This window comes from Lathyrus oleraceus, chromosome 2, assembly GCF_024323335.1.
Source record: "Lathyrus oleraceus cultivar Zhongwan6 chromosome 2, CAAS_Psat_ZW6_1.0, whole genome shotgun sequence".
In the NCBI taxonomy this organism is placed as follows: Eukaryota; Viridiplantae; Streptophyta; class Magnoliopsida; order Fabales; family Fabaceae; genus Lathyrus; species Lathyrus oleraceus.
Window position 1 is genome coordinate 203,552,897 of NC_066580.1, and position 62,983 is coordinate 203,615,879.

The 62,983-nt window shown below is 38.6% G+C and overlaps 2 protein-coding genes across 3 annotated transcripts; one reads left to right on the forward strand and one right to left on the reverse strand.

Annotated features, from left to right (window-relative positions):
* The first annotated feature begins 46,708 nt into the window (after positions 1-46,708).
* Positions 46,709-51,119, forward strand: LOC127118898 (uncharacterized). 2 transcript variants are annotated; one of them, XM_051049135.1, is made up of 7 exons: positions 46,712-47,169; positions 47,238-47,379; positions 47,471-47,572; positions 48,198-48,322; positions 50,092-50,372; positions 50,455-50,539; positions 50,661-51,119. In XM_051049135.1, the coding sequence occupies exons 1-7, from the start codon at positions 47,056-47,058 to the stop codon at positions 51,099-51,101; spliced, it is 1,290 nt and encodes a 429-aa protein (XP_050905092.1). In that variant the 5' UTR covers positions 46,712-47,055; the 3' UTR covers positions 51,102-51,119. The 2 variants fall into 2 exon arrangements, with proteins under 2 accessions (XP_050905093.1, XP_050905092.1); XM_051049136.1 differs by lacking the exon at positions 47,471-47,572 and having other exon boundaries at positions 46,709-47,169.
* A 1,775-nt stretch (positions 51,120-52,894) lies between these two features.
* On the reverse strand, positions 52,895-54,480 carry LOC127118899 (uncharacterized). Its single transcript, XM_051049138.1, has 2 exons — positions 54,309-54,480; positions 52,895-53,307 (listed from the first exon to the last, which is right to left on the reverse strand). The coding sequence occupies exons 1-2, from the start codon at positions 54,359-54,361 to the stop codon at positions 53,073-53,075; spliced, it is 288 nt and encodes a 95-aa protein (XP_050905095.1). The 5' UTR covers positions 54,362-54,480; the 3' UTR covers positions 52,895-53,072.
* Positions 54,481-62,983: the final 8,503 nt, after the last annotated feature.

Consider the following 62,983-nt stretch of genomic DNA (forward strand, 5'->3'; position numbering starts at 1 on the left):
AAAAGTAAAAAAAAGGAAGAAAAGGAGGTGCAAAAAGAAGTTTTTGGAAACAAATAGCAAAAGCCAAGCCCAGCCCAAAGAAGGCACAGGCGTTGTGCCTGTGACGAGCGTCACAGAGGCTGTGACGAGCGTCACGCTGTATACACTTGTGTGACGAGCGTCACACATGGTGTGACGGACGTCACACCATTCCCCTACATTTTTGCCTTCAGAGACGTCGAGTCTTATTTGTACGCTGAATCCTATTTCCACGCCTATCCCTTCGTTACGTGAAGACCCCTTGACGCGGACTACTTCTGAAGACCGTTACGGAAAGTACCAATATAAATACCAGCTCTGCAAACCCTTCCACGTTTTCCAGACTTTTTCCAGTTTTCGTTTTTTCGCATTTTTTCTTTTTCCAGCAGCTTAAGCGTATTCCTTATAGTACTTCTTTTATAACTTTTATATTGTTTCTTTTGCAATTCTATTTTCTTTTCTAGCACTTAATTAATTTTTCGCACAATAGTTTCTACATCGGAAACTATTGTGTACCTTTTACCGGATCTAACCTTACGTTAGAATCTAGTTTTTTTTATTCCTTCGCTTTATTTTTCTGCCTGATTGAAGAACTCAAGAACAAATCCAACCGGTCTGTGGTGGAGTGTTCAAGACTGCTATTTAATTATTCAGGTTCTTTATTTATTTGTTGAATTTATATATGCTTGTTTTTATTATTAATTTATACTGCTTGCCTGCGATGAATCTGTTTATGCATGCTGATTATTTGGATCTGTTGAGTATGTCTGGCTAATTTATTTAGGTATCGGTATGTAAAGTAAGCGGAATGAAGAAATCAAAACTAAGTTGGTTTAATTAAGTTTAAAATTAAAATCACTCTTTTTACGGTCTCAATTTACAGGTTTAATAACAAAGTTTTTGTACGAAAGTAAAAGACATAAAGAAGTTAAAATCAATAGAGCGGGAGTTTGAGGTTTTGACTGGACAGTGTAAATTGGACATTAATTCTAGATCAGGGCGAGAGCAATTTCTAGAGTTAATTAAATTCTAACCTTTTTCAAAAAGTATTTTTAAAGATTGAATGTGAGGACGAGAGTTAAGCATTTGAATTTAATTATATAACCTAAGTCAACAGAGCGAGAGTTTGAGATAAGGGTGTTTAAACGATTAGTGTTTTCTTAAAAAGAGTTTCTACGGATTCTATTGTTTTCAAAAAGTGGTTTTTGACTTAACTATAAGTGATAGCTACGTTAATATAAAATCATAGTTTATTCAACAGAGCAAGAGTTTGAGATAAAACTTTTAATCAATAGCGTCAACTGAAAAGATTTATTTTAAAACCAAGAAACCAATAAAGAATTGATTCCCTAATTACGACGAATTACATACCGATATCCGCTTATTAGATATTAATTTTAGATCTTATTTTAGTTTTAGTTTTTTCCCCCAAAAATCAAAGTATTACCTGCCTTAGCTTTACGAAGTAACCTTAGATAACGGTATATCGATTCATAAGTCCCTGTGGGATCGATATCTTTTAAAACTACGCGCTAGAACTGTGCACTTGCAGTTTGTACCCCATTTCGACTCATAAAGTCGAGCGATCATCTACCTGGAAATCAGAGACAAAAAAGGTAGTGAAAGCACTGTTGCTGATCACTTGTCTCGGATGACTCCGATTCAAGAAACAGAAGAAACACACCCCATCAGAGATGAGTTCACCGACGAACGTATCCTATCCGTTACACATATCCCCTGGTTCATAGATTATGGGAACTTTGTGGTAGGTGGACTAATACCTGATGACTTTGACTCTAACAGAAAAAACTTTTTTTGCATGATTGCAGGTTTTAGTTTGGGACGATCCATTCCTTTACAAAAAGGGATTAGATGGCCTGGTAAGGAGATGTGTTCCGGAGGAAGAGCAAAGGGACATCCTAAAAGCTTGTCACAACTCAGAATATGGAGGACATTTTAGCGGAGATAGAACCGCAACAAGAGTCCTCCAATCTGGATTGTACTGGCCTACACTGTTCAAAGATGCACAAGAGATGGTAAAAGAGTGCGCGCAGATGTCAGAGAACGGGAAACATATCCCAGAGAAATCAGATGCCTCAGAATTCCATGTTAGAGGTAGAACTGTTCGATGTGTGAGGAATAAATTTTATGGGACCCTTCCCACCGTCCTTTGGAAAGCAATACATTCTGGTCGCGGTTGACTATGTGTTAAAATGGGTGGAAGCAGTAGCACTACCCACGAATGACGCGAAAGTGGTAATAAATTTCCTCAAGAATTGTATCTTTGCACGATTTAGGGTACCAAGAGCACTAGTTAGTGAAGAAGGTACCCACTTCCTAAACAAGTTGATGGAGAACCTGCTAAGGAAATACAATGTAAAGCATAGAATCGCCACACCGTACCACCCCCAGACTAGTGGACAGGTTGAGGTGTCAAATCGGCAGATCAAGCAAATCCTAGAAAAGACAGTTAGCGCCTCACGAAAAGATTGGTCAATCAAGCTAGAGGATGCACTCTGGGCATACCGAACAGTGTTCAAAACCACAATATGTATGTCCCCGTATCAATTGGTCTATGGTAAAGTTTGTCATCTGCCACTCGAACTAGAGCACAGGGCATTCTGGGCTACCAAATTTCTCAACTATGATCTGTCCAAAGCGGGTAAATCTCAGATCCTTAAATTACAAGAGCTAAACGAATTCAGAAATTGAGCATATGAGAATGCCAAGATATACAAAGAATAAAACAAAACATGGCACGACAGACGCATTCAGAAGAAAGAACTTCAGGAAGGACAGTTGGTCTTATTATTTAATTCAAGGTTGAAGTTATTCCCTGGTAAACTAAGGTCAAGATGGTCGGGACCCTTTATGATACAAAAAGTATTTCCGCATGGAGCTGTTGAACTAAGAAATCCCGCAAACGGAGACACGTTCAAGGTGAATGGGCATAGAGTCAAACCGTACCTACAAGACAAGGAGGGTGGTATAATAGACAAAATCCATCTCACCTAAAAAGACGGAGAACCATCGAGCCATGCGACGTTAAACGCAGCGCTTCATGGGAGGCAACCCACACATTTTAAATCTAATCAATTATGTATGTTTGTAGGTTTACACAAGAGCTCTACAAGGAGGGAACATCACTTCAACAAATGTATAAGTCATGAAAAAGGATAATCAACGTGGCCAGAGGTACCTGAGGTTGAACAGAAGAAAAAGCCAAAAAACGGCCAAAAGGGCAGCCTGACACGGCCACCCGTGTCAGCTGACACGGGCCGTGTATGGAGGGTGAAAAATCAGGCCAAAGATATGAAAAAACAGTTGCCTGACACGGGCCGTGTCAGGAACACTGAAAATGGGTGAAATTTTTTGTCAACAGTAGCCTGACACGGGCGGCCGTGTCAGCTGACACGGGCGGCCGTGTCAGCTGACACGGCCCGTGTTATGAGCACTAAAAGGAAACTTGAAAACATGGTATGGACAGTAGCCTGACACGGTCGTGTCAGGCATACGAGATTTTTGAAATTTTTGAAATTTTTGAAATTTCAAATTTTGAAGTGGGCCCCACCTATTTACTCCACCTTAACCACACTTTACCCCAATTACCTTATTATTATCAGATTTTTTTTCATTCCACTATCATCATTATCTCTCATCATTATCACTCTCTTTCTCTCTAAACCTCACAAACCCCATTAAAACCCAAACCTCAAAGCTTCCATAACCACAACTTCCACTACCCTATTGCAAAAACACCCTTCACAAATATTACTCCACTTGTCATCCCCGTTATAACCACGGTTTCTGAATTTTCTAACTCCCTATTTCAAATAATTTATATTTTTGCAGGTCCAAAATGCCCCCGAGGATAATTCTCATAGGAAAGCAACAGCTTGCGGAGATGTCGAGGTCACGGAAGCGACCGAGCCGGAACCCAAATCTACACAACATCGTGTTTGACAATCCGGAACAAGACAAGCGGTATCAAATCCACCAGAAACAGAAACTCACACCTACCAGGTACATGTGTGAGCACACTCTGAACGCTCTAGGACTCAAAATTGAGGTATATCGGATGTTCCACATTTTAGGAATGTTGGAGTTCATGAGTCTGGAAGCGCCGACATACGAGAGCATGACGCTCGAATTCCTCAGCACGTTAGAATTCTAACTCGAAAAGAGATGGATAGACACTACCAGGTATTATTTCAGCACTTTACATTTCTGCTTGTTTAATAATTATCATGAATTGTCGGTAGAGGAATTGGCAAGGATACTCCGACTCCCACTGTACGGACCAGGAGCGGTCCCAGATGAGTTCTCACCTAAGGATTTCTGGATTGCCATCACCGGGAGGACGTATTACACCTCCAAAGGTGCTAAGGCCTCTGGCATCCAGAATCCATATTTCCGGTATGCTCAGAAGGGTTTGGCCTACACCATGTTTGGAAGAGGCGATAGCACAGGGGTAGCTACTCAGAGAGAGCTATTTTTTATGTACTCGATGGCACAAAATAAAGCCATCAATGTAGCTGGCTTTGCAGTTGACTATCTGGGAAGAGTTGGCCGACCAAACTTCGGAGGCATCTCCGTAGGTGGCATGATCACCCAAATCGCTGAACATTTTGGGTATCAAGTTGTTTTACTCGAAGACACGCCAATTGCAGGTAAGACCAAAATTGACATGTCTGTTCTAATTCAACAAGGTATGATTGTTGTTGGCCCCACTTACTATTTTGTGCTTACCCATAAGAGGTTTATTATAGCTCTGTCGGATCCGGACAAAGTTGCTATTACTGATTGTGCCAACTGGTTGTATGTGAGTGCTGACCCCGACGCGGAGGAAGGCCACGACACTGACCATTTTGCTGCAGGTGAGCAGTTTGTAGATGACCAGGTGGATGCCACAGAGGCAGAAGAAGAGGAACCTCAAGCACCTCAGGAACAGTTTGTACCCTTACATCAGGAAACTACCAAGCAAGAGGCGGGTTCCTCTTCCTGGTACGTTGACCAATGAACCTGGGTCTAAACTGAAATAGGTGACTTAAGGACGGAACAACAACGACAAGGCATTGAGCAAGCCCGATATGGGGCAATGTTGGATGAGATGAGCAGCATGATGCAACAGTTGATGCTGCATTTTCCACATCCACCTCCTCAATAGGGTACTGTGAGTGTCCTCCTCCGCTCTTGTTCACAAACATTGAGGCCAATGTTTAGTTCAAGTGTGAGAGAGATTTTATGTCTTTTATTGTCGAAATTCTGGTATAGTCAGAGTTCAGATGTTCTACACGAAGTCATGACATCTGATCCAACATTGTTACTAATACAGCAAGACAGTTATAACAATTAAAATCCAGTACTGATATGCACTCAGTCACAGATGTTTAGACATCTGATAATATACCAACATGGACATAAGAACATCCAGTTTTGTCCATCTAGTGCACACACACAATAGAAATCAACCATAGCCCTTATGATTATTGATCCTGTCCAATTCTATGCAGGATGTCTCAACATTGTTTTGAACATCATCTGTCACAACATTACAGATGGATAAACTGTAACAGACTAACCAGTCTATCAGTAACAGCAGTCAATAATGAATGTCATAACATTCTGTTTTGTAATCAGACTGCAGGCTATGTGTCAAGTCTGTTCTTCCCTTCATAAACAGACTAGAAACAGACTGAATTATAACAGATAAATTACAGAGTGCGGAAGGTAAAAACACCATTAATTGTTAACCCAGTTCGGTACAACTTTACCTACTCTGGGGGCATACCAAGCCAGGAAGAAGATCCACTATTAGCAGTATTAATTCAGAGTTAAACTCCCACGGTTACAACTCCTCACTTAATCCATACCCAGTGCAATCTATACCTAGGCACTCCTAGATAGAAACCTCCAGTTTCCATTCCTATCATTACAAGTCCCATGTAATGTTTAAACAACTTGAACTTGCTTCACAGCTTCGTTCAAGAACATAACCACTCTTGCCTACAGGCTTTGATTTACAAATAATCTCATGCTTTCAAGCACTGAGAAACACTTGGTAACCTTCTCACAGGTTATGAGGTTTACCTCACACACACACCTCTAACTTTTACATTGTTTGAGGCTTACAAAACCTAGGTTACAATCTACTATTTATAACCTAGCCACCCAACTGGATTTGGGCCTTCAAAAATCGCAGCAAATCTTCTTCTTTGCTGTTACAGAGCTGACAGAAATCTTCTGCTCCAATCAAAGTCTTCAATCAATCTTTTGTTTCCTAAAAGATCTCTCTATTTGGAAACTGTATATTTACCAAATATCTTCACCAAATCTTCTGATTGAATCTTCAAGATCTTCACATAGGAGATAGGATATTCACCAGATCTCCTAATTAATCACAAACCAAACCAGAATTAACTGATTCAGTTTGATACACATGTGAGATGTCACAGTCCCGATGTCGTGACATCTTACATGACATGTTGGTCCAGATGTTGAACTTCTTCAACCCAACATATTAAAACAACAGAGGTGAGTACATTATTTGTTTTACAAAATTAATGTCAATCTTAAGGTACTAACAATCTCCCCCTTTGGCAAATTTTAGCTAAAACAAATAACCCAATATGGGTCTGCACTTCCTCTTTGTCCTTGACAGCCCCAATGCCACCACCACTGTTGATGTACATGAGGAAGAAGATGTACAAGGATCAGCTCCACCACAACCCTTCCCCTCAGCAGTAGGGCTTCCTGAAGAATATGTAATACTGAGTACATAGGTAATGTAACTCAGATCACAAGACACAACTGTCTTCTTAACTCAGATCACAAGACACAACTGATATACCTAGTTAGTGACTTTTGTGTCTGAATCCATCTTTTCCTTGCTACCAGATATTGCTTGCTTCTGGTGCATCCTCAGGACAATGTATTTCTCCCCCTTTTTAGCTAAACATTTGTATATGACACCTTCACAAAACCAGATCCAGGAGCAGTACACCCAGATTTTAACAAACCCCATGGTTTAGAGGGAAAGGAATGTCACTCTTGTGAGAAGAGGAGTGCTGAAACATCCTTTAAATAGGCCAGACCATGCTTAGGAATTAACGGTAGGAGTAAATGCTTGGTCAAGATTCATAAATATTTGCTGAGAAACAGTCAGAGAATCACCACCAATATCCCAGACAATCTTTGAGTACCTTTTACAGCTCTTGACTGTTTCCAGAAACAGCAGTTCCAAGACTATTCCATAAATGCTGTCAGACACGTTACAAGTTATGTCTTAACATTTGATACTGCTTTTGTCTGCATTCTCCATATACTCTCCCAGTCACCGTTCCCTAAGACCACTTTCTCACCTCCAGTGGTAGCTTGACACCTAGCACCACACATCCATATTTCCTTAAATAACTTCCAGCAGGATCATAGGATATCTTATGTTAAGACATCACATATGACATCTTGTGAACACTCTGTCCTTTTTGTTCACAAGGCAAACTATCAGCAGTTAAACCCCTTAACAGTAGTTTAATTAGCAGCAGAAGCAAAACAATTACTAGCTATGGCTACTAGTAATACACACATGCACAAGGGTACTTCTCCTCCCCCTAAATCTGTGCAACAAACACCAGAATTACTAGTTATGGATGCAACTAGTAAGACACACAAATGCACAATGCACCAGGGTACTTCTTCTCCCCCTAAATTTGTGCATTCACCAAAATCACAGCTACTGTAACTCCAGCACCTGTACCAGCCAGAATGTCATACTGACATTTGCTTTCATATTTCCTTATGACTGTAAGTTTCAGAAGGAAATAACAGTTTTGTCCAAGGCAATGTCATGACATCCGGTCAGACATTCTTCTGCTCACTCAGCCTTGACACACACCACATCATCCCACTAACTAACAAGGTGTCATACCTTGTTATCCGAGAACACATAGACCACAAGCTTGATGATTACTTGCAGTGCAAAGACAGAACTCCCACTGTCATGAGCAACGAACTCTCCTCTTGAAACTTGGAGAAGAACATATCCAACACCCCAAGGTTGGACCTTCACAAACTTCCTGATTCAAAGAGAACCCAGACAACTTGATGAATGGAAAACATAAGACGCATCTTCATGTCTTCAAGAGCACGCTCCCTGTTCAACCTTCTTGGATGAACACATCCACACTCTGTGACAATCTCTCTTCTAACCAGAACAGAAACAACATAACACCATATGATATTCTTCAGATATTACTGAATCACAAGCTTGATCCACAAGAAACCAGACACAACCCTAGCTCTCTCTCTAAATTTCGCTCAGTCTTGGTTGTGCTTTCAAACAGGTTTTCTAAGTCCCCTTTTATAGAGGCATTGGACATCTTGAAAACCCTCAATATATTTTCCAATTAAATCTTTTCATATCAGCTGTAAAGATCTCCTTGGAAAATAAACAAATCTGGTTGATATCCCTGATAGATTGCGCCAGCTAGCCATATCTTCAATCAACCAATGGTTGCCACCAATTGTGCAATCACAAAACACCAGACATTCATATTGAATGTTCTGTGTACAGGATGTCATGACATCGGGTCTGACATCTGGAAAAATCCTGCATAATCCAGTTTCCTTTTATAGCAGGTACAACCATACCAGTTACCATGACAATGAATATGTCAACTGAAACAATCCTGCAGCATATGTCTTCCAATTTAGCTCCAGCAGGTACATCCAATATCAGAAGCCTTAGCATTGTAAGTGGCATTCTGAAACAATCCTGCTTGCATATGTTCTTCAACTCCAGTAACAAGCTCCAAGAGATGAAAAGGAAACACCTCATTATGTCTTCAACTTACTACTTTCCTTCTCAAAGTAGTTTGTCTCAGACCTTCCTCAAGAATAATCAGCTGCCATAAGCTGATTGTCTTGATCCTACGAACTCACTTCTGAGATAGACCAATTGCCACTGGTTGATTACCTCCTTCATGAATCCTCATATGGAAAAAGTCAAATGCCATTCTTTGACCTCTCCATGTTTATCAGACTTCTCCCAAAGATATTCTGACCTTCCAAGTGAGACTATACCTTCAAGCTTCTTGAAGTATCCAATTTACAACCCAGTAGACCCTTCTATCTCAAGTTGATGTGCCACTTCACCAACTAAGATTCTGATGTTAAACCAAATGTCATAACCTTGTGTTTTGACATCTAGTTGTTGAATTCAGCTCCTTCTTCTGCCACTTGAAAGAACTTCCTCCCTTCACAGAACAAGAGTTCAATGTTCTCATAGACTTGATTGTGGAACCAAGTTTGAGTAAACAACCTCCATCCTGCATGTTTGCAGTTAAGTCATCCAAGCTCACACCTTGATGAATCCCTGCTTCTTCTCCAAAGACCTCAGACACTCTGATGCAAGAGTCTTCAGAAGGACCAGTTAGAAACTGTCCCTTCAGCTATACCAAGGATTCCACTTCCTAAGGCAAAGTTGTTTCCATGATGTCAAGAATGCTGCCACTTATTCTTAACTCCACAGTGTGCATAAGCCAATGCACTTCCATACCTAGATCAGAAGTAAACTGATCCAAGTAACCACCCTCAGGATTATGATGTTTTTTCTTCTTGTACACGTCAAGGCTGAAAATGTTTCTTACCAGGAAACCTTTTCAGAGATCATACGCTTTTGCTGCCACCAAAGAGATAGATCATAAAACGGTGTACTATCCTTCCTGTGATTCTGCACAGGATCTTGAAGATGAGATGTTCCAACATCTTTTAAAACATCAGTTATCTTGAGCTCCAAGGATAATCAATTAAATACTTGTACTTGACACAAGTAGACATTGATCTTAAATCCTTTCCCAATATTCCTTTCAGATACGTCTACCATAAGAATACTTTGAAAATACTCTTCTAGTGTCAACATCTTCTGCTTGCAAGTACCTCAACAGTTTTGACAATCTTCCCAGATTAAATTCACCCTTAGGAATGAGAGAGATGAATTCTTCCTTGCAAATGTGTCACACAACCACCAGAACCCTTGTGACACAGGTCAACAGCCAACCAGACCCTAGGATGACCAATACGTGAGGAGGTTAACTAAAACCCCCTTCAAATTAACAATCATGGAAACTTCACACCAATATCCATGCATTGTACCCAACTGTCTCAACATGACATACATCACCCTTATTGGTGGCAACTAGCTCTCTGAGTTGAACCTCTACATACTCCAATCACACCAATCAGACTCTAGCTGACCATAAGTACTGGTGAAGGACAACAATACTCGTCAATAGTAGATATGCATTGCCAGAGCATACTATGTCAACTAATCTCTGAATCTTAATATTCTCACTCCTTGAAAGAACTGCCACTTCTAAGCGTGGTGTTTGAATTACAAGATTCATGGTCCTAATCCTCTTAAATGATATAGCAATCAGGTTGCCCCATCATTGACTTCTATCATCCAGGGGACATGTCTTCCAACACAACATGGTACTTCCAGGAGCAACTATCCAAGACAGACAACATAAGGTTGCATAATGTCACATTTCAACCAGCTTCACTTCTAGAGATCAAACTTCTAAAAGTGACCCTCTTGATCATCCTCATAGTTGACCCTACCCTTGTCAACTTAGCTCCCACAGATGTCTCCTCTTCCAGGTCAGGAGTAGGTTCCAAACACAAGTATCCCTTTGTTTGACACCTAAAAACATCTGCTCTTCAACCAGTAGCTGCATACTTGTTGAACAACATGTTATAACATCGCATAGAACATTAGTTCCACCTCGTTGGAACAAACCCTCCTTGAAAGTCTTCAAGGTCTTCATATACACTACCCAAGAGAGTAAAAGAATCAGTGATCAGGTGATTCTTACAATCCTGAAGTGAGAACGTCATCATGAGTGGACTTGAGGAAACTCAAGTATCTTTGACATCTTCAGTGGATTATGATGAAATCTTGAATACAGCAGCCTTTCATCCACATGAGGGGAAACTACATCAGAGTTTGAGTTTTGCCAGGTATTATGCAGCGGAAATCATAATACAACTCAACCTATGACCACACACTTCACCAGATCAGCCTCCAAGAACATACCAAGTTTGAATATGTTTCAATACTAGCACAGCTGTTCCACATAAAGGCTAATTGCCAACATCCAGAGGCAGGTACACCTAGTTCCTGTCATGAATAGTATAACCACCTACTTCAAGGGACCATTCATGGGAATCACATAACCTTCCACAGGTTCCAACAACAGTACTGGCATAACTCCTTGCAAGATACCAGAAAGTATCACCCATGGATCTCATCCAGGAACAGAACATGATGCCTGCTCTGATACCAATTGAAATTCTGGTATAGTCAGAGTTCAGATGTTCTACACGAAGTCATGACATCTGATCCAACATTGTTACTAATACAGCAAGACAGTTATAACAATTAAAATCCAGTACTGATATGCACTCAGTCACAGATGTTTAGACATCTGATAATATACCAACATGGACATAAGAACATCCAATTTTGTCCATCTAGTGCACACACACAGTAGAAATCAACCATAGCCCTTATGATTATTGATCCTGTCCAGTTCTATGCAGGATGTCTCAACATTGTTTTGAACATCATCTGTCACAACATTACAGATGGATAAACTGTAACAGACTAACCAGTCTATCAGTAACAGCAGTCAATAATGAATGTCATAACATTCTGTTTTGTAATCAGACTGCAGGCTATGTGTCAAGTCTGTTCTTCCCTTCATAAACAGACTAGAAACAGACTGAATTATAACAGATAAATTACAGAGTGCAGAAGGTAAAAACACCAGTAATTGTTAACCCAGTTCGGTACAACTTTACCTACTCTGGGGGCATACCAAGCCAGGAAGAAGATCCACTATTAGCAGTATTAATTCAGAGTTAAACTCCCGCGGTTACAACTCCTCACTTAATCCATACCCAGTGCAATCTATACCTAGGCACTCCTAGATAGAAACCTCCAGTTTCCATTCCTATCATTACAAGTCCCATGTAATGTTTAAACAACTTGAACTTGCTTCACATCTTCGTTCAAGAACATAACCACTCTTGCCTACAGGCTTTGATTTACAAATAATCTCATGCTTTCAAGCACTGAGAAACACTTGGTAACCTTCCCACAGGTTATGAGGTTTACCTCACACACACACCTCTAATTTTTACATTGTTTGAGGCTTACAAAACCTAGGTTACAATCTACTATTTATAACCTAGCCACCCAACTGGATTTGGGCCTTCAAAAATCGCAGCAAATCTTCTTCTTTGCTGTTACAGAGCTGGCAGAAATCTTCTGCTCCAATTAAGGTCTTCAATCAATCTTTTGTTTCCTAAAAGATCTCTCTATTTGGAAACTGTATATTTACCAAATATCTTCACCAAATCTTCTGATTGAATCTTCAAGATCTTCACATAGGAGATAAGATATTCACCAGATCTCCTAATTAATCACAAACCAAACCAGAATTAACTGATTCAGTTTGATACACATGTGAGATGTCACAGTCCCGATGTCGTGACATCTTACATGACATGTTGGTCCAGATGTTGAACTTCTTTAACCCAACATATTAAAACAACAGAGGTGAGTACATTATTTGTTTTACAAAATTAATGCCAATCTTAAGGTACTAACAATTGTTATTTTCATTATTTTGTTATTTTATTTCAGTATTGTGTTATTTTACTTTATTGCATTCTAGATTTGGTTTTTATGTTTGAAGGTATATTATGTTGCGAGTGTTTCAAGTCTGTGGTGATATTTTGGAAATAGTAATGATCACGATTGGGAGTGGATGAAAGGATCACGCCACTTACCATTGCTTGTTGTGAAGGATCTCCCCAGGAAGTTGACACTGCTGAAAAAGAAAGATCGGACACAACGTATACAGCTTAACCAACATAAGTGTCCTATACATTCCGAAGTAAGGAAGAAGTCGCACCAGGCTAAAGAGTATTGTGGATACTATCAAAGCTTAACAGAATAGGGTGAGTCATAAAAAGCCAAACACATTGATCATCATGAGTGATATTCAGGTTTGTCTTTATCACTCTAAATTTGCATAGACTCTTTGGGACTATCACTGCATGATTACACACAATGAGGCACGTTGTTTGAAATTAACCTCGAGCCTTTCTAGCCATCCTAAATAATTGTATCCCTTGTAAACCCCATTTGAGCTTGTACCCATTTGTTTGTTTAAACCCCATAAATGTACCCCTTGGCCAAAACACTTCCTTACCCTGTTCAGAGTCATGTTAATATATTTAAACTGTGTTGAAAAGCTAAGTTTGGGGTAAAAACCCCAAGAGTTCCAAAAGCCCAAGAACGTGCGAAAACAAAAAGAAAAAAAGGTGAAATAGGAAATCATTGAGAGAAAAAGAGAAAAAAATTATATAAATAAATTCGAAGATTCAAAAGAAGCACGAGCCAAAAAAGGGCACTCGGTTGAAAAATAGAAGAAAAAAAAAAGAAACCGAGCGAAAAAAATAAAAGAAACCAACACAATAGGTGACATTGACTCTGAACTAAAAATCACTTGTTTCCCATTTTTGTTTGAATATCCACACCTTAACCCAATCTAAGTTACAACCCGAAAGACCTCAAAAGTGTGTATGTTATGCGTAGGTGATATGAAAAGAGAGACTATTCAAACTTGCGAGTTGATATATATTCTGAATTATGAGTGAAAACACTTAACCCCGAGAGAATTGGTGAGAATGTGATATAAGTTGACAGGTGAAACGGTGCTTTGAAGTGGACTTATGGAAGGAAGAGAGAAGACGTTAACGAGTGATCTCAGTAGTGTTAGGAAACATAAAGAATCATGGGGAGTGACACGCAGTGTTATCTGAAACATTACTTGAGGACAAGCAATGAGCTAAATTTGGGGGTTGTGAATCAGTCACCATTTGCATTAAGTTTTCGTTACTGATCCGACAAGAAACCGAGGATTTTGAAACACTGTGCAAGTGTTTTTGATACTTTTCAAGGAAATTTTACTTCCGATATAATATTTAAGCATTTCCATTCATTGTTACATTTTATTTATATTTTTCGTGATTTTATGCGTGGGATAGCTGTGTTTTTGATCCTCCGGAGACTCCTAATGACATTACTGCCCCTCCGCCGAATCATGACGAGACTGTCAATGCTGTGGAAGATACTGATAACGATTATGACTTGGATAGCTGGATTTTCCCAACAATTGGTGACGGACTCAATAATTGGAAGGCTGAAGACACTATCCCGATTTCCTTTAGTCAGGAGTAATTGTTATTGCTATTTTAGTGTTTTAAAGCATTGTGTCTATACCCGGGGCATAATAGCTAATTTTTCAAAGGGTTTTGTCATTTTCATAAGCATATTCATATTCAATAAATCAATGGACCTTTTTGCATTCAAATATTGCGCTCTTTATCTTTCCTGTCATCTTTTAAACAAAGTTATGTATTCTTACACACACTCACGTAACAAATTGCAGATCCATATCCACTCTGGATCCTGTTGGTAATAGTTCTACTACTGTTCATTATGACTTTGAAAATCCGATCTACCAAGCCGAGGATGGAAGTGGGGAAGATTGTGAAGTACCTGAGAACTTGCCAGACTACTGCAAGAAGAGAAGACCATACAGCCGCATGAGGAATCAATTGAAATTGTAAATCTGGGTACTGAAATAGACAAGAAAGAAGTCAGAGGTTTCTTGGGACACTTGAATTACATTGCCCGATTCATTCCACATTTGACTGCTACCTGCAAACCCATCCTCAAATTACCAAAAAAGAAAAAATCAAGAGATGGTATGGAATGATGAATGACAAAATCAAGAAATATCTCCAGGAACCTCCAATTCTGATGCTACCAGTTGAAGGAAGACCTCTAACTATGTATTTGACCGTGTTAGAAAATTCAATAGGGTGTGCTGGGGCAACATGACGAGTCTGGTCGAAAAGAGCATGTCATACACTGCCTTAGCAAAAGGTACCGACTGTGAAACAAGATACTCACAGCTCGAGAAAGCTTGCTGTGCTTTGGCTTAGGCTGCTCGCCGACTAAGACAATATATGTTGAATCATACCACTTTATTGATTTCTAAGATGGGTCTTATCAAATATACATTTGAGAAACCTGCTGTCTCCTGAAAGAGCTATCACTGATAATGGTGCTAATCTGAACAACAAGATGATTACTGAACTCTGCACGCGGTTCATAATAAAACACCATAATTCCGAAGTGGCGACTTGGTAATAAAGCGTATCATTCTACCACAAGGTGATCCCAGAGGCAAATGGACTCCCACATACGAAGGGCCATTTGTGGTTAAGAAAGTATTCTCTGGTGGAGCCATGATACTTGCTACAATGGATGGCGAAGACTTCCCACATCCCGTGAACGCAGACATAGTTAAAAAATACTACGCATAAAAGAGACCCGCTAGGTCGACGTACCTAGGCAAAAGTAAGGGCATCCCGGCGAACCAAAAGGGTTCGGGCAAAATTAGGGATGAACATATAAAAAGGTACACCCGGCAAGTCGAAAACCTGAAAAGGCGGCTTGGGCAAAAAAGGGTATCCTGGTGGACTGAAAACCTGAAAGGGAGGTCAAGGCAAAAACTAGGGATTAAAAGCGTATGACTATGTCCCGTTCTCAGACAGCTTTATCCAAGTTCAAGGGATTGAACAAGCCAATCACTTCTATCCGACAGCAGGAGATGAGAGGCTTGAAGACATAATGATAGTAGTGGAATTAGAATCGATAGGACTTTTTCTGCGTAGCTTTCTCTTTGTTTGCCTGACAATTTCCTCTTACTAGGATTTCTGTCTCCTTGTACACAAATTGCCTGTTTATAGGCCCTCTTTCAAATCAATACAATTTTATCTCCAAAAAAAAAAGATGCTTTTGTTTTCACTTTTTCTGTTTTGTTTGCGTAAACGTCCATTGATTTAATTTGAATTGATTTATGCATTTGAATATGATCAATGTTTACAAAAATTGCATGCCTAGAATAGTAATAGCGATTACTACAAGACTTCAGGATCGAGGAGAAGGTCTAACCATGCTTTCCAATGAATCCGTCGCTAATTCTATTCCCCAACAAAAACTGGCTATTTCCCAGAAGAGGTCGGCATCACCAGACGGACTAGTCATCTCTTCTATCCCCAGCCAGACTTCTATTGAACATTTCTACCATCAGACAGAAATCAAATACCCCCAGCTAAGAAAGGGGCATCAATACAAATATCTCCAACCAGAAGAATGAGATTTATTTTCCCAGTAGAGTCCCCGGAAGAACGTTTCAGACGCATAGTGCATTCATTACATCATTTCATAGCATATACACGCATACAGTGTTCGCATTTATTTCAGACGCATAATTCACTCATTACATCACTTCACAGCACACGCATGCATACAACATTTGCATCTCATGCATCATGACATGGCATGAAGCTAACTTTATTTTTCAGGTTAATTATCCTCTTGATACAATCAAAACAAAGGTCCATTCAGACGGACATCTTTATCAATTACATTCAGGATTCAATTACATCTTTCAGATATACTCCATGTCAACATTCATTCTGACATCCTCCTAACGATGGCATCTATAAGCCCATCCCAGACATTTATCGCAAATACAACATACACAAATACTACCAGATTCAGCCTAACGGACGGCTCATTCTGCTCAAATACGGTCTAATGTACGACCCAGTTAGACCTTCATCTCCTCAGATGCTACCTAGTGTACGGTACATTTCTGAAGTGTAGTCTAGCATACGACTACCCCTTTTTTATCATCAGATTCAGCCTAACGGACGGCTCATTCTGCTCAAATACAGTCTAATGTACGACCCAGTTAGACCTTCAAGTCCTCAGATGCTACCTAGTGTACGGTACATTTCTGAAGCGTAGTCTAGCGTACGACTACCCCTTTCATCATCAGATTCAGCCTAACGGACGGTTCTTTCTGCTACTCAGATGCGATCTAGCGTACGATCCATTCTGACCTCTCATCCTCAAGTACAGCCTAACGGATGGGTTATTCTGCAACTCAGAGACGATCTAGCGTACGATCCATTCTGATCTTTCATCCCCAGCAAAGTCATCCGCCTAATGAACAACTCACTCTGGTATTCAGATATGATCTAGCGTACGATCCATTCTGATCCCTTATCCCCAGCGGTATATAACACACTCCGACTCCCCAGCAAAATCGACAGCATAATGGAGGACTCACTATACGGTCTAACGTACGACCCGGTATGACACCCATGTCTTCAGATATCGCCTAACGCACGACACAATCTGAAGCTCTCATCATCAAACTTCCTGGATAGTATCTTTAAGCTCATCTTCATCAAGACTAACCTTTGATTAACAAGAGCAAATTTTTGGGGCATTTTAGTGTTCAATAATCTTCCACCTCCAGACCACGAATGGCGTACACACCATTCTAACTCTCTCGGTTCAAGAATATTGAACAGGGGCAACTGTCATACCCCAAAATTTGCCCATTAATATTGCAAAACATTTCTCGAAGCACTCCAACTTATTCTGCAAGGCACTGACCTTAAAGGAACAAAAGCCCAGCTCACGAGTGGCCCAATCCAGAAAATGGCCCAAACTGGCCTGCTCGCTAGGCGAGCAAATCCTTCGCCTAGCGAACGTTCGCTACACGCTCGCCTAGCGAAGCTGACAGATAACAGAAAATTCTGGGCTTCATTCTGAGCCCATTAGGTCACAACAAGAGCATTATAAATAGCCAAGCTTCAGTCACGAAAAAGAGGAAGAAAAACGGAGACGGGAGAACGGAAACGGAGAAAGGAGAGCCCTAGCAAGCAAACCCTGATACTCACTGGAGGCAAACCCTGAAAGAACTCGGCGGCACCAAGGTCTACCTCTGCCCAATTCAATCCGATTTGCCGATTCGAAGTCACAACTCAGTTGCTAACATGTTTACATTGCTATTATTGTCTTATGTTCTTAATTTGCATATGGCTTTATGATTAGATTTATGAAATATCTTAAGTTTGGCATGTGAACTTTGGTATATACCGGAATACTTTAAATGATTAACCATATAATTGCAGTAATGAAATCCATAAGGCATAAAATTGGTTGAGATTGTACTGATATCAAATTCAAAACCAGCAGCCGCTCGCTAGCACATCGCTAAGCGAGCCGGTAGCGAGTATTCGCTAGGCCTTCGCTAGGCGAAGCAGGGGCGAACGGGACAGTGGCTGTTTCATTTCCTTGCTGTTCTATTTTATGTTTGCCTAATCATGATTTATTATAGTTCTGCATCATTTGGCCTGAGTTCATGACTGTTGTGTTTATTTTATGGTGCAACTTTCAATTATACTTTATCTCGATGCTCTAATCCGTGTGTTGAATTGTGTAAAGGTGTAACACCTCAAAATTTGCCCTCCTCTCTTGGGACTAGCATTAACATATTTGCATATCATTTTAGGACATTAGGCATTTCATATTGCATATCATGTGGTTACATAGTGCAAGCCATCTTCCCAAGTCTTAATCAGGAGATGAGGAAGTTCAAAGGTGCAAGCCAGGGTTTTACTGATTGATCATGGGCCATCTGAGGATTGGGCTGTGAATTAGGGTTTTATGATTCTCAATGGATGCTGGTCTTCATCTTGATTGAAGTGATATATCATCATCATCATGGTTGGATATCATCAGAAGATGCCAGTAGATTGAAGAAGATTCCTTGAGATTAGGGTTTTGATCACTGGTCAACCCTAATCAGTTGTATTGGGCCAATCAGGGCTGGATCAGGAGATGGGGTTTGTGATGGATATGAGGTTCATTTTGTGATTATGTTGTGCTTATTGAGGCTGGGGTTTCACCTTTGAGCCATTTCAGTTGGAAGTTGGGGTTCAAATTGATCAATGCATTGCCAGATTCATCTATCAGCTGAAAAGTCAACTGTGGTCAACTGTACATGATCTGATGGATTTGGAGGTGGAAATGAGTTAGACACACTTCATTCATGTTGGAACAAGTGTTAAATGACATCTCAAAGCTTAAAAATGAAGAAAATCAAGTCAGGACAAAAACTGCCAAAAATAGCAGGTGACTGGTAACTGAAGTTTCCGAAAATGGAAAGTTTTTGACCTCAAAAACAGAAGTCCAAGGAAGCTTCAAATGAAAAATTGTTCAACATGACAGATGTAGATCTTGTTCTCACCTTTCCAAAAAGTCCAAGAACTTGAAAATCCAATGTACGGTTTGCAAGATATGGCTCAGTAAATTTCAGAAAAGACCCGTAATCAGGAGGCCATAACTACCACATACTTTGTCCAAATTGCAAGTTCTTTATATGCACAAACTCCATTTGACATGTACTTTGAGGGTGCATCATTGGATTTGTTCAAAAATGGCCAAGGCAAAAAGTCACTTTTCAACTGGACAGCTGAATTGGACCAGGGGCAAAATTGTCCAAATGTCAAAATAATTGGAATTTTTGAATGGGACTTTTTCCAACACCTCAGGAATGGCATTTTAAGTGTGTTTGAATATTCATTTCATGGCTAAGGCATGTGAATTGGATTTTGGCTTGGAAAATGAAAGTGCTAAAATTGGTCATTTTGCATACACATAGTGATTTTGAGTTTTAAGCAACCAATGGGCATGGGACAAGTTTCCACAGTTCATATATGATATTTAGAAGTTGTGTGTGCTGTCAACAGGTGTCAATGAGCTGTCTAAGTGAATTGACCATTTTGCCCTCACTTGTTAATAACCAATTTCACTTAACATGGCCAAAATGCTAATTAACATGATTAAGCTACAATTAAGCTACCATATATATTCATAATCACTCCATAATCATAACAGAACCTCACATTCTCCAAAGTTGGATCTAGAAACCTCTCAAATTCTCAAGATTTCATCAAGAACACAAATCTTCAATTCCAAAATTCTTCATCAATTCTACACCAAATCACGAAATTCCTTCTTGATTCAACTCCAATCCTCTTCTTCTCCATCTGTTTGAGTTGTTTGGAAGGCATAGGATGATGAATCGCGACTGTTCCAAAACTCATCATTAATGGCAAATCCGAATTGTGGACAATAGGAGCGACATCAATCGAACCTGAGCGCATCATTTCGTTCCTTGGAGCTTCTAGTTGGACTGTTTGGAGCTAACACACGCGAACTTGTCCGATTTCATCACTGCCATGGCCAGGTGAGTAAAATTCGATCGTCACCATTCTTTGAATGCTTATGTGTGTTTTAAAGTGTATGTCATGTAGATCATTGTGATGTTTGTAGTTTTGCAAATAGATGACTGTAGGATGAGCAATCTCGATTTGAAATTATGAACATAAACCCTAACTTCTTCGATTTGCAAGATCTAGGAACAATTAGACAAAATCATGTTGATATTCGTACTCTACGTGTCGTGACCTTTCCAACGGTTATTTGTTTGCGCATTTTGGTTGAGAAATGAGAAAAATCCGTTTTGAGAGGGTGAAGAACAAGCGCGAGGAAGAAGATGAGAAATTCTGGACAGTACAGGCTTTGATCCGTTTTTCCATTTGAAATTTTGAATAGGTTGTTTCCCGCCGCGCCAAAAAAATTACAGAAATGCCATTGTCCTTTTTTAAATTAATTCACTTAATTATTAAAAAAATTGATTATGATCTTTAAAAATTCATAAAAAATAGTAAAAAATTCCTAAAAATATGGAGATTTTTTCCTTGATTTTGTTGACTTGTGTAGGATTTTTTTGACCTATTGGTCAAAGTTGTGCTTGGCAAATATTTTATTTGGCATAGGCTTTTCTAATGTATGTCACATTTTGATACATTTTGGCAATTTGATCATGAAATACTCATATCATAAAATAAATGGCTGAAAATTTTTGTGGTGGTTCTTGACTCATTGAGGATCATTTATATGTAAATTTCATGAATTTTTGATACCTGGTTAGAGAGCAGCAAATTCTGGAACTTAGGTGTGACAATTTGTGTCACACCTCTTGATGTCAACTTGTTGAATTTAATTGGATGACCTATGCATGTTGGAATTGGCTGAAATTTTGCGTGATGACTTGTTGACATGATAGGATGCTTGATGAATTTTTGTAGGATTTTTCACTGTATTTTCAATTTAATCTTGATTTTTCATTTCTGGTTGTTGAAATTTGCAAGTCCATGTGACATAGGTTGGTAGATTGATTGGGAAATCCTCATATTGTATTGTATGGCCATGAAATTTGATATGCATGAACTAGACACATGTTAGGACCTCCCTGTTTTGGTCTCATCCATTTCTTTATTGTTTTCATTGAGATATGAATTTTTGAAGTGGAAGCATGTATTGATGTTGTGATTTGGAGCCTATAATTGTGTCTGTTTTTGTTGATTTTCATTGACATGGTTCCATTTGCCCAATTGAGCTCAAATTTGACATGGTAGACCTTGAATTCCCCCTGTTTAGGTGTAATTAATTTGAGGATTTTTGGATGTGCTTTGGTATGGATTTGAATGCAGTACTTCTGTTTGTATGTTTGATGCTTCTTTTGACCTCATTTGTGTTGTTTTGTGCATGACATGAACATGATGAATGATATAAACATGAGACCAATGATGTTTGCTCTTGTTTGATGTTAATTTGATATTGGTTGATGAATACCTTGCTGTTTGATATTTTTTCTTGCTTTTGGACCCTAGGCATGGCCTAGTGGTCTAGTTACTAATGTTTGCTTGATTTTTCAGGACCAAAAGCATAATGTACATGGAGAATGATCCAAATCCAATTTTAATTGGTGTTGTTGATGTTTGTACACTAATATAACATTGTTTTGTAGGTTGTGGAGCTTGGGCTTAAGCTTTGAGTTTGCTTTGTGTTGTGTATAGTTTGACTGGTTAATTGCTTGTTGTTTACAGTTTGTCTGCTTGAGTACTGACTGAGTTTGATTGTTTCCAGGTACTTTAGTTGCTCAGTTCCTTGTGAACTATTGCTTTGCTTTGCTTAAGCAACTTGCATTGAGGTAACTTCTTAAAACTTCATGTAGTCTGGAGACCCGGCTGTTACCGGGCCGGGCAAATTGTCTGAAGTCCTCCTTAAGAGGCAATGCTTGTGTATGTTTATTTTTAAGCCAAGCAGGAAAAGCCCTTCAAGTAAGGCAATTGGTGGAAGGTAGGGACAAGCAACCTGTCCCCCACTATTCAGTGAGTCTTCTCCTTGCTCCCATTACATGGTTGTAGCATTGAGATCAAAAGCCCAAGATCTGTTGTGTCAGAGTCATCGAGTATAGAAGGGTTCCCCTATTCTGGACCCATGCTCATTTGTCAGCTCTCCCTGGTTAGGGATAAGAGCTGTGAGGTCTCATCCTCACTTCATCCTTTCATCTGCTTCACCTTAGCCTCGTAATGGCAAGGTTAAGAGCAAACACAGCCTGTACAGACGACTCGCTTCGGCGATCAAACCCCATTGATTGAGCCCCTTGATTGGTTATAGTGGGTGCTATGTGGATATCTGATTGACATGTTTGTTTGAGATGCCTGTTCTCATTTAATGTTGATATATGATTGTATGCTTGTGTGCTAGCTTCTTTCCTGGTTAGGTTAGTTTGCTTATGCAAGTAGGATAGAAAACAGAACTTAGGTAAACGATGCATGACAACATTAGGCTCGAGTCTCAGCTCCCTAGTTGTGTGTCTTTCCCCGGTTTCTGGTTAGCAATTTATTCCCTTTCAGGGGAACTACATCGCCCTGATCCTCGTTCCAGACGAGGTATGTAGGCAGGTGGTCGTGCGAGACCACTCCGGGCAACCTTTTTCTGTTTTGCGTGCGTTAACTTGTTATCTGATTGTTTGTTTTGGCTCGGATGCTGACGTAAGCCCAGGATTGGCTGTCGGGCTCCACGTTTGCCCTTGTGAGTGTGTTTTGGTTCGGATGCCGACATAATTCCATCCAGTGGTTGTCGGGCTCCATGTTTGCCACCCTTGCTTGTTTGTATGTTTTGTGTTGTTTGGCGTGCGTAAGCCGAACTACAGTGGCTCTGATTCTTGTTCCAGACAAGATATGTAGGCATAAGGTGCGATACCTTATCGAGCCCTTTCTTCTTAACCCCACCTGCGTTACCTGTGTGTGTGTGATGTTTAGCAACCTTTTCTTTATTCTAGGACGTGGATCCCGTCGAGTACGACGGACGTGAGGGGTGCTAATACCTTCCCCTTGCGTAACCGACTCCCGAACCTTTTCTCTCTGGTCGCGAGACCATGTCTTTCCAGGTTTCTCTGAGCGTTTCCTTTCCCTATCTTGGGATAAATAACGTTTAGTGGCGGCTCTGTGTGTTTTTATTTTTAGGCTCGCCGGTTGATTTTTCGCAGGATGCGACAGCTGGCGACTCTGCTGGGGATTTCACATCTGGATGTAGACCTATGCTGGTCCATCGTCCCTAAGCGAGTTTCTCCTAGCGTTCTAGGATAGTTTAGGTTGCTTGTTGTGTGATTTATTGCATTTATTATTCTAACCAGTGTGTATATATTTGCATTAATGTCTGCATGCATCATACTATCATGTTGTTGCCGTCCTCTTTGCAGGTGGTTCTGTTGTTTGGGGTGGGTGTTCTGAGTGGGGCTAAAACCCAGGCCCGAGTATACACTTAGGACTAGTGTGGTCTCATGTTCCTCATTTGCTGGATCAGCATATTGTTGCAACGTGACATACCACGAGCCAGACGAGGTTCATTTGATAGTGCTTTCCTCTGTGGGGTACTCCACTTTGGTTGAGTTACTTCATCTGAACTATTGACTCTGGTGACCGATCATTTCCCGGATCTTTGGTTTAGACGATCTCAGGAGAGCTGCAATGGCACACCCGAAAGGGCAAACCCATTGAGTATCTCTGCCCGATTGTCGAGACTATTATCCGCCTTAGGGTGACCTGATTAGAATTTACCTGTGAGGGGAGGGTGATTCTGTCAGATGCATAATCAGATGGACTCAGATGGTGACTGTTGGTTCTGTGATTCAGAGACATATTTATAAGTCGGATTTATGGTCAGTTATTGCCGAGACGCCGGAGTGCTGTCCGTGATTTATCAGTGGGGATCCGTTTATTTCAGGATTCCCCGGGCCGAGATATTTATCAGTGGGGATCCGTTTATTTCGGGATTCCCCGGGCCGATTCAGATGGTGGTGATGTGTCTGCTCAGAGACTGATGATGATGATGATGTATCTGTCTTCCGTTTATTTCGGAACCCGTGGGTCAGAATTGTGGTTGTTTATTCCTCAGATGTTTATGATCAGTTCAGAATCCAGATTCAGTGCAAATGATCAGAGGACTTGGAGGATGGCCCAGTGCACTCATACATCTGCATCATCACATCTTGCATTCATCTGCATCAAACCTGAGTCTAGCCATATGGGGAATATTATGGATTGAGAATCTGGTTGAGAGACATTCGGATGTCAGAATGTTATTGATGAAATATTATTTGTCTCGATGAAACCAAAATCAAGAGACAAAGTGTTCCTCATATGGATAGACGTTGCATTCATGCATATTAACCTGTTTGCTGTTTTGCAGGTGTCGGGTTCTAACGTGCTTGTCTGTTTCAGGAACCATTGCTCGTGCTCGTAGAACTGTACCCTTGCACTCAACTCGACCTCACAGATATTTCACCAGAAGAAATACACCCAGACTCATGGAACTCCCAAACGCTGACATCCTCGAGCTGAAAGACAAGATGAGTGAACTGATCAACATCATGCAGGGCTTTGCAGTTGGTCAGAAGGCTTTGGTTGATAAGGTTGAAAAGCTCGAGCGGGCTTCAGCAGCAAACAGCGGTGTTAACCTGGATGGTGTCTCCAACCAGGGGCAAGGGTCTCGTGATGGTGGAAAAAGAGAAACTGTGGGTATGGTGAACAACCCTGCTGGAGGTTTTGATGCTGGTGGTCAACCTGGGCCCGGTCAGGGGCAAAATCTGAAAGACGGCCTGTTATCTCCATTCTTCGGTTTTGATGAGGACCGAGAGGAAGACCGAGAAGCCGATCAATTCTCAATGCACAACGAGCCATTTGGGCAATACAATACCCAGCCACAGAGCAAAGAGATCCAGTTGCTGGCAGAGAAGGTAAGGGCTCTGGAAAGCCATGCTACTCCGGGATTTGTCAATATGTCCAACATGGGGCTAGTTGAGGGGATCGTGATCCCACAGAAATTCAAAGCGCCGGCCTTTGACAAATACAATGGGAGTTCCTGCCCGGAAACTCACCTCCAAGCTTTCGTACGTAAGATTTCTGCCTACACGACGGATCAGAAGCTGTGGATGTACTTCTTCCAGGACAGTCTGTCTGGAGGATCTCTGGAGTGGTACACCAAGCTGAAATCTGCTGACATCGAGGGTTGGCAAGATCTGGGAGATGCTTTCTTTAAACAGTATCAGTTCAATGCTGATATGGCCCCGAGTCGTACCCAGCTGCAGGGTATGTCTCAGAAGAATACTGAAGGGTTTAAAGAGTATGCTCAAAGATGGAGGGAGTTGGCTGCCAGAGTGCAACCTCCTTTGGTGGATCGGGAGATGTCTGATCTCTTCATGGGTACTTTGCAAGGGGTCTTTGCCGAGAGAATGGTGGGTTGTCCCGTCACCAACTTTGCTGATATTGTGGTGGCGGGTGAGCGAATTGAAAGTTGGCTGAAAATGGGGAAGATCCAGGGTGGTAATGCTTCGTCATCGGGATCAAAGAAACCATTCGGGAACGGTCAGCGCAAGAATGAGGGTGACTCGAGTGCTGTGTATGAGCAAAGAAGATATAGTGGGGGTCGTTATTATCAGCATGCTGCTGCGGTAAACATCCCTGTTGGTAATCAGTCAGCCAGACAGCAACGTCAGCCACCGCAATCGAGAGCCGGGTACCAGGTGAAAGGGAAAGGAGTTGATCGTCACTTCGACAAGCCGCCCGTGTCATATGCCGTGCTGTTCAAAAAGTTGAGGGATTTGGGGTTGGTCCAGCCGAGGGCGATGGTTCCGATAAGAAAAAATCAGTGGCCTCCTGATTACGATGAGAATGCCCAGTGCGAATTTCATTCTGGAACACCGGGCACAGTGTAGAGGACTGCAAAGCTTTTAAGCACGTAGTCCAAGACCTGGTGGATTCCAAGGCCCTCAATTTTACATTGTCATTGAATGCTGATGCCAACCCCATGCCGGCGCATGGACAGGCGATGGTGGGTGCAATTGCTGAAAATTCAGATCGCGCCTGTGCGGTAGGTGGAGAGACTGACAGTGACTGTGAGCTGGAGTCGTGGATAAAAGCGTGCGTACCAGGAAGCTGGAAGGCCTGAACAAGATCATCACTGACACTCGTCCGGAAGAGTAATGATTTCTTGTTTTCAGTTTTATTTGCATGAAAGCCATACGTGTTGCCCGACACGTAATGGTCCATTGTAAGGGCCACCTCATGTTTAAATTTGCATTTTCTGCATCATTAATAAATGGATGTTTTTCAGTCAAAAAGCGGTGTTCCCTGTTTTTCATTTATTTTTGCAGTTTAAAAACAAATAAAAATGGCAATGTTTGTTTTCATTTTCCTTTTTGATTTGTCTCGTCCCAAAATTCAAAAATAATTCTCCGGATCTCGTTGATAACAATTTGGTTACACCTCATATGACTTCGACAAACCGATCTATCTTGCTGAAGAAGAAGACGAAGAAGACTGTGATCTGCTGGAATTAACCAGGTTGTTGAAACAAGAGGAGAAGGTGATTCAGCCGCATGAGGAGCGGGTTGAGGTTGTTATTCCGAGCACCGCCGAGGTCAGGAAGTAAAAATTGGAGCCGTTTCAGAGGCAAGCTGAGAGCAGAATGGTAGCCTTGTTGAAAGAGCATGTGGATGCCTTCACCTGGTCATGTCAGGATATGCCAGGGTCGGATATCGGTGTCGTTGTACACAAGCTACCATGGAGAGAAGACTGTCCTCTGGAGAAGTGGAACGCCAGTGCCTACGTCAGAGAGCCATGGTGACTTTGTTTCATGATAGAAATTCAGCATGAAATCGAATGCTATAACATGACAGCAAAGTCCCAAACATAAGTGGGGCATCTGGCAGATCTGGCCAAGTTGTTTGACTGGTTGAAACAATTCAAACTGAGGTTGAATTCAAGTCAGTGCACTATCAGAGTGCAATCCGGTAAATCGTTGGGGTTCATTATAAGAGAGGAATCGAGGTTGATCCTGCTAAAAAAAAAAAAAAAAAAAAAAAAAACAAAAAAAAAAAGAACAACAACGAAACGCCTGAACCGAGAAAGAAAAAGAGAGGTTCATGGTTTCTTAGAAAGATTGAACTACCTGTCATGGTTCACATCTCATCTAACAGCCACGTGTGAACCGATATTCAAGTTGTTGGAAAAAAAATCAAACGGTCAGGTGAAATAATGATTGCCAAGGGGCATTGAAAGAATAAAAGAATAAGTTGCAGGAACCTCTGATTCTGATACCTCCTATGAGGAGAGACTGTTAATCTGTACTTGACAGCCTTCGAGGGGTTTACGAGGTGTATTGGGTCGGCATGACGAGTCTTGTCGAAAAGAGCATGCAATTTACCTTAGCAAAAAGTTTATCGACTGTGAAACAGTACATTCACTGTTCGAAAAAACTTGATGTACTTTGGCATAGGCTGCTCGCCGACTGAGACAGTATATGCTGGTTCATACCACTTTGTGGATTTCGAGATGGATCTGATCAGGTAGATGTTTGAAAGAGCCAGCATTGACCGGATGGGTTGTGAGAGTGCAAAAGAATATTGACTGATCAGTATACTCTCAGAAAGCCATCAAAGGGGTATTGTCTGATTACATAGTCTCTGCAACCCGTTGAGGATTATCAACCGATGAAGTTTGAGTTCCCTGATGAGGACATCTCGAGGTGCTCTAATCGAAAGATTGAGAGTAACCGATTCCGGAGGAGGGGCCTGACCCCAAATCCGAACGGATTCTGATGTCTGATGGGGAGGTTAAGGTGAATGAGCTTTGTTGCCCGGATAACGTTTGAATGCACCGACGGTGCGATTGTGCAGAAAATGGTGGTAACCTACAGAGACTGGCATGAGATGTTGCCGTTTGCGTTGCATAGATATCGCACATTGGTGCGTACATCTACTGGGGCAACTCCTTTTTCATTGGTATATGGAATGGAGGCTGTATTACCTGTTGAGGTTCAGATTCCCTCTTTGAGAGTCCTGATGGACGTGAAATTGCAAGAGGCTGAATGGGTAAGGACCTGGTACGAAGAGTTGAGCCTGATTGGAGAAAAGAGGCTAGCAGCCATCTGTCATGGGCGGTATACCAGCAACGTATGAAGCGTGCTTTTGACAAGAAAGTGCGACCTCGGATGTATCACGTGGGTGATATGGTGCTGAAAAGGATCCTTCCTCCTCAAAACGATCGAAGGGGCAAATGGACGCCGAATTATGAAGGTCCATTCGTGGTCAAGAAGGTTTTCTCAGGTGGAGCCTTGTTGTTAACGACCATGGATGGTGAGGATTTTCCATCCCCTGTGAATGCGGACGCAGTTAAAAAATACTTCGTGTAATAGACCCGCTGGACGAAAAGAATAAAATAGTCCAGGCAAAAATGGGCGTCCCGGCGAACCAAAAACAGAAAAGGGTTCGGGCAAAAATTAGGGATAAAAATGAAAATGTACACCCGGCAAGTCGAAAACCTGACAAGGGCGACTTGGGCAAAAAGGGGTATCCCGGTGGACTGAAAACCCGAAAGGGCGGTCCAGGCAAAAGAGGGATTGAAACGAACAACTGCGTCCAGCATGATCGTTTGTGCTTTGGTTAAAGCATCATGGATAATACCCGGTAGGGATCGATCAGAATCGTCTTGTTCAGAAGGCAGAAAGCATGGAGAGTCTGAGGACATATGGGGTGTAACCGAGTTGGAACTCGACGAGATCACGGGTTTCACATTGCCATTAGGATAGATTTTTCCTTTTGTGCGCAATTACCTCTTTTCAGGAATTGCTTCCTTTTGTATTGCTCATTTGAGCCACACTTTTCAAATCAACAAAATGCACATTCAGTCAAATAATTTTGTTTTTGTTTTTCGTTACCGCTTTGATTGCAAAAACATCCAATTATTTTTGATAAAGAATCTTTGCATTTTAACACATACAGGTTCCTTCCGATGCATGTTTATAAGATTGAGAGCTTGAAATCTTATTTGGAAGGTTGAGTGACCCAAGTGTTGAAATCTTGACACGCCTGGGGCACGGTTTTATCTAACGATCTGTTTTGCAGGAACTGTTAGATGTTTTTCACTCACTTGCAGGTTGTGATGTGGAAGCTTTGACAAGGGAGATCCCCATGAGAGTCCGATCAGGGACGAACGTATGAAGAAATGACGAAGCGACGTTGCGACGTACGACGATCCTTGATGGTAATCAAGAAGACTCTTCAAAGTCGGAAGATTGGAAAGTATGTAATTCCCCGCAGAGTTCGATCAGGGACGAAGGAGGAACGGAGAGACGACGAGAGACGCCCGACGACCATTGAAATTAATCAAGAAGACTCTTCAAAGTCGGAAAATTGAAATTTATGTATAAATCCCAGGAGTACGTCTCTCGTCGAGTGCGGAACGACTTGGAATGCAAGATGATGGAGCAGAAAAGGTCCAGACGAGTCTGGAAATTCCCCAAAAGTGGAAAGTCGGTACGAGATTGGGAGTTGGATACCGTGGTTCGATGAGTCGACAGGTGTTGTGCCAACTTTTCTTATTTCCCCAGCTAGTTCCCCGAGTGGAGCGGGTTTTTTCAATGACATATCTCTCCAACAGTGTTCATTCTACCAGTGGATTGAACGAGTTTCCGTAGCAGACGAATATCTGCATCCCCAGCCGAGGGTATCCTACATGTGGATTGATTGGGTCCTCCCCAGCGGAGTAGTTGTCGTTCCCCTAGCAGGGTCTGGATGGTATTCCCCCAGCAGGTTGAAGATTGCTCATTTCCCCCAGCGGGAGTATCTGTGAGGGTTCCCAAAGCAGAGTTGGGATCTATATCCCCAGCAAGTCAAAGACTGTGGTATTCCCACAGAGTGCAGTGAAGGATCTGTATCCCCAGCATGTCCTCGAGAGGGTGGGGTGCAAAGGAGGTATTCCCCAGCATGTCCTCGAGAGGGTTGGGTGCAAAGGATCTGTATCCCCAGCAAGGGTTGTCTATTTCCTAGCAGCAGTGCTATCCCCGGCAGGGTGGAAATCGGAGCAGTGGCGAGTTCCTCAGCAGAGAGTCTCGTTTTCCCTAGAAAATTCCCTTGAGGGGGATATTTTTATGCATTCATCATGTAGAATAAGCATTGCATATTGCATAGAAAAATAAATAATCGCGTAGCATTTCCATAATTATGGAGCATTACGCAGAAGAAATCAAGCATGCATCATTGCAAACGTCAGCTAGTCTCAAGCCGTGGTTACTGTTTGAGAGGTATTTTGCCAGAAAATGAAAGTGTTACTCCGAGTAGTATAGCCTCATGATTGGATCACAGGTATTGTCCCAGTGGTACGACACTGGAGAAGACTCCTTCCGTCGGACGGAGATGGAAAAGGGATGTATTCAACGCAACCCAAACTGTGGTTATCGCTTGAAGATTTGGGGTTCACCAAAGGTGAAGATGTTACTCTGAGGAGATTAGCATCACAACGTCAGATCAGCAATGTTCCCCAGTAGTGCGATATTGGAGGAAATGTTCCCGTCGGACAGAGATGGGGATACAGTCAGAAGACGTTACGCGATCAGCGCGATTCAAGCCGTGATTACCGCTTGAGGTTTGGTTTTGTCTGACAGCGAAGACGATGCTCCGAGGAGTTCAGCATTGGGAGTTTGGAACCACCGTTTCTTCCCAGACATCAGTAAGTGTTTGGTCGATCATTGTTTGATGTCTGTCCGCATCATTGTTTGATGTCTGTCCGCATCATTGTTTGATGTCTGTCCGCATCATTGTTTGATGTCTGTCCGCATCATTGTTTGATGTCTGTCCGCATCATTGATTGATGTCTGTCCGCATCATTGTTTGATGTCTGTCCGCATCATTGTTTGATGTCTGTCCGCATCATTGTTTGATGTCTGTCCGCATCATTGTTTGATGTCTGTCCGCATCATTGTTTGATGTCTGTCCGCATCATTGTTTGATGTCTGTCCGCATCATTGTTTGATGTCTGTCCGCATCATTGTTTGATGTCTGTCCGCATCATTGTTTGATGTCATGTCAACATCATTGTTCGGTGCCTGTAAACATCGAGTTTCCTCCCGGTCATTGGTTAATGTCTGGTCGAGCTTTTTTTGGTGTCAGTAAACATCATCGTCCGATGTGCAGTAAACGTCGAGTTTCTTCCCAGTCATCAGTCAGTGTCTGGTTGAAGGTGTACCCTCTGACGTGTTGCCCTTAGAGTGGTGATTAGTGAAGTTTCCGACTATCAGGTTGAAGCACTTATGGTATTCAGGCCAGTTTTTCGGAGTTCAGACCGAAGTGGTTTTCGGACCAGGTAGAAGAAGAGAAAATTTTCGGGGTTCAAGAAAAGCAAAAAAAAGAATGAGAATCCCGAGTGGATGTGGTGTTCAGACCATGGTTATCCCTGCGTTACCATTTATTTTGGCATCCAGGTCGTCGGTTTTTCGAGTTTTTCTTCGCCGATGCTGACAGGCGTTGTTAATTATTATCCCATCAGAGTGCAAATTGTTCGTCTGTTCTTGGTATTCAATCACTCTTCATCCTGATCATCCGAAATCCGAGGCTATTTCGTATCGACAGGTTCACAGTGGATTGAATAGGGGCAGCTGTAACACCTCAAAATTTGCCCTCCTCTCTTGGGACTAGCATTAACATATTTGCATATCATTTTAGGACATTAGGCATTTCATATTGCATATCATGTGGTTACATAGTGCAAGCCATCTTCCCAAGTCTTAATCAGAAGATGAGGAAGTTCAAAGGTGCAAGCCAGGGTTTTACTGATTGATCATGGGCCATCTGAGGATTGGGCTGTGAATTAGGGTTTTATGATTCTCAATGGATGCTGGTCTTCATCTTGATTGAAGTGATATATCATCATCATCATGGTTGGATATCATCAGAAGATGCCAGTAGATTGAAGAAGATTCCTTGAGATTAGGGTTTTGATCACTGGTCAACCCTAATCAGTTGTATTGGGCCAATCAGGGCTGGATCAGGAGATGGGGTTTGTGATGGATATGAGGTTCATTTTGTGATTATGTTGTGCTTATTGAGGCTGGGGTTTCACCTTTGAGCCATTTCAGTTGGAAGTTGGGGTTCAAATTGATCAATGCATTGCCAGATTCATCTATCAGCTGAAAAGTCAATTGTGGTCAACTGTACATGATCTGATGGATTTGGAGGTGGAAATGAGTTAGACACACTTCATTCATGTTGGAACAAGTGTTAAATGACATCTCAAAGCTTAAAAATGAAGAAAATCAAGTCAGGACAAAAACTGCCAAAAATAGCAGGTGACTGGTAACTGAAGTTTCCGAAAATGGAAAGTTTTTGACCTCAAAAACAGAAGTCCAAGGAAGCTTCAAATGAAAAATTGTTCAACATGACAGATGTATATCTTGTTCTCACCTTTCCAAAAAGTCCAAGAACTTGAAAATCCAATGTACGGTTTGCAAGATATGGCTCAGTGAATTTCAGAAAAGACCCGTAATCAGGAGGCCATAACTACCACATACTTTGTCCAAATTGCAAGTTCTTTATATTCACAAACTCCATTTGACATGTACTTTGAGGGTGCATCATTGGATTTGTTCAAAAATGGCCAAGGCAAAAAGTCACTTTTCAACTGGACAGCTGAATTGGACCAGGGGCAAAATTGTCCAAATGTCAAAATAATTGGAATTTTTGAATGGGACTTTTTCCAACACCTCAGGAATGGCATTTTAAGTGTGTTTGAATATTCATTTCATGGCTAAGGCATGTGAATTGGATTTTGGCTTGGAAAATGAAAGTGCTAAAATTGGTCATTTTGCATACACATAGTGATTTTGAGTTTTAAGCAACCAATGGGCATGGGACAAGTTTCCACAGTTCATATATGATATTTAGAAGTTGTGTGTGCTGTCAACAGGTGTCAATGAGCTGTCTAAGTGAATTGACCATTTTGCCCTCACTTGTTAATAACCAATTTCACTTAACATGGCCAAAATGCTAATTAACATGATTAAGCTACAATTAAGCTACCATATATATTCATAATCACTCCATAATCATAACAGAACCTCACATTCTCCAAAGTTGGATCTAGAAACCTCTTAAATTCTCAAGATTTCATCAAGAACACAAATCTTCAATTCCAAAATTCTTCATCAATTCTACACCAAATCACGAAATTCCTTCTTGATTCAACTCCAATCCTCTTCTTCTCCATCTGTTTGAGTTGTTTGGAAGGCATAGGATGATGAATCGCGACTGTTCCAAAACTCATCATTAATGGCAAATCCGAATTGTGGACAATAGGAGCGACATCAATCGAACCTGAGCGCATCATTTCGTTCCTTGGAGCTTCTAGTTGGACTGTTTGGAGCTAACACACGCGAACTTGTCCGATTTCATCACTGCCATGGCCAGGTGAGTAAAATTCGATCGTCACCATTCTTTGAATGCTTATGTGTGTTTTAAAGTGTATGTCATGTAGATCATTGTGATGTTTGTAGTTTTGCAAATAGATGACTGTAGGATGAGCAATCTCGATTTGAAATTATGAACATAAACCCTAACTTCTTCGATTTGCAAGATCTAGGAACAATTAGACAAAATCATGTTGATATTCGTACTCTACGTGTCGTGACCTTTCCAACGGTTATTTGTTTGCGCATTTTGGTTGAGAAATGAGAAAAATCCGTTTTGAGAGGGTGAAGAACAAGCGCGAGGAAGAAGATGAGAAATTCTGGACAGTACAGGCTTTGATCCGTTTTTCCATTTGAAATTTTGAATAGGTTGTTTCCCGCCGCGCCAAAAAAATTACAGAAATGCCATTGTCCTTTTTTAAATTAATTCACTTAATTATTAAAAAATTGATTATGATCTTTAAAAATTCATAAAAAATAGTAAAAAATTCCTAAAAATATGGAGATTTTTTCCTTGATTTTGTTGACTTGTGTAGGATTTTTTTGACCTATTGGTCAAAGTTGTGCTTGGCAAATATTTTATTTGGCATAGGCTTTTCTAATGTATGTCACATTTTGATACATTTTGGCAATTTGATCATGAAATACTCATATCATAAAATAAATGGCTGAAAATTTTTGTGGTGGTTCTTGACTCATTGAGGATCATTTATATGTAAATTTCATGAATTTTTGATACCTGGTTAGAGAGCAGCAAATTCTGGAACTTAGGTGTGACAATTTGTGTCACACCTCTTGATGTCAACTTGTTGAATTTAATTGGATGACCTATGCATGTTGGAATTGGCTGAAATTTTGCGTGATGACTTGTTGACATGATAGGATGCTTGATGAATTTTTGTAGGATTTTTCACTGTATTTTCAATTTAATCTTGATTTTTCATTTCTGGTTGTTGAAATTTGCAAGTCCATGTGACATAGGTTGGTAGATTGATTGGGAAATCCTCATATTGTATTGTATGGCCATGAAATTTGATATGCATGAACTAGACACATGTTAGGACCTCCCTGTTTTGGTCTCATCCATTTCTTTATTGTTTTCATTGAGATATGAATTTTTGAAGTGGAAGCATGTATTGATGTTGTGATTTGGAGCCTATAATTGTGTCTGTTTTTGTTGATTTTCATTGACATGGTTCCATTTGCCCAATTGAGCTCAAATTTGACATGGTAGACCTTGAATTCCCCCTGTTTAGGTGTAATTAATTTGAGGATTTTTGGATGTGCTTTGGTATGGATTTGAATGCAGTACTTCTGTTTGTATGTTTGATGCTTCTTTTGACCTCATTTGTGTTGTTTTGTGCATGACATGAACATGATGAATGATATAAACATGAGACCAATGATGTTTGCTCTTGTTTGATGTTAATTTGATATTGGTTGATGAATACCTTGCTGTTTGATATTTTTTCTTGCTTTTGGACCCTAGGCATGGCCTAGTGGTCTAGTTACTAATGTTTGCTTGATTTTTCAGGACCAAAAGCATAATGTACATGGAGAATGATCCAAATCCAATTTTAATTGGTGTTGTTGATGTTTGTACACTAATATAACATTGTTTTGTAGGTTGTGGAGCTTGGGCTTAAGCTTTGAGTTTGCTTTGTGTTGTGTATAGTTTGACTGGTTAATTGCTTGTTGTTTACAGTTTGTCTGCTTGAGTACTGACTGAGTTTGATTGTTTCCAGGTACTTTAGTTGCTCAGTTCCTTGTGAACTATTGCTTTGCTTTGCTTAAGCAACTTGCATTGAGGTAACTTCTTAAAACTTCATGTAGTCTGGAGACCCGGCTGTTACCGGGCCGGGCAAATTGTCTGAAGTCCTCCTTAAGAGGCAATGCTTGTGTATGTTTATTTTTAAGCCAAGCAGGAAAAGCCCTTCAAGTAAGGCAATTGGTGGAAGGTAGGGACAAGCAACCTGTCCCCCACTATTCAGTGAGTCTTCTCCTTGCTCCCATTACATGGTTGTAGCATTGAGATCAAAAGCCCAAGATCTGTTGTGTCAGAGTCATCGAGTATAGAAGGGTTCCCCTATTCTGGACCCATGCTCATTTGTCAGCTCTCCCTGGTTAGGGATAAGAGCTGTGAGGTCTCATCCTCACTTCATCCTTTCATCTGCTTCACCTTAGCCTCGTAATGGCAAGGTTAAGAGCAAACACAGCCTGTACAGACGACTCGCTTTGGCGATCAAACCCCATTGATTGAGCCCCTTGATTGGTTATAGTGGGTGCTATGTGGATATCTGATTGACATGTTTGTTTGAGATGCCTGTTCTCATTTAATGTTGATATATGATTGTATGCTTGTGTGCTAGCTTCTTTCCTGGTTAGGTTAGTTTGCTTATGCAAGTAGGATAGAAAACAGAACTTAGGTAAACGATGCATGACAACATTAGGCTCGAGTCTCAGCTCCCTAGTTGTGTGTCTTTCCCCGGTTTCTGGTTAGCAATTTATTCCCTTTCAGGGGAACTACATCGCCCTGATCCTCGTTCCAGACGAGGTATGTAGGCAGGTGGTCGTGCGAGACCACTCCGGGCAACCTTTTTCTGTTTTGCGTGCGTTAACTTGTTATCTGATTGTTTGTTTTGGCTCGGATGCTGACGTAAGCCCAGGATTGGCTGTCGGGCTCCACGTTTGCCCTTGTGAGTGTGTTTTGGTTCGGATGCCGACATAATTCCATCCAGTGGTTGTCGGGCTCCATGTTTGCCACCCTTGCTTGTTTGTATGTTTTGTGTTGTTTGGCGTGCGTAAGCCGAACTACAGTGGCTCTGATTCTTGTTCCAGACAAGATATGTAGGCATAAGGTGCGATACCTTATCGAGCCCTTTCTTCTTAACCCCACCTGCGTTACCTGTGTGTGTGTGTGATGTTTAGCAACCTTTTCTTTATTCTAGGACGTGGATCCCGTCGAGTACGACGGACGTGAGGGGTGCTAATACCTTCCCCTTGCGTAACCGACTCCCGAACCTTTTCTCTCTGGTCGCGAGACCATGTCTTTCCAGGTTTCTCTGAGCGTTTCCTTTCCCTATCTTGGGATAAATAACGTTTAGTGGCGGCTCTGTGTGTTTTTATTTTTAGGCTCGCCGGTTGATTTTTCGCAGGATGCGACAAAAGGCTTACATATTCTCGAAGAAACGGCCGGCTAGGTACTCCACCTTATGTGTGGGATACCCTTATGGAGATTCACCCTGAATTACTCAATTGATTTTAATGTATTAATCTTATGGCGAAGATCCACCCTAATGGCTTAATTGGTCTTAATGTATCAATTTTAATGTGGACCTAATTACTTAACTGATTACGGCTATTTAATTAATTGTAAAACGTTGCCTTTAAATAAATGATATCGGACCTCTCCTTGTTACCCTACGATTACGGTATTATGGTCATGTCCCGCGAATGTGGGGATGCACTTAGCAAAGACCCTTCGGTTAAATCATCATAGTCCCTCGAATGTTGCCTTTGTCCCTCGATGACCCTTCGGTGTAGCCTACGGTTAAATGATGATCGTCCCTTCGAATGCTAAGGTATCCTCACAACTGTTGCCTTCAATGACCAATCGATGACCCTACGATGACCCTTACATCCAAAGGATAAAACTACCTACTTCTCAATAGTAAGGACAGTTTTACCCTCATAAGGATAGGAAATGCCCGGAAAGACCTCGGATAGGTATAACTCTTAATTGCTCATTCACAATTCAAAACTCCTTTTCACACCTTACACCTTTCAAAACCTCCATTAGAAAATCACCACTTGGCATACATTCGCACTAGAATCATTGCCGAGTTATATTTTTCTAAATGACTTTCAAAACTAAACGAGATAACCACTTTGTATACATTCGTGCAAGAATCATTACAAAGTTAAATTCTCTGTTTCAAAACATTTTCTACACATTTTTCAAACACTTGTTCAAACGAGAAAAAAAACATAAATGATTGAGCAATTAAGAGCCCATGGATAACCATGGATACAAAGGGTGCTAACACCTTCCCTTTGTATAATGTACCTCCCGAACCTAAGAATCTAAATTAAGGTCTTTCCTGTTCTTTTCCACCTTTCCTTATTGGATAAAAGAAAAGTCGGTGGCGACTCTTGCTAATCGCGACATTGCGATTAAAAACACATTAAAGTCAGTTCACCGTATGACACTAAGGAAAGATCATCTTGGAATAAGGCAAAACTTAGTATTGTGAAGCAATCAAGTATTATGGAGAGCAAGGCGTTCAGAGAGCTGAAGGTTTTCATGAGCGGAAGTGATTGACGATCAAAGTCATCCAAATACTTGTAATATATAATTTTTATCTTGCATTTGTTTTGAACAATATGAGTAGATAAACCTGCCAATGCTAGGGGGTGTCCCTGATTTAGAATTGTAACGAATTTGAGTTTACATTTGCATTTATAATATTATTTTTACGGTAACCTTTTGATGTGTTTAATGCTTTCTCTTTCGGACCAATTGATATTGTTTTATGGTTATCAATTAGGCTGGACCGCCATTGATAAGGTTTTCATAAGGTTACTCTACAGTAAATATCACCTAGGACTAGGGATACCCTGTGTGAACCAGAGTATTCTTGATATTATAAAGCTTAACTTCACCTTAATTGCCTATGGACATAGAAATTAGGGTAGATTGATTAAAGGTTTTCTCACCAAGGACTTGGGAGAAAATACCCTTGAGAACTGGTAGTAATTGACATTTGTTGATGCAATAGTAACTCAAATTTGTTACAGGGATAAATCATATACCTTCCCTGGCATTGTTCCTTTTTCCCTGTAAACCTTTATTTTCATTCTTATTTGCCTTTACCTTTATTCTTATATTTTTACATCTAAAAACCAAATTAATACTTTTTGTTTAATTGAATGATAATTTAAACGCGATATTAACGTGTAGTCCTTGAGATCGACATTCGGGGAATTTCCCCATTATTACTATAAAAGGCAAAATAGTACACTTGCTATTTTTCCGATCATTTGGATTTGAGCACCCTGATAGTAATATCCTTTGATGTTGATTTTTTATACTAGGTTTATTTATTATAGATGAGTTTCAAATTGTAGGGTAGTTCAAATTGATGAACTATATCAAAGAGATTTATGTTTGTACGCTGATGTTTTTATTCCCAATGTTTCAAAGGATATTACTATTAGAACATTTTATGAATCTTTGAGGCAGGAGAGTTACGATGTCTATAGCTTTTCAAGACCAAAGTTTAAGATTGAAATAATTATTTTTCTTATTTTGTGGAAACAAATTTGTTTTGAGAGAGAACTAGAATTGATCGACGATCAAAGGATGCAAACTGCAACGGTGGACTTGAGCTTCCATTGCGGTAATATATAGGTTGATCTGCATGATTAACAATTCAACGCTCAAGTCAATATAAGAGTAATATGAGTGGTTGAAATATGAATTAAAATTGAAGTTGATAAATGAAATATCTCCATTTATATAGTAAGGTGTTTATAACAACTTGTTAATCTCTAGGCGTGGAATGTGTAATCTGTCTGATGAATCTTGAATTTAGATCATATGCACTATAAACTAGAACAATGTACCTGCACCATGAGTGATGTGATGGATCAATGTGTTCTCTAGGCTATAACTATTGAGCCTTATGATAAGTCTAGAACAGTTGCGCCCCAAAACTTTGCCTCTGCTTTGTAGGCTGGGGATTTGTTGCGTTTATCCTCTTTTGTCATTTGTAGTCCAACATGAGTGAAAAATTAAGATTTGATGTCATAGGCATGGGGAATTCACGCCTTAAATGCTCCCCATGCTTTAGATGTCTTTTCATATGCTTTATCAAGATGACCTTTGGGAACTAGAGTGCTCGAGTGTTTCTTGAGAAAATCTAAACCGTTCATATTATCAATTTTCTTTCTTTTAGTAAGTCATTACATGATTTTTGTAGAACACTTATATAGTTTTTTGGTCCATTACCTTTATCCTTTTGTCATCTTCATTATTGCAACATACCATATTTCTTAATTGATGGAACTGGTACCCATCATGTCTAAAAAATCGAAAGACTTCCATCTTTTCAGGGTATAACATAGCTCGGCAAATCGTGCACATGGCCAAGGCTTAATAAAACTAGCGCAGGTTACCCGTTAATTCTAAGCATATTCTGAAGACGTGAAACATTTCAAAGATCAATTTTTCCTAGCTACCCCTATCAACGAAGATGGCATGCAAAGATTTGTGCCATTGAGATTGAACCAGAATGTCGATTCGTGTGTTTATTTCGTAAGTTTTGGATCCAGAGGCCTTTTTTTGACGGGGAATGGATCATATATTTACAAAGAAAACAATCCGTCTCAGGAAGAGCTTTACTTGAAGAAATGGTTAATCATCTTCTTCAAAGAATTGGGTTATGCTGAGAGCTTTGTCCGTCAACATGAGGCCTAAAAGAAACTCTTAAAGAGACTCATTAAAACCCTCATGTTGATGGATGCCAACACCAATGAGGAGAGGAAGGTCATTTTTGGTAAGCTTCCAGTGTCTCTATTCTTCAACACCAGTTAGGTTTATCTGTTATGTTCTTGAAATTTTAATAATTATTATATGTACATTCAATGAAGTGTGATGAGACAATTCACCAAATGAAGAGGTAAGTTTGATATTTCCCAACATGGTTAAGTCTTCAAACATTCCATCACCAACCATCATCCCTACTTTATTCATAGTGATGAAGAGATTACATCGATCCCCTCATTTGGATTTGTCGTGGGCTCGAGGATGGAACTTCTCTAGGAGCCGATCTTGACATTGAGATTCTTAGAGGTACATAAAGCGTGTCACGCACCCCGAGTTATTTGGTTCCTTTCTTCTTGGATCGGTCGGGACCTCGTACTCCAAAAAAGCAATAAGCGTCTACTTTGGAAGAGGATTTCTCTTACCTCACCAACATAATCGACAAAGATTTTTAGGAGGAGTTGTCAACCCTGGCGTATTACACTCGACGAGATTATGTTGTTCTGGACATTTGTGGGGCCGTTCACATGAACGTTCTTTTAGCTGATCAACATTGTAAGGAAAGAAAACTATTACAGGATAATGTATGTGATATAACGCTTTAGCGTGATACATACCTGCAAAAAATACGAAAGACTTTCGTTTCTCTTATCGGGATATGCAATTCCTTGAGAGATTTCAATCTTCCTGGCTCGTTATTTACTAGGTAAAGTTACTAGAGAAAGAAGTGGAAAAGAAATATAAATCTCTGGCTTCTTCCCAGGCTTCACTATCTATTACGAATGCATCTCTCTCAACCGCTCAGGAGGATCTCGAGAATTTGCACATTGGGAATGTCTCTTTGGCACAAAATCTAGATTAAGCGACTTAAGTTAGTCTTGCGCTTGTATCATACTCTTTTTGAGAATTCTTTATTGTAATTAGATAATTATAGAATTTTTACTCCTCTTTGTACATTTTGAGGGAGCAAGTACGATCATACTAGATAGTCAAAGATGGGAATAATGTCTCGCTCAAAGATTAGCCATGCCCTTATCCTTTTTTACGTTCTTTCATGGTTTGTTTATGTAAATGTAACACCCTACATTGGAGAATGTGTAAATATTAATTTTAAATTTGGAAATCATTATTACCTGATTAAGGTGTATGCATTAGATCCTGAGTTTATTGCTTCGGGCCTTGCTTTGACTTATGAGGTTTTCGCTCTAAGTTTAATGGACGTCTTTGAGGTCGTGCCTGGCCAAGGGCTCATACCTCTTATTCCACCCAGGTGTAAACCTGGTCCGAGGTTGACATGTGGTGGGCCCACAGTGTCACCCATGGAACATGTATGTTATCTTAGTGTAGACTGCAGGTGATCTAAATCCAAGATCCATAAGACAGATCAAAATATTTCATGACTGGAGATTAACAAGTTGTTATAACTACCTTACTATGTAAAGGAATATTTTCTAAGGCTTATCATCCTTTCTAATTTGTAGAAAGAGTGTGACACCTCATTTCTATCCTTTCCATCAATTTTTCTTTGTTTCAGTTTTGTTCAACTCAACTATTATTTAAAATTTCATGAGTCCTACTCCATTTTATGGCAATAAACTATAAGTTCCACATATTTAACAAAGTATAATAAAAATGGTTGAATGTCAAATTGGTTTGCCATCAAGTCTACTCCTTCTGAAAATTTACAAGAAGAACCTATCAATTGTGTAAAATGCAAATTCTTAAAAAATGAAATTATAGACTTGCATAACACTCTTGATAAATTTATCAAAGGGAGAGAAAACTTGAACACCATCTTAAGTAATCAAAAAGGGACTTACAATAAATCTGGTTTGGGATATCAATTTTAAACTAATGCTAAGTCTTTTAGAAAAATCTGTTACCCAAATAAACCTTTAACCATTACGCGCCTAAATGTTTTTATTGTGGTAAATATAGAACACTTCTTATTCATGCTATATATGTAAATATAATGAAACAAATTTCACGGGGAAATGAAATCCATAAGGCGGCATGTAATACAATAACACTAGAGGACCCAAAATGATTTGGGTACCAATGATTACGACTTAATTTTGTGATACAGATGTCCTTTACAATCTCGAACTCAAAATTGTATCTTGGTAGTGGTTGTTCAAAGTACATGAATAGAGACAAAAAACATTTTCTGATCCTATACTCCTAATAAATGGGGCTATGTATCTTATGGTGACAACAACTAAAGTAAAATTATTTGTTCTAGCTGCGTTGGTAAGAGACATAATCCTATCATTAAAGATGTTTTACTTGTTGAAAGTTTAAAGCACAACTTACTTAGTATCAGTCAATTTTGTGGCAAAGGTAATGAAGTAATGTTTGATTCTTCTATATGCAAGGTCAAAATATCAGAAAACAAACAAACTATTTTTACTAAAAGAAATGGGAGTACTTATACTGCCAATTTAAATAAACAACCTTCAAATGATGCATGATGTCTTCTTAGTAAAGAAGATGAATCTTGACTATGACAAAGAAGAATAGTTTACATTCACATGGATTGCTTAATTAATTTAATATGCAAGGAATTAGTAAAGGTCTACCAAAATTAGGTTTTGAAATGAAAAACAAGTAAATGTGACTTTTAAATCCAAAAATATAATTTATACAAATAGGTATTTATAACTTTTAAATATGAACCTATTTGGCCCATCCATACTCTTGAGTTTTGGTGGAAATTATTATGCACTTGTAATTGTGGGTGATTTTTCTCGCTATACATGGACACTTTTTATTTCTAAAAAAAAAAAACTTTTGGTCCCTTTAAAAAATTAGATTAAACTATAAAAAAGGTCTCAACATTTCATTTATCCAAAACAATCATGGGTGTGAATTTCAAAATGAGGATTTTGAAAATATTTGCAACGAAAATGATATTGTCCACACGTTTTTGCTCAAAATCTACAACAAAATGAAGTAATGGAAACAAAAAAAATGATCTTTTGAAGATCTAGTGAGGACGAAAAAATTCTTGATAAGACATATCTAAAACTTACGCCCTATGAGATTTATAAAGGAGGAAATCTCAATGCCTCTAACCTTTTTATATTTTGATGTACATGTTTTTTCCAAAATAATAGGCGTGGTGTTTGGCATGTGACATGTCTTTAACAAGGACATCATCTTTTGTTGGAGTTTTGATAATGGAAACCTATTCATGATGATAATCTATTTATGAAATCAATAATAAGTGCTTAAATGGACAAAGAGATAAAACTAATTATCAGGGTTGATGGATTTGAATATCCGATGATGGCAACCAAATGGAATATAAGCTCAAGCCTCATCTCAAGTGAAATCAAATAAATGTCTACAAAAGAAAGCATCCGACAAAGTCTTGAAGTGCAAGAAAACCCTACCTTAGTTAGTAAGTGAATATTGTGTAAAGAAAAAGGGCATTCTCGTAAAAGTACATGGCTAAGACACACATACACACACTAAAACTTATTTTCAAACTGATTTTTCTCAAGAAAACATTTTCTGACTTAAAGTTGTGCCAGATGAATTGGGAGCAATCAAAATTGCTATGGGCAAAGTTTTACCCTTTCTAAGAGATTGAAGCTCTTGTTTAATCGGTTAGATCAGTTCATAAGTAAGCTCTAAGCGATTACGACATCACTTTAATGATCTTTTTCCCTCCTTTTTGGAACTAGTAATTGATTACCATTAAAGTTTCTAGTTGATTAACATTAGACTTTAATCGATTAGATTGCCTTAAAGTGCATTAAAACCAATTTCATTTTTGAGCCAACCTCTAGGATATAAATAAATTTTCCTGTCCTCATTTCATTTCATCGAGAAACGTGTTTTGACACTTCTCACTCTCCCTCTAAATTTTTTATTTTACTTTATCCCACTACTAGTTTAACCGAAGTGCTTATTTGAGAAATTCCTTTTGTGAGTGAGGATGTTGTGTAATTATAGAAGGGTAGAATTGTAAATTCATCAAGGAATCTTTTGTATACACCTTGGTTGAATATTATCCACTTAGGAATTATTTGTTTGGGTTAGAAGCTAAACCCGTAAAAGCTTTGATTTGAATATCTAAAACTCGTAAAGATAAAAGTTATCAATTATGCAAGTATTATGGAAAAGAACATCATAGAGAACAAAAATGAAAATGAGGAAGTATAACAACCTCACAAAGGTCTACCAAAGAATAAAGAACAATAAGATACAATCCCATTAAAAATGAAGATTAGATATCTCAAAAAGGGTAACCAATCGACACTCTCTAAGCATGTATTTCATTGCATGGTTTTTATTTCTAAAATTGGGAAAGATGTCATAAATGAATCTATCATTGAATGAAAATTGGCAACTCTCTATACAAGAAGGTTTAATCAATTTGAAAGAAACAAATGTTTGAGAACTTGTTCCCAAAACTAAAACTAATGTAGTGTTTGAAACCAAATGAGTCTTTCATAACAAGCTTGATGAAAATGATACTATTTTAAGAAGCAAAGCAAGAGTTGTTGCGAAAGGTTACAATAAATAGGTGGTCATAGATTTTTATGAAATCTATGCTCACATAGCTAGATTAAAAGCCATTTGTACGCTTCTTGACTTCTCTTGCATCATAGATCTATTTAGGCTTAATACCCTTTTTTTGCCCGTATCTTGTAGTCGAAGTTCATTTTGCTCTCATAACTTTAAAAGGACCATTTGGGTCCCTTAACATTTCAAAACATATACGGTTAGCCCCTTTTCAAAATTTCTTCCAAATGGATGTTAAAAGCGTATTCCTAAATAGCTACATCCAAGAGGAAATATATGTTGATCAATCTCCTGATTTTAAAAACTTTTCTTCTCCCGATCAAATTTTCAGATTGAAAATGACTTTAAATGATTTAAAACAAGCATACCACACTTGGTATGATCATTTGAGCAAATTTATAAAGTAAAACAATTTGATAGAGGGAAGGTTGGTATAACTCTTTACATTTAAAAATCTAAGCATGTCATTCTTCTTGTTCAAATTTATATGGATGATATACTTTTTGGTGCTAGTAATGAATCTCTATGTAAGGATTTTTCTAATATCATGCAAAGTGAATTTGAGATGTCTATGATGAGTGAGCTCCACTATTTCCATGCTCTTCAAATCCATCAAGAAAATATGAAATTCTCATTAATTAATCAAAACATTATAGAGAGCTTCTCAATGAATTTGGGATGCAAAATGAGAAATAAATATCAACTCTCATGAGCATATCATGTTACTTAGACACAAACGAGGGAGACAAGTCAATAGAAAAAATTAAGTACGGTTCCCTTCTATATTTTAATGCAAATTGTCTTGATATTATGTTTAGTATTTTCATGTGTGCATGTTTTTAAGCAAATCCAAAAGAAACACACCAATTTGTGGTCAAACGCATTATGAGGCACCTCACTGATCCATAACTTATGTGTTTATGGTATCTTAAAGAAGGGATTTCACTTTGGTTATATACTATAATTCATATTTGGGAGGATGTAAAATGGATCAGAAAAGCAATAGTGAAACATGTCAATTTCTTGATAACTCTCTTGTTTCTTGGCATAGTAAAAACAAGCAAGTGTTGCACTTTCCACAATAGAAGCATAACACGCTGTTGCAAGTAGTTTAGCACAAATAATATAGATGGAGTAATAATTGTGATTATAGTATTAATCTTGGAATTTTCCAGTTAAGTACAACAACACTAGCTCTATGAATCTAAAAAAAGTCATGCACTTTATGATAACACGTAAACTTCACCACTTATTTAGCTTAATTACTACTTGTTTTAGGGTAAATTTGTCCACTTTTACGGTGTTATGTTGGTTTTGTGCTGTGTATTTCAGGTACATATCATCTAGAAGTCTTTGTACTGAAAAATGATGAAAATTGCGAAAAGAGAAAAATATACCAAGTTCTGACTATCATGACGAGCGCAACCCAGTCATGACGACCATCATGACCTGTGTTTACAAGATCGCCAGCCACAAAGGAGAAAGATAAGGAGCGCGTGTCTAAGTCCCATGAGGGAGAGGCAGTCAATCAAGTTGACGCCCTTCATGGACCACAATGTAGAGTCATTTTGAATAAGTCATGATTAGGGATGACAAAAAAACCCTACTCGCGGGTAAAACTCGTCACGACACAGGTTGGGTAGCTTAATGGGTACCCATGGATAAAATAAACAGATATTTAGTTATCCATTTCTTTACGGGCACATATATAGATTTGATAATACTCATACTGGCAAGTATTCGTATCCGTTAATAATTTACAAAAATGACTTAAATATCCTTTAAAATTACTATACTTGATAAAATTCTTTCATTTAACTTGATAATCTCCTTTTTACTTAAATCTCTATATTTTTTTTTCGAATTTGTTTCGTCTTCTTCATTTTAGTTATTGTGTCCATTGTATTACATGAATAAGGTTGCACTTTGTTCAGATTATAAGCAACTATATTTTTAATTTTTACAATTTTCTGCCATAAGAAGAGGACATTGCAAATAAAGTTTGCTTATGGAAAGACATCCAAAATCTATTCTTGGTAACATCTTAGCTAGAGAAATACACACTTAATTACGATGGACAATTACTATAAATTGCTTCGTACACAAATTTTAGTTCCTCGAAAAGAATTTAAACTCTAGTAGCTATTTTCACTCTCTCAATCTTAACTCCTAAGATCAAGAACAAATGTGAAAAGAATTTAAACTCTAGTAGCTATTTTGAATATTTATTTTCCCAGAACTAGTCTCCCATTTCAACTTTCTCCACCCCATTTCCGAACACCACCTTTTATGCTAGATGTAAATGGCTTCACCATTTGGATGGTACGGTCCTCTCATAGATCTCTGCAATGCCTCTCATCACATAGGCGAATTCGTTCAACTTCTCGTCTTCGTTCACCGTTGCTTCCCCGTTCAGGTTTCTTCCTCATTCTTTCCCTTTCTCACATTCCTCCATTTCTGATCATCATTATTACCAATTAACAGTACAAATCGTCCAAATCTGGAAAAGACCTAACGCGAATCGACATTCAAGTCGGCGATGATACGATGCCGTATTTTGGAGTTTCTCTTTGGCAGAATCAAATGGGGTCAATGGTTTCGGCTGGAGATGTCGTTTTGTTACAGAGTATGTTATTTTTGTTCTATCTAGCTGTTATTGATTTTTGAAATTGATTTCAGTGTGATATGATTATTGTCGTTTTGATGAAATGTGGCAGATTTCATGATTACTAAATATGGGGGTGTGGTTGAAGCCAAAACTGTTCAGTGGTCTTCTCTGTTTTGCTTGGTTCATCCTTTCCACTCACTTATTTCAAAGGGTCTGTAACCCTAATTCTGTTTATTTATTTTCTTAGACCATCTTGATAGGTCCTCTCGACAGGTCGTCTTTGAGGGCATGTTAGACATACTACCTCACATGACCTAGAATTTGCCGCAGTTTAAGCATGGCTAAATATGATCTCGTAAAACATTTGTCATAGTTTAACTATGGCAAAATAGGACTCTTTATTTGATTTTTCATAGTTGAACCATGACTTACCTACACAGGACCTCCAGAAACTTAAGACTGCCATGCCTATGGACCTGACCACTGTGATAGGTGGTCCACGGTGGATTGGTACTTGAAAATTGTTCAAACTTCTTATTTTTTTTTCAAATCGATACCAATTAAGCCACCATTTCAGCTGTAAGTTTGAAGAAGAATGTGAACTTCTACTTTAGAGGCGCCTTGTTGATCATCGCTATAGTTTCATGTGATTTGTAAATCAATTTGAAATGATCGTCCACAGTAAGGCGGTCCACCAAAGAACCTTCCTTGGAGAAAGGATAGATAGTTAATTAAATATTTCAAACGCTTGAATTTAGGTGCATTATAGCAAATATCGTAAGTATCGAAATATTAACAATATAAATTTGGTATTTATAGTATACTTTCTTGAACAGATGTTGAAGAGATGGTAGCAGGTTGTCGAATTGGGACAGCAACGAAGGAGAAGTTAAGTAGGGTAATAAAGTGGGTGCGGCAGTCTCGGACCACTATCTGCAACATCAAGTTGCAGTCTACTCAAGTACTCTTTCTATTTGCTTTGTAGTTGTTCCTTGTATGGTCTATGAAAATTCAGAGGTTGGGTTTACATTGTTTCATTCTAGATTCTAGATTCATGCCTTATCAATGTGCTCTAATATTGCTATGATTATGATTGCGTTGACTTTCTCTTCCTCATTCACATTATCCTGTTTTTGGTTATGCTCAAAGTTCATCTAGTGCATTTTTAGTCATGCTTTCTGTTTAGGGAATGCATTTGAGTGATTTTTTTCATTTTGTAAAAAATTGTGTACCAGCGATGTGTTTTATCATTGTTCATTAGCATATTAAGCATGAGGTAAGTGAGCTTGAGCTTCAGGGATCTCCTAGCTCATTTATTGTTGAGGAATGTATTAGAAAAGGAGATGTTATAAGAATGATAACCATCATATAAAAAGGTTTTTGTTTTATATGTTAACTTATCAAGGAAATGAATAAAGATGTTTGGAGAGTAGAAACGTACCTGAATGCATAAAGAAAATGAAAAATACAATGAAGGAGTTATGGAGTTTGATTTTCCAAAATTTGTATGTATAGATCTTATCACTCTAAAAGGGATTCTTTAGATATCAAATAATACACAATTAATTACATACGTAGGATCACATGTTAAATAAATATGCAATAGAAAACACTTGTAGATAAGTGTAACCTCAATAGTTTTGATGGGGTGTGTACCAAGGTTAATCCAGAGTTCAACCTGATGCAAATGTGAGAGTAACAACCCTGAAGTACAATTTAACGACATTAGACTCATTAGCATAGAATAGTTAAAGAGTCTAGAGGGCTTGTGCAATGGAATTGACCTCCGTACACAGTTGACCAAGGACGACCCTAGTCTTCTATTACTCATAAAATAGACTTTCTGTGGCATAGAATGAGAAGAGTTCAGCGCATATGAAGTCATATATGACTGTGACAAGGAAACGATCTTATCAACATGAGTCTGTAACATTCTTATCTTAGCCTTATTGTGCCACCCATAACTGTGACTACGAGAAGCCAGGCCAACATGATCAGGCAATCAAATCACTCAAATAGACGAGTATTTGCTGGACTCTTATTAGTACAAATAGGAATAAACCCTGATCGCTTTACAACTTTCACTAATACCCCTGCAAAAAAGCTCTATCTCACTCAGACATCTGAGTGTCTTTGTGAGCACGTCTTCCGCCAGAGCAGTGTTGCGGGATCCAATCATCTAGGAAGTCAACTTACCGAGTTCCATACAGGAGCAAAGTGTATCTCACTAAAAAAAACTGAGAAGATATCTTGGGAGTTCGGAAAAACTATCGTTAACACTTAACACACTACATCTTATGGGTGTAGTTCTGCTATTGGATTTATGGTGTTACTAGTTGCTTTTATCATACATTATTATACTGTTCAGAGGAAGTTAGGATATCTGTTGTTTGAAGATTTACATGATAGCTTAGGTGTATTTAGAAGAGATAAAGTAAGTACAAGTTTCAAATCTGTATACTTGTAAATCGTATCTTAAATTTGAGTAGTGAGGTTGTGTCCTTGTGTACACTTATTGTTGTGAAATGTTAGATACCTTTTGTGTTCCTAATTGTGTAAGCTAGCAAATCCTTTTATTTGTTCACATCCATTTCACCTATCTGGTTAATTGGTTTTCAATTTTTCATCAATAAGCAGATTTCCTTCACTTTCAAACACTAGTCTGATCAATATGATTTTTTATGTACTGTGTGTTTTAGATAGACTAATGCATCCATGTAATGTACACAGAAAATAGAGTACCTGCCTAGAAACTGGACAGTTCTTGAAGAGAGAGTGCCTAAGGACTGCTATTCACTTATTGAAGTCTCTCAACTAACAACATCGTGCAAGACTATTGTCCTAGCATCGATTTGTGAAATTGTTCCATTACGTAATGTCAAGACTTCAGTTGATACTGTGAAAGAGAAGATTTTCCTTAGTAAGAGAGTTTGCAAAGCTAAGGATAATAACTTGGTGGAAGATCTCTTATGCACTGGCTGCCAGCTATGCGGTTCACCCTTAGGTTCAGAGTATGACTTAAGATGATAACTTAAGCGTTGTTATGCCTTCCATTAATATTATGATCAGTGATAATTCTTTCCCTTTTTTCAGATCTGTGCAAAATGCATTTCCACTAGTTTGTTCGAAAAGTTCAAGCCGACTTCATGCAGTATGCTCGATATATAGGCCTTTCATGGTAAATATAGATAAGTTTTTTAATGAGATCATATTCTAACATTTATTTGACTTCTGAGGATTAATTTATGTGCAATTTCTTGGACGTTCTCAACATTTCTTATTGATGCAATTTTTCACAGTTATATGTGTGGGATGAATCATACTTCATGCCAGTTCTCGTCAAGAACAAGGCTGCAGAAATCTTATTTGGAAACATTAAGGCTGAAAATGTCTATTCGAGTTATAGAGAGCAAAAGCTTAATCAAAATCCGGGTACAAAAAATATTTCCAAGGAGAAAGAGGCCGATGAAATACTTTCTAATAACCCGAGACTTTCTCGGGAAGGACTTCCCAGTGCCAGTTCATTAGAGAAGTGTAAGAGCTTACAATTGGAGGAAAAACATCTTAGTACAAAACCATTTAACTTTTATCATGTCTGGTTAATTTTTCTAAAATTATTGCTGAAACAAGGAAAGAACAGTCCTCTAAAATTTGAGATCCTTGTTGATCCCTACATAGATGTTGAAAATGGAAAATTTGAAATGGTTTCTGCAACATTGCCCTGTTTTGGCACTAATTGACTACATTTATATTTCCCACTTTGCACCTTCCAATTTCCAACCGCAATATCCCGAATATTATTGCTAAGTGCCTTACGATCAATCTCGTTATAAACATTGTTAGTATACACCACATAAATTTACCATTTTATAATTGATAAATTTCTAATAGTACAACTTTTAACACCATCCTTTAAATGGTTAGTTTGTGTTGGTATACAATTTTCAAAGAAACGGTAAGTGCTAAAGACTTTTCAATTTTAGTTCTAATTTGTTTTTCAAATCTATTTTCAAAAATTATTTTTAAGAAGAAAATTAATAAAAAAATTTGTTTGATAAACTAATTTTTAAAAACTGTTTTGAAAATATGAAAATGAAAAAACTTGTTTGATAATTTAATCTTTTAATAGTATTTTAAAAAGAGAATAAAAATGCATATTTTATCATTTACTTTTAAAATCTATTTTATTATATAAAATATTATAAATTTAAGAAAATTAATTGATATTTAGTCGAATACAAATAATTTGGTTAAATCAACTTTTAATTTTACAAATCACATAACACTTGTTTGTAATAATAATAAGAAAAAAACAAGTAAAAAATGAGATTCCACGTTTAATAGAAAAAAATATTATATAGTAAAAATAATTAAGAAACACAAAAAAAATTAAGTAAAATAAATAAACATATTTGAAAAGGTTACTTATACATAAAAAGAGCATAAATAAAAGAAATAACATACTCTTTCAAATACGTTTTTCTATTTTATTTTTAAAATATAAAAATGGTTAAAATTACATTAATGCTATTAATGAAAATTATAAATTTCTATGTTTTTTATTCAAGTTTTATAATACTAAAAACTAAAAAGTAAGAAGCAAAACACAACTAAACTGTTTCATTTTTTTGCTTTTAAAAATTGAAAAATAGAAAAGAGTTTTTAAAAACACTTTTGCAAAACATTATATTCAAACAAGTTTTAAAATTTTAAATTTTCAAAAACTAAAAAAGAGTTTTTAAAATGCATTTCAAACAGGCCCTAAGTCTGGTGTTTAAAAAACCTAATTTTAGTGAATTGTTATTTGAGTTTTTACTTTGGCGGATTCGGTGCGCACTCTTCCAAAATTAATCAACTTATAATCGCACCTTAGTGTTTGCTTTGATTTTGAATGAATTATTGTGTACATTGATTTTAATTAAAATTAGGTTGAATATAATTTAAATCACACTGTGTGTTTGCTTTGATTTTGAATGAATTATTGTGTAAATTGATTCTAACTAAAATTAGGTTGAATGTAATTTAATTTATGTAGAAGTGAATTGAATAGTAAATTTCAATAAAAAAATCACATTTAAATTTTAAAGTTACAGATTCTAGTTTTAAATGAAATAAATTTTAGAGAAAAAATCATTTATACTGTAGAAGAATCATACATCTCAACATTATTCTAAAAATCAATTCTACATCTTTAAAATTGCTTTGTTGGTCTTTTTCAAAAGCTAAACTTGGTTTCCCGGTCAAAATATTTAAAATTGATTATAAGTACATAAAATAATGTTTTATCGATCTCAGGTAGAACAATAATATTCTCAAAAATACTCTTCACGAAAACTGTTCTATAGCAATAAATAATTATTGAAAAGTTAAACTTTACCAAATGAGAAATGTTTTTGGAATGATGTATTTGAAAAGGTATTTATGGTTTTGTAGCTATGCTAAAAATAATCCATTATGGCCTTTTCCTTTTCCCTCCAATACCTTTTAACTAGGAGAAGAAAGAACCAATCATTTCTGAAATTTGTACAAAAAATAAATTAAGAAAGCTTTCTCATTAAGTTATTCACCTTTTGTTTAAACTGCTGCAGGATAAAGGCCAACAACAAACATAGAAGGCACATTTGATCAGGTTGCCATAAAATTGCATTAAGTTTGTTACAATTGTCTGACCATACAAATTTGACAACAATGACAACATCAAGATACAGAAGTTATGAATCAGTATTTGTCTCATCCAACGAAATTTCAGATGCAGCATTTTGAGCTTCAAGTAGCTTCATTTGGTGCTCTGCATGTTCTCTTTCACACGCGGTAATTCCCATAATAATATCCAGCATAGTGCCAGTGGTGCCAAAAAATACAAGGGGTCCAAGAGATTTGCGCTTAATTCCTACCGGAATTGCCAGCAAAGCTCCGGCCACAGAGAATACCCAAGTTCCCAATGCACTGCAAATTTTCTATGTTCAGTAACATTGCTAACAAAATTCACCTTTGAAGATGTCATTTGTAACATAACAGAAAAACAAACTTAAAAGGTAATGAAGGAAACAAATAGAATAAACAAAATCACAGAAGAATGAAGAACAAACTTAACAGAAAACAAAACTTAAAAGGTAATAAAGGAACCCACTAATACAAATGATTGATAGTCCTACTACACCAGCAGCCAGACTAGAGCAATTCAATACCCAAATCCAGATGAAATAGAAATATTGTATTATTGACTACAAAAATTGTATTACTATAAGACAAGAGTGTAACCCCAAAATACAAATCCTCAGAGAATAGATAATTCTCTTTCTGCTTAAACCTCTTAGATTCTAACAGAAAATTATTTTCAATGTCTTTCCCTTACCATACTCTCTCACTATAGCTATGTTTTATAAAGCACGGACCGTCACTGACACTTCGACACTAGTAATAATTTGAAAAAATGAACAACCGAAGGTAATCACAAGTGTCGGTGTCAGACACTCACATGGACACGTCTTTTTTCAGAGGTGTCCCCCGCTTACAAGCTCACCAGACCCAGCATACTCGTTTTGGGGCTCAAGCCCAAACCAGGTATCAAACACAATTGTTTTGAATAATCAATGATTCATAAGTCAAAAATCGATAAAGTAAGAATTATTCACTACAGAAGAATTTTTCTTCAAATTACTCTCTCACTGATTCTGTTTCCAAACACATGCTATTCCACATTTGAGAGTAACAGAGTCCATGAGCATCATGATTTTAGGTAACCCTAATTTAATCCAATAAGATAGACACTTTATACAGTGACAATTCAACTTAGGTGATTGCAGATTTATAACCAAATAGAAGAAAAGAATCCAAAATTTCTAATACAAATTCAAGCAACAACCACGAATCGGAAAATGAATTAAGATATGTTTTGATGAAGTTATGAATGATGGAAAAATTAAAGTGAGAAGAAATTGACTAACTTGGCTACAGAACAATCTTCGAGATGCTTTACATTTTCTTCACCTCCTCCCATTTTGGAATCGCAGATGAATGAATCGAGATAGGTTTCAGTGATGGATCGTTAAAGCGAGACTCAGCTTCTCCGCCGGTGGGTAAATCATCAAATTATTTGGTTAAAATTTCTTTTATTCTTATTTGCAAATATTTTTTTATCCGCTAAAAGACATATTCTATTTTTAATTTTCTTTAACCGGTAAAATACATTTTTCATTTTTCATTTTTGTATTTTTTTAAATTCAAAAATAAATTATTTTAATTTATTTCAAATCATAACTTTTAAATTGAATCTATTTCAAGATTAAATTATCATTTTTCTTAATTAACCAATCGATTAAATCTAATTTAAAGATTATGATTTGAAATAAGTAAAAAAAAATATTTTTAGATTAAATTGATCCCTAATATATATATATATGTATGTATATATATATATATATATATATATATATATATATATATATATATATATATATATATATATATATATATATATATATATATATAATTTTTTTTAAAATTGCTTATATTGAATTTAACCTTTTTATTTTTTATTAAAAGAAACTTTCATTTCATGATTACTGAATAGTAATATACTCACAAGATTTGTTTTACCAAATTTATTTTCAAATTTCTTGCCTCACTGTTTTTCATATTTTTACATGAAAAGGCAAAAAAAAAATCATTGTAGAATTCAATGCATGGATAGAGTCATGTATAGTATTTTATGAAATTGTTATGTGCTAATATACCTTATCGGTTGAATTTCATTTTTTCTACAAAATAACATTACGCCATTTGTGGGTCATTTTAATCTGTTCTTTTCTGTGTTGTAGGAGTTGGCCATAGTAGACAAACTGAGCGTGCTGAGCAGGGAGGTTTGTTGCTCCCTTCATCGGAGAATAGTCATCCCTTGTATTCGTGCCAAGTTAGAGGCAAAGTCGGCTCTTCTCGTCTCAAGTTAGACGCAGGAAACTGATTATACATTCAACAAGCAAAATATACCTTAGTCACATGATCAATCAGTTTGTAATGATCATATGGTGAAACAGTTCTTATTTGTTCTATTCAATACATATGTATTTCTTCGTGCTCACAATTTCCACTTCCCTCCATAAAATGCAACAATGCAATGATAATGGTGACACCAGCTACGATAAGAAATATTATATATGGTGGTATTAACATTTCTATAGTTAGCCTAACATAGTTATTTTTACTCTTTGGTAATTAGTTATTTACTGTAATTAGCTTTGTTATCTAGCAGTATATATAAGCTCCTAATCACCAATGTAACAGCACGCTTATTAATTTCTTTATTCAATCAAAGTAAATGAGTTCCCTTTACTATTTTGATCCTTTTGTCAACATGGTATCAGAGCCTCGTTTAAGATCCGGTGGGTCACCTACTATGGTTTCCGCTATCGGGCCACCCACCATTTATTTCCACGCTCCAGATGTCCAGTCCTGAGCGTGAGAGGGTGTGTTAAGAGTCCCACATCGGACAATATATGGCCTGAACATGTGTTTATAAGTTGGGGCAGTCCTCACTCTACTAACCGGTTTTGTAGGGTTGAGTTAGGCCCAAACCACACATTCTTAACATGGTATCAGAGCTCATCTGAGTTCTGGTAGCCACCAGTTGTAACCGTTTTCTCCGGCTGAATCTTGCTTCTTTTTTTTCTCTTCTCGATTCATCCCTTTCCTCTTTCTCCTTGAAGGTGCATCTATGGCGCTCCAGAACCACATTAATTTCTCCACCAACTCTGCAAACCCTTACTACTTGCATCCGAACGAGAATCCGGCGTTGATTCTTGTTTCGCCGCCGCTAACCGCCAAGAATTACCATACCTGGTCACGTTCGATGCATATCGCGCTGATTTCGAAGAACAAAGATAAGTTCGTTGATGGCGCTCTTCCGAAGCCTCCCGTCTCCGATCCGATGTACGCGCCATGGATCCGATGTAATACGATGGTATTGGCATGGCTTCATCGTTCTCTCTCTGAATCCATTGCTCGTTCTGTACTTTGGATTGACACTGCTGCAGGAGTTTGGAAGAATTTGCGCGTTCGTTTCTCACAGAGTGACATCTTCCGCATTTCTGATCTGCAAGAGGATCTGTATCGCTTTCGTCAAGGAAATCTTGATGTTTCAGATTACTTCACTCAATTGAAGGTTTATTGGGACGAATTGGAGAATTATTGTCCTCTTCCTTACTGTAAGTGTTCAATTCCTTGTTCTTGTGGCGCAATTGAATCTGTTAGAGCCTATCGTGAACAAGACTTTGTTATTCGATTCCTAAAAGGCTTGAATGAACGTTTCTTGCACTCCAAATCCCAAATCATGATGATGAACCCTCTCTCTGATATTGAACAAGCTTTTTCATTGGTTTTGCAACAAGAGCGAGAACTGATTAGCTCTAACCAAAATTCTGCTACTGAAGTTGCATCTGAATCTGTCGTAGCTATGCAAGTTAGCTTTAATCACAACAATTCTAATAACAAAGGGAGTTACTACAAGGGAAAGGGACAAGGTTCTTTCAAAGGGGGTAATCGCACATGCACTCACTGTGGTAAGAACAACCACATTATTGATAACTGCTTTGAGAAGATTGGTTATCCTCCTGGGTACAAGACACACAAGCAAAATAATCCCTCATCTCAAGCCAACAATACCTCAAATGCTGCTGTTTTGGAGCCTGCTTCACAAGGCTCATCTGCACACTCCACGTTTCAATTTACTCAGGAAATGTATCAAGGCATCCTTGAAGCCCTTCAACAGTCAAAACTTGGTTCCCAACCAACAGTTAATGTTGTAACAACTGCTCCTTTTGCTATGCATTCTCCTGCTGCTTCTTCCCAACTTGGTAAGCCTTCCAATCTTTGGATATTAGATACTGGTGCTACTAATCACATCACTTTTGATCTTTCCTTTTTTACTACATATCAAAATATTATCCCTGTTTCTGTGTCTTTACCAAATGGCTCACAAGTCTTGGCTTCTATTTCGGGTAGTGTGGTTATATCCCCATCTATCACTATCCACCAAGTCCTCTACATCCCTTGTTTTCAAGTGAACCTAATCTCTGTCACAAAGTTAGCAAGCACAAATAAGTGTCATTTGAGTTTCACCACTAACTCTTGTCAAATTTTGCAGAACCATTCCTTGGAAACGATTGGTACAACTAAGCTCCAAAGAGGATTGTATGTAATAGATACTGCCACTAGTTTTTCTTCTTGCAATTCTATTTCCTCTGATTCTTTTGAGAAATGGCATTCCAGATTAGGTCACATTTCTGAATCTGGTATGCAAATCATCTCTAAGCAGTTTCCTTACATACCTTGTAAAAATAATATGACACCCTGTGATAGTTGTCATTTTTCTAAGCAAAAGAAATTACCTTTCTCAAATAGCATTACCAATTCTGCATTTCCTTTTCAAATATTGCATGCTGATGTGTGGGGGCCCTTTGCCACAACTTCTATTTCTGGACATAGGTATTTCCTTACCTTAGTGGATGATTACTCTAGGTTCACATGGATAATTCTCCTTAAAAACAAAAGTGAAACCAAAAATTGCATCATTAATTTTGTGGCTTATCTAGAAAATCAATTCAATACTTCTTTGAAATGCCTCAGATCCGACAATGGGACTGAACTTGTCACCTTAACTGATTTCCTTAGGTCCAAAGGTATAATTCACCAAAGGTCTTATATTGAAACTCCACAACAAAACGACATAGTTGAACGTAAACATCAGCATATTTTAAATGTTGCAAGATCCTTATACTTCCATGCTCATATTCCCCTCTCCTTATGGAGCTTATGTATTCAACATGTTGTACACATCATAAACAGAATTCCTAGTCCCTTGCTTAAATTTAAAACCCCTTATGAGTTGCTACAAAAATCACCCCTACCCTTCTTCACCTCAAAGTCTTTGGTTGTTTAGCTTATGCAACAACTATTCAAGCTCACAGGTCAAAATTCGATCCCAGAGCAAGAAAATGTGCCTTTATTGGCTACAAAGATGGAACCAAAGGTTATACCTGTTGATTGTCTTTTTAAGTGTCGGGTTTTTGTTTTCGTCTCCACAAGGATTGTGAGATATCGCCGCCGTTCGACAGTTGTTTCAATTCTTAACTCGTAGTAACAAGGGGGTTTTGGTTTTAGTCATGGTATCTTGCATAAAAGTGTGAGAAAATACGGTAAAAGATTTGGTTTTAATATTTGAGAAATATTGCCAAAGTTAGGGTTCGACGATCACTTTGCATGTATATGTTCGATCAACAAAACTTATAAACTCCTTTAGATGGTAAACTATTTCACAAAGTCTTCCCAATGTGTTTATCTCTAACACACATTGTGAGTTTTCCCATTTTGATCCATTGTTTATCTCTAACACAATCTATCAAAATGACAACTTTTTGGTTCAACCTTATGGTGAACAAAATCATTCATTACTATCTCTAGCTAACAAACAAGATTGGATGAAAACCTAGGTAAAGAGTTGGTAAACATCTCTCGATCATAAACCAACACAAAGAGTTTTCAATAAAACAAAGTTTTCACCATATATTCATCATTAAAGAGTTTACAAATGAAGATCATCTCATATACACACAAAGCTTATGACCATCTACATCTAACCTTGACAAAATGAAGAACTTAGCTACTCATTTTCATGGTAGCTTGGTCAACAAGTTTCGGAAGAAGGTTGATCAACATCCGAGTCGAATAATTGAGATTGGATGGGAATCCACCTTCTTTTTGTGAAAGATTGTTAAGAGATGAAGAGAAATGATTTCTAGGTCACAAAGTATCTCTAGAGCAACGCTGGAAAAATATCTCAAAAGTACAAAAGTATGGAGGTGTAAAAGTATGGCTCCAAAAAGTAGCCCTTGCTACTTATAGTGTTGCTACTGAGCTGTCATGCTCGCTAGGCGAGCAGAATGGCTCGCCTAGCGAGCCCCAAAATGAGGCACCTGCGCCCAAAGAAATATCCTTTGCCAAATTGGCATGTTCGCTAGGAGAACAAAACCTTCGCTAGGCGAAGCCCACGCTTCACCCTTCGCTCCAGCGAGCTTAGGAGGTTTTGCTACTGGAATTGCTCGTTGGGAGCTCGCTAATGGCTCGCCTAGCGAGTGAGTGCTGGCTGCGCTTTTGACCAAGTCTGGACGTGTTCGCTACACCCTTCGCTGGTTGCTCGCCTAGTGAGTTTGTTGATGTTTGCTACTGTAAAATACTGGAGCTCTTCGATGGGTTCTCGCTGGGTGCTCGCCTAGCGAGATCTTCGCCACAGCCCTCGCCTAGCGAGCAAGCTGATGAATGCATCCTTTTTTTTGGTCCCTTTGCCAACTTTCTTGTGGCTTCATTTTCTATTATTTCATGCCTAATTCCTGCACAATAACACACAAATCAAAGGTACCAAGATCGTTTATCATTGTATTGCAATTCATCAAAAACAAAGGTGGTTTCGAACACTTTAGCAAGGAAATGGAGTGAAAGATGCCCATATTTGATAGCTCAAATAAGCACTTTTGGGTATCTAACAACTCTCCCCAACTAGATTCTTGCTTGTCCTCAAGCAAAGTATGCCTCTTGAAGGACAAGAGGATTTGCATTAAGAAAAAGGTTTCTCCGAAATCGGATAAAACGGCTCAAACACAAGCGAATCAGCAGATACAAATTTCCAGCGGTTAGAATAAAATAATACACAAGAACTAAAACTTAGTAGCAATGCGAAATATGTATCTATCCACAACAATATTATCTTGAATGAATCACCCTATCTCTCCTCTTCGAATAAGGATTGAAGAAATTACGCGTTTGCAACCGCGGGAATAATCTCACTCTCCAACAAACAATGAAGAAATCAATTCAATTCATACAATGTCTAACAATTATAAATGGTAATGTGGAAGTACGAAGATCACTAAGGACTTTTCGGTTGAAGCTTGGTTAGGTTAACAAACAAGGGTCATTTCTAAGGCCATTGAAAACGAAATTGCCGATGCAAAAGAGACATTCACTGTACATTATTCACACATCTCAACTTCGTTCCATTTGTTTCTCATTTGAAACCTTCACAACTCTTATTTCACAACTCAATTTTTGTTTTTCACTATTTTTCTTCCAAGCAAGCATTCATTTTCATTTTCTCTATTTTTTTCTTTTCTTTCACATTATATTTACAAAACAGATGTTTCTCTTTTCTATATTGTAACACCCCAAAATTTGCCCTCCCCATTCATGCATTCACTTTTTAGGTCATTTAGCATTTCATATTGCATCTCAGCATGTCAATCAGAAACAGGTTCAAATGGGCAAATTGTCAAGCTTGAAGAAGCAAGAATCTGCCGCTGAGCTGTCATGCTCGCTAGGCGAGCAGATGCTTCGCCTAGCGAAGAGTACTGTCATGCTCGCTAGGCGAGCAGATCCTTCGCTAGGCGAAGGACGCGCATTTCAGAAATATCAGAAAAGTTTTGGGCCTGAGTTGTCCTCATTCAAAGCCCACAAGCTGCGAAATTTGGCCTATAAATACCAGAGTAGTCAATGAGATAAAGGAGAACACTGGCTGAACAGAAAAGACCAGAGACTGGAGAAAGAGACCTAGGAACTACTCTGCAGAAACCTTCAGGCAGCTCTGAGAAGTTCACTCCGCCTCACACGAACCCTAGTACTACTTCGCAGATCCGGCCGTACCATTCAATCCTAATCGGTCTCTCTCATCAGGTATGCCTTTGTTCCTATTACCTTACGCCTTGAATTTGAATATTATGAATATATGAGGTAACATCTGGTTTTGCCCACGGGTTTATATTTGTGTATGAATATGTGTAACAATACCTTGAATGTTTTAATCATTTTCGTTTATGAGTTGGATACCACAGGGTTTCGGATCATAGAGATCGAACTGTTATCAAGGAGGAATCCGAAACCCGCAGGCCTTCGCTAGCCGCTTCGCTAGGCGAGCCTGTAGCGAAGCTTCGCTAAGCCTTCGCTAGGCGAAGCAGTCGCGAACGTGACAGTATTTGCTTTTGTTCTGTTTTGTTCTAACCTGTTTTCTGTGTTGCCATGGCATTGTTTTCTCTTGGTTTCATCCTGCTGCTCTAACCCTTTGTCGAGTTTTGTGAGGGCTCATATGGTTTTCGCAGAGACACTCGCGTGGTTTCCCACTTTATTTGTGGGATACCTCCTGAAGTTTTATTCTGATTATTCGTGTTGACTGATTTCCTTTGACGGTCCAGCTGGAGAGATTTCAGGGTTTCTTGCTCCTTTAACTGCTATAGCTTCGGATCTTTATCCGTGTGGTAATTTTTTCCCTTTCTCGTATTTTATTGCTTTCTTAGCTGGAAGACCTCGATAGGAGGCAATGTTTGAGCCCCTTGGTGGCATTCTACTTTGAGATACTTGTTTTGTGTTTTGTATTCGTATCCCCACATGTAGCGCGGTTCCTTCGTCAAGGACTGCCTGTTTGCCCTCGAGCATCCCAAACCCTAAAACCCAAAGCAACACGTTTACTCCTTCTACTACAGGCGAGTAAGTCTCCAAAGGTCGAGCATCCGGTAGATTGCGTAGTAACGTCGTTCTTCCAAAACCCAATCCATAACCCCGTAGTTAGCCGAACTACGGCTTGCTCTGATTCTCATTCCAGATGAGATACGTAGGCATAAGACGCGATGTCTTAGCGAGCACACATCCCCCCAACCCATAGGTCAGCCGAGCTACGAAGACTCTAATTCTCATATTCAGATGAGATACGTATGCAGTGGATGCGACATCCACGCGAGTCATTTCTCTTAACCTTTTAGTAAATAGTACATTAGGCAAACTCACACCCTTTAGACGAAAACTACAAAAGTGGATCCCGTAGAGTACTACGGATGCATAGGGGTGCTAATACCTTCCCTTCGCATAACCGACTCCCGAACCCAAGATTTGGTTGCGAGACCCTGTCTTGTCCTTTCCTTTTTCAGGTTTACTTCGAGCGTTTCCTTTCCCTCCCTTGGGATAAATAACGCGCGGTGGCGACTCTTCTGTCATTTTCTTTCGCCGGTTGTTTTTTCGCGCACTGTATTTTTCAGGTTGCGACAGCTGGCGACTCCACTGGGGATTTTAATGGAAGTTGACCTTTTGCTGGTCCACCTTCCCTAAGCGAGTCCCTCCTAGCTTTTGTAGTTTGTTTGTTTATTGGGTGTTCATGCTTTTGTACAGTTATTTATTTACCTGCTTTACCTTATTGCATGGTGTACATATCATTGTTGTATCTGTTGGCTGGATATGGCTGCTTGGTGATCTTTGTGAGACGAATTCTATACCCGAACTCGAGTGCACTTAAGATAGGAGAATGGCATAGTCCTGTCAACCTGTGTGGAGTTATTCCTTAGCGAGTTGACTTGCAAGCCCATTCACTTGGTGGAGGTCATGTTGAGATCAATAATGTCACATAAGTAAGTTGTGGTTAGACATTACTTGTTCCAATATAGACCTAAGAAGCCAAGGACCTTAGTTTACCTAACCCATCTTGGCATATTCGTAGGATGTAGTGCGAAAGTCGTTCAAATGTAAGATTTGATATGATTGTTACGCGATACTACACTCATAAGAGTCTCTCTTGAGAATATTGTTGGAATAC

What these genes read in the sequence shown, in the direction of transcription:
- LOC127118898 (XM_051049135.1), top strand. Translation starts at nt 47,056, where the DNA reads ATGGCTTCACCATTTGGATGGTACGGTCCTCTCATAGATCTCTGCAAT. An exon ending in AGATGTCGTTTTGTTACAGA is followed by an intron (nt 47,380 to 47,470) that starts GTATGTTATTTT and finishes GAAATGTGGCAG; the next exon opens with ATTTCATGATTACTAAATAT. An exon ending in CCACTCACTTATTTCAAAGG is followed by an intron (nt 47,573 to 48,197) that starts GTCTGTAACCCT and finishes TTTCTTGAACAG; the next exon opens with ATGTTGAAGAGATGGTAGCA.
- LOC127118899 (XM_051049138.1), bottom strand. Translation starts at nt 54,361, where the DNA reads ATGGGAGGAGGTGAAGAAAATGTAAAGCATCTCGAAGATTGTTCTGTA. An exon ending in GAAGATTGTTCTGTAGCCAA is followed by an intron (nt 53,308 to 54,308) that starts GTTAGTCAATTT and finishes GAAAATTTGCAG; the next exon opens with TGCATTGGGAACTTGGGTAT.